The sequence below is a fragment of the Balaenoptera acutorostrata genome, chromosome 1 (genome assembly GCF_949987535.1).
Source record: "Balaenoptera acutorostrata chromosome 1, mBalAcu1.1, whole genome shotgun sequence".
Classification (NCBI taxonomy): domain Eukaryota; kingdom Metazoa; phylum Chordata; class Mammalia; order Artiodactyla; family Balaenopteridae; genus Balaenoptera; species Balaenoptera acutorostrata.
The window spans coordinates 55006858-55078946 of NC_080064.1; the positions used below are offsets into that span (position 1 = coordinate 55006858).

The 72089-nt window shown below is 43.0% G+C and overlaps 1 protein-coding gene across 2 annotated transcripts; it reads left to right on the forward strand.

Moving 5' to 3' along the window:
- Positions 1-1965: 1965 nt before the first annotated feature.
- Positions 1966-58143, forward strand: PGM1 (phosphoglucomutase 1). 2 transcript variants are annotated; one of them, XM_007164333.2, is made up of 11 exons: positions 1966-2345; positions 31276-31438; positions 31783-31929; positions 33362-33487; positions 35846-36036; positions 37313-37467; positions 39975-40090; positions 49053-49188; positions 51978-52161; positions 54950-55084; positions 57476-58143. In XM_007164333.2, exons 1-11 carry the CDS (start codon positions 2100-2102, stop codon positions 57563-57565), a joined length of 1689 nt encoding a protein of 562 aa, XP_007164395.1. In that variant the 5' UTR covers positions 1966-2099; the 3' UTR covers positions 57566-58143. The 2 variants fall into 2 exon arrangements, with proteins under 2 accessions (XP_007164395.1, XP_007164394.1); XM_007164332.2 differs by lacking the exon at positions 1966-2345 and adding an exon at positions 25445-25950.
- Positions 58144-72089: the final 13946 nt, after the last annotated feature.

The following is a 72089-nucleotide window of genomic DNA, read 5'->3' on the forward strand; positions in this document are numbered from 1 at the left end:
CTTTATAATAATGAGTTACCATTTACTGAGTAGCTATCAGTACTATGAGAGGAGCTCTATATTCAGTATGTCACTTAATCCATACAACTCTGAGAGGTTCGTATTTCTAAGACTCAGTGATTCTATGCTATATTTTCATTTTGTGGAGTCAGGTAACCTTGATTACATTCACCATTCTATTCTCAATGCTCTAGTCTATAAAATGAGTTTGATTATACTACTTAATTCACAAGATGATACTACTCTATAAGCATCATGCTGCTTTACTTACATCAGCTGATTATGATTGAATCTGTTTGGATCAGAACATGGCTAGATTCTAAAGGGTCTCAGGTGAGTCTACTGTGTATGCACGATTGAGAACTAGGGACATACAAAACCCCATTAATTCTTGCAGAAATTCTCTAAGATAGGTTTTGTGTCCATTTTATAGTAAAGAAACATATGCCCACAGATATTAACTAGCTTTCCCTGGTTAACACATCTCGTAAATGACACATTTCTCAAGCAGAGGAGACAACTACTCTCACCAAATCAAGGGAGACACTGAACCTAAAAGAGAAGATTCCTACTTAACAATCGAGCCTCTTTCATTGACTCTGTATCCTCCAACTCTTTGTGGCCACCTCAGTTCTTTTTGATCTCTTCACCAATTTTGTACTACATGAATAACTGGTGGTAGTAACACTCAGCCTTACCGTGTATTTGTGCATATGTTTATCAAGCCTTCCCCGTACATTTCCTAGTTCTCAAACCTGGTGACATGCAGGTAAATCATGGTAAGAGCCCTGGCTTGGGTGCCACATCCACCTGAGTTGGCCTCCTGCATATACTTATCTCTGTGGCCTTGACTAGTCATTTTATTTTTTGAATCTGTTTTGTGAGCATGAAATAGGGGAAAAAATAAAACCTGTACTTTAGAAACATTATACTCAATAAACATTATATTCAATAAATCTTACCTGTTAGTACACCCACCCTAACCAAATGAAGTAAAGTGTGGCCCATCAGTAAACAGGTGGAAAGTAGCAGGTTGAATTAGACCTTTGAATTAGACACAAATACCCTAATATTTAGAGAATAGAAAAAAATGAGTCAAAATCTAGCTAAGGCTGACACTTCCATCCCTCAGAACGTGTTTCGGGAAAGTTATTTACACATGAAACTCCAGCTTAACCACAGGAAATGTTGTACAGATCTTCTTCCACTTAGGGTTACCTCCTGATAAACCCACTGTTAGGTGAAACTATCATAAGGGGAAAACGTATTTAATACACCTAACCTAGCAAACACTGTAGCTCAGCTTAGCTTACCTAAAAGAGTACTTACTTTACCCTGCAGTTGGGCAAATTCGTCCAACACAAAGCCTATTTTATAATAAAGTGTTGAATGTCTCATGCAATTTACTGAATACTGTACTGAAAGTGAAAAACAGAATGGTTGTATGGATACAGAGTGGTTCCACGTGTATTGGTTGTTTACCCTCCTGATAGGTGGCTGACTGGGAGCTGGGGCTGGGTTTGCTGTCACAGCTCAGCATCTCCAGTGTACACAGTACCTACTGCATATTGCTAGCCCGGGAAACGATCAAAAATCAAAATTAGAAGTACGGCTTCTACTGAATGCTTATTGCTTTCACACCATCATAAAGCGGAAAAATCCTAAGCTGGAACCTTACCAAGTCTTCTAAGTCCGGCTGTCCCTACTCTATTTTTCCCACTCTGCCTCAAGTCCTTGCCCTGTGACCCGGCCCCTACCCCAAGCTCTGCTCTTCCACTTAAGGCGAGGAGGCGCGGATCTTATTTTACAGCGGATGGGTTTACGAGGGGAGGGTAAATCAGAGAGGCTCCACCCATCTCACCGGAGGCCTGGGGGTGGGCGCTCCCCATTCCCCTCCCTCTCGGACCTGCTAGGAGGTGGGCTGGCTCGAAGGGCGGGCCCTGTCCCCTGTCCCTTTAAGGAGGAGGGACGAGCACCGCTGAGAGAGCCGGCATTGCCCCAACCCTTCCGCGGCTTCACCACACAGCAGCTGCAGTCACAGCTCCGGTCGCCCCTTGCTTAGCAGAGTCCGCTCCGGCCCCAGGAAGCTAGTCGCCACCATGGTGAAGATCGTGACCGTTAAGACCAAGGCGTACCAAGACCAGAAGCCGGGCACGAGCGGGCTGCGGAAGCGGGTGAAGGTGTTTCAGAGCAGCGCCAACTATGCCGAGAATTTCATCCAGAGTATCATCTCCACCGTGGAGACGGCGCAGCGGCAGGAGGCCACCCTGGTGGTGGGCGGGGACGGCAGGTTCTACATGAAGGAGGCCATCCAGCTCATCGTCCGCATCGCCGCCGCCAACGGGGTAAGGGACGCGCCCGCTCCTCGGTCGCCCCCGTCGCCCGCCCGCCTTCTGCCTCACTCTTGCGGGGCCACTTCCGCGCGCGCCGCCGCAGTCTCCACCCCCTCGCTTCTCTGCGCTCGCTCTTCCTGGCCTAGCTGGTCGGGCGGAGGTCGCCCAGGGCCGGACAGTGGCCACGGGGCGCCGCAGAGCTGCTCTTCTGCCAGCTCCTCCCATCCCTCGTCGCCCCCGCGGGCGAGGAGGCGCGAGGCGAGGAGCAGGGCTTGACCTTGGGAGGCCCGCCCCTCCGCCTCCTGCGCCTCCCTTCTCTCTCCTCCTCCCCTCTCCCCTCCACCCGCCTCCGTCCAGGCCTCTGACCTTTACGTTAACCTTTTCTGCCGGTGAAGATCCAGTTACCGAGCAGAGTGCAGTCGCCTTAACCGGGAAAGGTTAGAGGCCGCCGCCTTGCTCAGAACCCCCTTGCATCCCGCCGGGTTGTCTGCTATTCTCGTCCGGGACTGGCGCTTCCCGCTGGCTGCGAGCTCAAGGCTTTGCGCACCCGCCCCGCTGGTGGTCAAGCGCTCAGTTCTGAGGAGGCGGTCGCAAAGTCCCTTTCCCCGTCCCTTAAGTTTGCTGGGACGGAGCTTCTGCCTCTGCCCTGGCGCGGCCTGGTTGCTAGGGGGCAGGCTTTTGAAAAGGTTAGTCTTTGCTCGGTGTTGCTTCTGGATCTGTTCCACCGAGGGGGCTGGAGCTGAATTTCCATTAGAACGGAAACCACCTACCCAAGGGCGCTCTTATGTAAGCAGTCGTGGCAGGCCAGGAAATTAACGCAATACCTTGGCTCTGCCACCCCAGCTAAGGAACGTTAAATGAGTTAATGGGGCAGGTCCACTGAGGTGAGACCTTGAAATAGACTTTTCAGTCAACCTGGTACGTTTGCGAAAATGCGGCTTTATAAAGTAGGTAAATTGGGGTGATTGTTTACTCTTAAAGAAAAGTTTTCTAACGAGTTTTTTTTTTAAGTTTTCTTTTTTCTTTCTATATTTAACATAAGATTTGACTTATACTCACCTCTTCTGGAACTCAGTAATATTTAGTAATATTTTTATCCATTTTAGCAGTACTTTATTTCTCTTATTAACATATTGAGTGCCGTTTTACCAAGCCCTGTGAAAAGTACTTCCCTGCAGTATCTCATTTATCCTCCTGTAGCCTTATGAGGTAGATGCTATTATGGGCATCTTCAAGATGCCAATGAGAAAACGGAAACTTAGGCAGCAGGTTCAACAGGAACTCTAATGGCAGCACTGAGAATCTAGTATAGACCTGCTAGTTCCAAGGACTTGAACAGTTTCTGGGAATGAAGAGACCCTTGAGTCTAAAGATGTATTTTCCAGCTGTCTCTCAAATCTAAACTGGGAGCAATCTACATCTGCCTCTCTGGGTCAAACATTTATAAGCATCGGTGAGAGAAGATTGTCTGGATTTGTTTTCTTTATGCTCCTGAGTTTTCAGACAACCTCACATTCCCTTGAAAGAAGAACGAAGAATGAACAAGACCTGTATCCCAGTACAGCTCTTGTTCATTTCCCTGTTATCAGCTGTGTTGAACTTGCATTTCTTCAGCAAACACTGAGCCTATACTATGTCAGAGAAATGGGTGGAATAAAAAGATGATTTAGAAGCAAGACTTGTCCTTAAGGGGCTTACAGCATAGTGGGAATTTAAGGGGTCCAACTGGAAAACTGTCCATTTGAGAGTAGCGTGGGGTGGAAGAAAAGAATTAGTTAAGACTAAAAATATATGTTCTTAAAACCTCTTCACCCTTTTGCTTCTACCCTGTTGCTTTCCCCCCACCTTTTAGCCAATCTTTGTAAAGGTTGTCTGCATTCACCAACACACATTTCTTAACTCCTGTTCACTCACCACCTCGCTGCAATCTGGCTTCTGTTTCTTCCACCACTCCACTGACGTTGCTCTTGCCAAGGTTACTGATGACTTTTTGGTTGCTAAATCCATTGCACACTGTTTAGGCCTTATCTTATTTGACCTGCCTGTTGCATTTGGCACTGCTGACTTTGTACTCTTTTAAAATTCTCATTCCCTTGCCTTGATCACTGTCTCCTGATTCTACTCACACTTCTTGAGAGTTCCTTCATGGACTGCTTACTCTACCCACGTCCTAGCTATTCCCTAGGTTTCCATCTCAGCTCACTGTTCTCTGATTTTATTCTCTCTCTCTCTCATCCCTCACCAGGGATTTAAATATGCTGCTCTTTCTCTTCTGGTGCAATCCAGATAGCATTTTCAGAAAGCCTTTCCCAGCAGCCCCTGTCTGCTGCTCTTCTCCCTTAACTGACCTTTCCCCATAGATACCTCTAGAATAGATGAAATTGTCAGTTTACATGTGACACTCCCTCGTACCTAAGGCAATGCAGCATTCAATGAATCCTTGTTCTGTTGCCCTGAATTATGAATTGTGAAGTATATGGAAAATACTTCAAGTATATTCCAGCACTTAAAGCCAGCATATAGTTTACGACCCATACATTTATTCTCATTAAACATTTATTATGTGCTTACCTCTTATCAGTCATTGTGCTTAGTACTTGGGATATAATACATTCCTGCCCTCAGTAAATACATAGTCTAGAAGGGGAGGTAGACAGGAATAAGCAGACAGCACAGTGGGTTAGGTGTTGTGAGGGAGTTACGTGCCAGATGCTGAAGGGGCAAGAGCATGGCAGGCTGTACTTGGGAGCGGAAGGGGAAGTGAAAAAGTTTTCACAGAGGGGTGGTAGCAGGATTGAGGCTTACAGGATGAGTTGGAGTTTCTAAGGTGGATTTGCTGGGGGAGGAATTCTAGGCAGAAAGAATAAAAATCATAGGAGTTGGGGACAGTTCTCTTGGGCAAGTTATTCAATTTCTGATCCTTTTTCCCCCTTGTCTGTGAAGACTGGAAATGATAATACATACGCAGTGAGGCTCTTGTGAGGATTAAATGAAACAACATATTTAAAAGTGCCTGGCAGCCCCTTTTCACCTGGAAACTGTTTGAATGACACTTGTAGGGAAACCTCAGGATGAGCCTGAGGGCAGGACTTTCTCTTATCAGTGTTCTGCTAATTTGGGGACACTAAGTTAATCATACCCAACCTGAGGCACATATTAACGCCCACACCCCATAGATCTCAGCATTGTCTCCTGCCTTCCTCTTACCCTCAATGGCCCCAACCAAAATAGAGGGATACCTTGTTAGTCAGAACCCAATTGGGTACAAGTGACAAAAACTTAGATTAGCCCAAGTGAAAAAGGAGGGAATTTGGGATACCTTCCAAATGTTCATTTACTGCTTAAAACTTTACCCAGACTGGAGAGGGGGAAGGGTAAGCTGGGACGAAGTGAGAGAATGGCATGGACATGTATACACTACCAAATGTAAAATAGGTAGCTAGTGGGAAGCAGCCGCATAGCACAGGGGGATCAGCTCGGTGCTTTGTGACCACCTAGAGGAGTGGGATAGGGAGGGTGGGAGGGAGACGCAAGAGGGAAGATATATGGGGATATATGTATACATATAGCTGATTCACTTTGTTATAAAGCAGAAACTAACACAATAATGTAAAGCAATTATACTCCAATAAAGATGTTAAAAAAAAAAAAAAAAAACTTTACCCAGACTGACAGTGTCCTCAGCCACTCCCTGCGGGAATCCAGTATTTGGAACACAGTCCTGGCGTATCTGTGTTTGCTACTGTTTAACATCTCTTGCATTCCAGGAACAGAGGGGGCAATTCCCAGTCTCTTTTCCTGACTCTGTGACTGTGGACCAGGGACACCTGAAATGTTTGCTGTAGTGAGAAAATAATGCAATATGTGTGGAAGTATCTTGTAAAATATAAAACGAGGTGTTTTTAGTGTGGTTGCTTCCTGCAGAGTGTGAAACAGCAGAGTTTGAGGATGGGGCTCTCTCCAACCAACCTCTTCAACCTACTTCCTCAACATGCTCTCCTCTCTCACATCTGGTTCCACCTGGAGCGTTCTTCTCGCCCCTTCACCTTCAGGTCTGGGTTTAGTGGGCACTTCTCTGCTCCCAATCCCTGAGTCAGGTGCACCGCTTTTCTGCTCTCGTAGCCTGTCTTGCTCACCTCCATAATAGCACTGACTGCATCTTAGAGTGGTTGTTGGGTTGCTTGTCTATAACCCACCTGGCCTCCAACACAAACCTTCTTGACTGTAGGTCTCAAGTGGATGAAGCCTGGGCTTGTCTTGTTCTCTGCTTTATCCCAGGAGACCATGCAGATTCACTGTGAGTTCCTCTTGAGCTCCCCGCCAGTGTGTGTGGTCCTCACACTGGTTGGTTTGGCCCCAGAATGGCTACTCACCCCGCTAATTAAGCCCATGGGACTCACACAATGTAGTGACCGTTTCAGCTCACTCTTTAGCAACACAGGTGTTTGTAAGTATATTAGAGTTCAGTATAAGAGACTAATATTTATTCAGAATCAAATCCTTACCCCCAGATCCTACCATGTGGTGACTCAGGAGGAAAGTTACCCCAAATCCTACCCCCAAATCCTTATCCCCAAATCCTACCAGGTAGTGTGACCTGGGAGGAAAGTACTCCTTGGGCAGAATCATTCACACTCAACAGCAGGCAAAAACAAATTCATGTATCAGTTGCCAAAATAAGCCGTATGGTATAATCTATAGGAAAACAGGATCTCACCCTCCCTGTATGCCATTAACAACAGTTTAAAAGGAAGAGGCCAAACTTAACCCTGGGAAGATTTTTATAATGTATGGACAGTCATATCAACCCTGGGGTGGTGGAAATTGGTATTTCCTGATATCATTCTGGGGCCCTCTTGCAATCTCACGTGACTCTTGTATATTAAAAGCTCTGAAAGTCCTACTTAACATTGCCTGATCCAGTTTTCCCAAGCTTTTAAGTAAGATATAACAATCCCTGAAACTGCTTGCTTTGGGATATACTTATTTATGGAAAAGATCAACTGGATGAAATATCAGAAGACCAGAGTCCTGATTCCAACTCCACCATTTCTAGCAGGTTGGACAAGTCAACCAAGTCTTTCTGTACCACCACCTACCTGTCACATTTCTTCTTTTCAGAAACACTTTGGGGCACTCATGAAGAGGAAAAAGGGAAGAAATTGTTTCCAGTACGAAAACATAGTGTTCAAAGTGTTTCAGACTCATTGGCCTGAACTGATTGGCATTCCTCACTGTATTTATTCAGGGCTTCATTTACCTTTTCTATCTTGTGCCTCAGGGACTCATCTGAGTGGTGATTGGGATAAGCATTGGGAAGGGAGACTTCCAACAGTTGAAGTTAAAAAAGCAACAAAACCCTGAGGCAAAGGCAGCCCCTTTTCACCCTTTCCAAACATCCCCCCCAACCCTAGGGCTACCCCGTTTGCGGTCCATCCCGTTTGAGGACATCAGGTAAGAAAAGTCTTCTCCAAATTCTCCCAACTGAAGGTAAGCCCTCAATTACTTGGCACACTCAAGAGCCATTAAAATTTTTTTTAAAATTTTTTAATTTGTGTGTGTGTGTGTGTTTGCACATTTTTATTGAAGTATAAATGCTTTACAATGTCATGTTAGTTTCTGCTGTATAACAAAGTGAATCAGCTATATGCATACATATATCCCCATATCTTCTCCCTCTTGAGCCTCCCTCCCACCCTCCCTATCCCATCCGTCTAGGGGGTCACAAATCACTGAGCTGATCTCCCTATGCTATGCAGCTGTTTCCCACTAGCCATCCACTTTACATTTGGTAGTGTATATACGTCAATGCTTCAGTAGCCATTTTTAAAAGGTGATTCCCCACTTTAACCACAGCTCCAATGGCCACAGAGTGACTGGGTATGTCTGTGTCAAGTTCAAGGAAATTTAAGGGAGAATGAATGGATCATAGAAACTTGCCTGCTTAACTTTCTTAGAGGTGTAGCCCACTCAAATCATTCTTCTGAAAGCTTTTCTGAAGTCTGAAGGGGTCCAGAATACATCACTGTGGCATAAAAACTATTTCGAGCTGAAGGCCTTTGAGAATAGGCATTTTTCTGAACCCCTTTCTCTGCCTAAAAGCAGAGCCTCCTCAATTGTTATAAATCCCGTCCCTGGGAGAGAGTTTCTGGAAACCAAGGAAAATTGACTCAGCACCACACCTAAACAGACATTATCACAAAATTATAATATCCCCTACCCATTCCTTTAAGGCCCCATTTATCTTTCCTAAAAGTCCTTTGTTTCTCCAACACTGATAACCACAGTGAAAGTTCTCACCTAGATAGAGTTTTGAAGCCTGAAAACATTAGCTTTTATTTTTTGGCCTCTATGCTTTGTCCCTCCCCTGATTTCTCTGTCACTGATGGTCACTTTAAGACAGTAGGAAAAGCTAGGCTGGGTAAGAAGACAGGATCCTTAATGGGTTATTTGCTGGTAGGCTAGTTCCCACTGTCTGGCAGAGAATCCCAGAAAAGATTTAAGCCTTTTCTGCTACACCTGCTGCTTCATGGGTAGCTGCTTTAGCGTAGGTACACAAATGATCTTCATCTCAACTCTGCAGTGTACAAATTACTGGACTTGGGCAACATGGTGTAGAAGCCACAAAGAAAACTTTCCTTAGCAGAACCATAACCTCCATTTCTGCTTGCAGGCTGCCCAGTCCTTGCCTGAGCTCCTCTCTGTATTGTGGCAAGAAGCAGCCAACAAACACTCCTGTTCTGAATTCTCCTAACCATTTGCCTAGAGCTACAGGTTTGGTTGGCCCGTGGTCTGCCTTCCAGGGTAGTGGTGGTAAAAATTTTGCCATGGCCATAAAAAGTATGCCAATGCTGCATATTTTAGATTCTGTTTTGGTACAGAACACCAAATTTTGTCATTAGTTGCAACGTAGGTTTTGGCTGCTACAGCAGAGTTCTAAAATAAGTTACTTAAAATAAAAGTTCATAGTAATAGGTTCAAGAGTATTACCCTTTCTGTAATAGACTGGATGTGGGCAGGCCAGGGCTGGGGTGGTGACTCCACTGTGTCAGAGGATGCATGTTTCTTCTCTTTGGTTGCTCAGCCTTCCCCAGTGAATTGCCCGTATCTGCATAGTCCCACCTGGCTGCCTACCACCATGTGGTCATTCCAGCCAACAGGAAGGGGAGAAAGAGGGAGGAAGGCACACCTTTCTCAGAGGCTGCATGTAATCGATTTCACTCCTGTCCCATTGGCTGAAACTTAGGCTAAGGCCTCCTCAAGCAGCAAGGGAGGCTGGGAAATACAGGTATACCTCATTTTATTGCACTTTCCTTTATTGCACTTCACGGATACTGTATTTTTTGCAAATTGAAGATTTGTGGCAACTCTGTGACGAGTTTTTTTCCAGCAACATTTGCTCATTTCGTGTCTTTGTGTCAAATTTTGGTAATTCTTGCAATGTTTCCAAATTTTTCATCATTATTGTATTTGTTATATGATCAATGATCTTTGAAGTTGCTGGTGCAAAAAGATGATAACACTGAAGGCTCAGATGATGCTTAACATTTTTTTTTACCAATAAAGTATTTTAAAATTAAGGTATATACAATTTTTTTAGACATGATGCTATTGCACACTAAACAGACTACAGAATAATGTAAACATAACTTTTATATGCACTGAGAAGCCAAAAAATTCGTATGACTTGCTTCATTGTGATATTCACTTTATTGCAGTTTTCTGGAACTGAACCTGCAATATCTCTGAGGTATGCCTATATAGATGTTATTCTGGGTACTATGTGTTCGGCTAAATATTGGGGGTGTCAGTCTAAATGAAAGGGAGTATTAATCTTGGGGAATACCCCACAGTCCTCATTATCATAAACATGCTTTCCAAATTTAGTGAAAACCACTCAGTCATTTTTAAGCGATAGAGTTACAGAGGGAACATTGAGACCTGATTTTATATCAGTACCTAGATTTTTTGAAAAGACCTTGACTATCATTTATTCCAACTACAGGCTTAGAAAGGAACCCAGGCAACAATCATTCTCATTGTGGAGGACTTTTAAAATAAAACTACTTTATTGAGATATAATTCACACACCACACAATTTATCCATTTAAAGTGGACAACTCAGTATTTTTTAGTGTATTTACAGAGTTATGCAACCATCACCACAATCTAATTTTAAAATATTTCCATCACCCTAAAAGAAGCCCTGTGCATTAACAGTCAATCCCTCTTGCTCCTCTACACCTTCAGCCCTAAGCAACCACTAACTCTACCTTAGGCCTCTATAAATATGTATGGGTGGATTTTACACAGACTGAATGTCCAGTTTTGCTTGCCAGGCAGAAGAAATTATATTTGGCAGGCGAAACCCTGGGAAGGTGAGAAGCAAAGGCAAAGGGTCCGCCTCCAGAACAGGAATTAGTGTCCTGTGCTTCTGTGCACATTGTCCGAGCATTGGAGATACAGGATCAGAATAATGTCCTCATTCTCAAGGAGCCTCTAGTTGAAGGAGGTAGATTGACACAAAAACAGACAATCACCACTAAGTTTTATAAGTGCTAATACCTGAGGGAAAAGCGATGGCTGTGGACGCTCAGAGCCGGGACGCCTGCCCCAGCTTGAGGCGGGGGTTATGTGTGGGAGGGGGTAGTGTGTCCAACGAAGCCTTTCTGCAGGAGGTGAGTCTATTTTTCTCAGCGCACTCCTTGTCCAAAGCCAACCAGGCTGTCAAAAAAAGGAGGAGAAATTTCTCCAGGAGAATAGCTTCTTCATTTTCATGAGTGTAAGCAATCAGATTTCTTTTTTTTACAAACATATTTGAACTTATATATCCAAATTAGTATTGTACCCTGCAAGTCGCCACTCTGGGAACCATACACTTATTCCAGTGATGCATCTACTGCAGAAAGCATTTTGAAACTCCTCTACGGGAATTATTCTTCAGCTAGTCGGTTTATGGGTCACCTAGGGAAACCAGTCACATCATTTTACAGTCATGCCTCATTTTTCACCTAAAACGATGTAACAAGATTTGATCACCCACTTTATTCATTAGACATGGCTCCAACCAATCTTCTTCTCTTTCCAAAGTTCACATCTATTCTCAAAGGATGAAATTTGTTATGACTGAAGACTTTCAAAGAAAGTACCACAGACTGTAAAGACAGTTGCCCGAAAAAGAGTTCCAGAAATGTTAGTGCAATGTCAGCATTGTTTGAATGCACATGTTGCTACCCAGGGTGCTTGTTTTGAAGGAGATAATATTAATTTAGATGAAGATACTCTGGCATAACTGTTGAAAATGAGTTACATTTTATACTGTTCAAGCACACTGCCCTGTCGAGAAGGTCTTAGAAGACAGTTCATGCTGAGGGAGATTCTGGCGTTCTGCTTTCCTTCTGCAGTTTACCGCAGTGGGCTGGGGATCCAGTTCTCGTCCATCCTGGTAAACATCTCAACATGCTTTGGTGCATTTAGAAATTGTACACAATAGGAAGGTTTGTGAGAGGCCAAGTAGACAAAATGACCCTGACCTTGGAAGGGAGTGCTATCAGCTCAAAGCCACGAAAACCAGAAACCTAGGTGTTAAGCCTGTGCCCACCTCAACTCTGAGAGATCATCCCATGATTGCAAAGAGGCCAGAAGATGGAGCTGGGTTGGCATAACTGGGTGGGGATGGGGAAAGACCTTTTGCTTTGGTAATAAAACTATTATGTTACGCTGCCCCATGGGGACTTTGAAAGAAATGCATTCTGTGGAGCCAAATGAAATCCATTTAAAAATGAAGCAAAAGGGAAATCAGTGTAGGAAACTCAGATGGAATTGGGAGTGAGGTTGGCTCCTGTCACAAAAGACAGCTGCCTCTCTGGGTTGGGCCATGCAGTTGGCGCCAAGCCCTCTGAGGTCAAATTCACGAGAAACATGCTTATCACACAGTTCACCATAGCCTTTTACCCTGTAAGTAGATTTGGTATAAAGAGAGTAAAAATATCTGCCTTAACGATTAATGTGAGAACAAAGTAAAATTTGTGAAGCACTCACCATAGTGCCTGACATTGGAAGTATGTAGCAAACAGAAGATTCTGATGATTCTAATGATTATTATGATTATTCCAAACTCTGAAGCCAGTGGAGGGGCAGAGAGGAAGGTCTTCTGTGTCTGCCATCACCTCCACTGCCTACATTTCCTATCCTATCTCTGTCCGTACATTATCCCTTGAATTTGATCTGTGAGGCAGAGGTTCACAGTTGCTGTAAGCGTCAGTCACAAGGCCATTGATTTGAGGCCTTCACCTTACTGGAGTCATGAGCTAGCAGTGGGTAGTTGAAGATGGGTATTTTGGGGTGGATCTGTGGAATGGTTACCTGGCCCAGGCCAATGTCATGCTACAGATGGGAAGCTGCACGAAATGTGTGCTGGCATTACTGTGAACCTCCTGGACCACATGTATTTTCTCATTCAACAAGCATTGCTGAGCACTCTTTAAGTGCCAGGCATTGTGTGAGATGGTTGCAGGTACAAAGATAAATAAGACAAAATCTTCATTCTCAGGATGCATGCTGGTAGAGGAGAATCCATAAGTAGTTACAAAAATACGGTGTGAATACAAGTGTATTAGTTTCCTGTTGCTGCTGTGATAAATGACTCCAAACTGGGTGGCTTAAATCTACAGAAATTTATTTTCTTACCATTCTGGAGACCAGAAGTCTGAAATCAAGGTGTTGGCAGGGTTGCACTCCCTCTGAATCTCCAGGGGAGAAGTTCAGGGAATCGAAGGATCACAGAGTCACTCAACCCCACCTTGAAGGGGAAGGGAAGAATGAGGATGTTTTCTCTGCCCAGACAAGGTGATTTTTGAGGCAAGTGCAGGATGATAAAGAGGAATCAGGGAGACCTTAGCCGAGAGTGAAGTGAGGGTGGAGGCAGGGCACAGTCGCTGCTTTAATGCATATACCTAATACTGTTGTTGCCCTATTTAAAACTATGCTAATGGTAATAATTGACAAGAAGATTCCAGGGCTCCATAATCCACACTGCTTCTGTAGACTTCTGACATAATGTCAAACGGAAGACAGCCACTTGGTGGCTCCTTGAATCTTACCAGATAACTTTAGTTCATAGTGATGGGTTGGAATTGAAGATTTTGGTTCAAATCTCAGTTGTACAATTTACTGTGCAATATCATGTATTCTGCTTAACTGATCTAAAGCTCAGTTTTCACACTTGTAAAATGGAATCAATTCTAGTATCTGCCCTACTGGAGAGTTTTGTGAGAATTAATTTAAATAATGGGCATACAAAGGTTTGGAGGACTCTAAGGTGCAGTCATTGGTGCAGAGAACTCCAGACTCCGTCTCTGTCTTCACTGGCTTTCTTCCCTATGTGTCTGTCTCTGAATCTCCCTCTCCTTATAAAGACAACAGTGATTGGATTTATGGCCCATTCTAATCCAGTATGACCTCGTCTTAATTTGATCACATCTGCAAAGACCCTTTTTCCAAATAAGGTCACATTCACAGGTATCTGGGGTTCAGAATTTAACATTTTTTATTTTTATTTTTTGGTGGGATGCGCAGTTCAACACACAACACCTGTGCTCTGTCTACCAAGTGCAGTGGGTTGTACAGGCACCAAAACTCATATACTTTGCACTTGGCCAATATCCCGATGAGAGTCACCTGGAATCTATTTCCTCTTAATTTTTTCCAAGTTCAAATGCACTTGATCATCCAAAGGAGCCATACAGCCTAAGCACCAGCTTTGGCGTTAAAACTGGTGTCGAAGCCTGCCTTCCAGTTTATTAGTTGTGAGACTTTGAGCAAGTCATTTATTCCCTAAGCCTCAGTTTCCTCATCTGTAAAATGGGGATTGTGAGGATATCTACATCGCAGGGTTGTTATTAAATAAACCTGCCTGAGAACCTACATGTAATCCTGTGTACCATGATAAGCCCTTTACATGATCTCCTTTTATCTTGTCAACAACTCTTAAGAAGTTGGTATTTAGACCTCTGTTTTACTGATGAGGAAATAGAGGGTAAGTGATTTGCCCAAGATCACCAAGATACTAAAAATTATCAAGAGTAGGGATGCAAACCTAGATTTCCACTATGCTGAATTCCTCAAGGTAGACATTTTTAATAGAGTTATCTAGAGCTCTAGTCTAGGGGGTTCCCAAATCTTTTATGTTGTGGTGCAACTTTTGATTTTCCTGAAGCCTTGTTCTCACTTAAATCTTAAAACCCAGCGAGAGTGTCCTGCCTCTGCCCACTTGGGCTACTGTTTATCCCAGGAATTCCCATAAATGGTGTGGAGTGGGAAAATGACCACATTTCTTTAGATCGCTGTTTTAAAAGCTATTGCATATTGTGTATTTGCCATTCACATGGCCACATAATACAATAAGAGGCAACACGGCATGATGGTTAAGAGGGTGGGCTCTGGAGCCAGATTCCCTGGGTTCAAAACCCATCTCCACAATTTCCCAGCTATTTGACCTTGGGCAGATGACATAACCAGTGTTCTCATACCTAAGATAGGGACTGAGAATAATAGTATTGATCTCATAGGGTTGTTGTAAAGATTAAGTGAGTTAATGCTTGTAAAGCTCTGGGAACACTGCCCAGCACATCGTGACCTACTGCAATTCTCTCCTACTGTACAACAGCCTTTAAAGCAGTGTCATTGTCCCTGTTTTACAAATAAGAGAAATGAGACCAGAAAGGCCATACACAGCCAGAAGCTGGCAAAGGCAGGATTCAGACCCAGGCCTGTCTAAAGTCCTCTGGTTAGAGCAGGGACTGTAGATTCCCTTTCCTCCACCTTTTCCCTGGCCCATCGTAGGTGTTTAATCTATCTCACAGGCCGACCCAGAGCATTGATTCTCTCCTGCCTGGGCCCACGTGCTTTAGAGATCAGGGGTTGTGTTAGAAGCATGGGATCAGTCCTTCTCAGTATCTCTATTTTGGTAGTTTATATAACATTTACTGAGTGGCTACTCTACAGCCCGGCATTGTGATAAGCACTTTACATGCCTTTCCTCATTTGTTGTCAGAACCTCTAAAGGAAGTTTTACTATCCCCATTTTACAGAAACTCAGACTCACAAAGACCCCATAGAAAAAGATGTCCCCTCTTTGTGGCCACCTTCATTCAGTTTCTTTATAGCTGGACATCCTAGTTTGGCCAGACCGTGCAATTGGAAAAATCCTTAGTGAGGAGACAGAGTAACGTAACAGCTTTTCTTCTTAAAAGTCAAGAAATCTGCCCCATTTTAATTATTTGACAGAGGGCCAATCACCGTCTGCCACAGAATTCCAAGGGACTTGATTCTTATTGTATGCCAGGCGAATGGTACCCCTGAGAGTTGTGTAATGCTGCTCCAGGCAGGTATCCCACCCGTTCTGAGGCTGTAGGAAATCTTGCTTGTGTTTCCATTTTCCAACACAAGAGGGAAGCATGCAGCCATGAATGATTTCAAATCAAGCAATTCTTTAGATAGCCCTCTTTTTGCCAAAGGATTTTAATACATAGTTCCTGGTAATAGCCAGAATATGGGAAAATATTCTGCTAGCTCCAAATGAATGTTCTTCAGGGATTTAAATGAAAAAAATTTTAAGGATGCTCCAAAAAGGAAATAAGATAAAAATACATATAAAAATTTTATATGAACCATATTCATTGTTTGTTTTTTTTTAGGTCAGAATGATTGAATATTGGTGATTTCTTATTAAACAGGAGTCTTCTTGACATGTGCATTTTGTATGAAAGTAATTCCTAAGCCTTGAGCATCTTCAAGTTGGAGAGATTGTTTTTAGATTTAACCACACAAATTAAGAATGGTATTTGTGGAGTGAGGAATGCCTTCCAAAAATTTTCTCTCTCCTCTGAACACTCAGAGCACCCTTGCAAACTCCCAAATTTTACTCTTTCTAAAATGATTTATTGACTTATTAATCTCTCCTTTTAGATCAGGAGTTTGACACCTTGAGTCTGTCATCTTGCCGTGGTGCACAGTGCCTGATGATATGAATGGAAAAAGTCAGTTTACATAGTAACTGCTGGACATATGGATGTAAGCAGAGGGCCAACAGACTGACAGATGCTAAAGGATGTACACGCTCCTAGGCAGCGGTTTTGTTTGTTTTTAACTTCAAAATATGCTTCAGGAATATTTTTTGAACCTGGGATTCTCTACAACTCTAAGCAAACGATTTGGTCCTTGTAATTCTTCTGGCCTTGTACCTTTATAGTTTAATGTAGTTTCTCCTTTTCTTTAAAAGACACTTCCTAACTCTATTAAAACATATATACTCATAGATAGCTATTAAACGCAGCTACATATTTGCAGATTGGTTCAGGGTAGTCATAAAAGCTAACTCTTATGTAGGACTCACAGGGCACTAGAACCAGCCAGTGCTAAGCTCTTTATATTTATTAACTCATTGTACCTTTATACAACAAACCTGTGCAGTAGGTACTATATCTTTCTTTTTTTAACTCTCTTTAAGAGATGCATTTTTTAAAAATTGAGGTATAATCGACATATAACATTGTGTTAGTTTCAGGTGTACAAGCTAATGATTCTAGATTGCAATACTATGAAATGATCACCACAGTAAGTCTAAAGAGGTGCTATTATCAATCGCCATTTCAAAGATGAGAAAATGGGGTCACCGAGAGGTTAAATACTTTGCCCAAGGTCTCCTTGCTGTTGGCTGAGGTTGCTCAAAGTGTGAAGGCAGGAGGTTTCTTTTCTTCCTCTTCTTGCCTGGATGGGACAGCAGGTGGAGCCTGCCTGAGAGCTGGCAAATGGGAGCCATGCACTACAGAGCCCTGCTCAACACACTGAAGCGTGCAGGTGTGGCAAGTAAGAGAAACCCAGTCTGACACAGTGAGCCTCTAAGAAGACTGTATCATAAGGCCAGAAGGTCTCCTGAAAGCCAAGGGCAGGGTGGGCACTTGGGCCTCACAAGAGCCTGAGGCAAGAGGAGCCCAGGCAGCTAGCCTCTGTCTCTCCTCTCTGTTTATCTCAGCACATCTGCTTCATTTTCCTCTCTCTCTGCTGACTCCATTGTCAGTGTAAGTTGGTGCGGTGTGTGTGTGTGTGTGTGTGTGTGTGTGTGAGATCTTAGCTATATACTCATTTACTCAAACTCCTATGAATATTTCAAGTTTATAAATCAAATATGTTTATTTACTTTTTACAGCCTTTGTCTAACAAGCAAAACTTTGAAAATATTCCCATTGTTCTCATATAATCTAATAATGATAATAGCAGATACTTGTGTAGGGTACCCTATGCCAGCAACGGTTTTAGAATTTTCTGTATATTACTTCATTCAGTCATGACTGCAACAATAAGTGAGGTAGGGGGACTGTTGTTCTCCCCATTTTTACAGATGGGGGCAATGGAAGCCCAAAGAGGTTAAGTAACTTGTCTGAGGTCACAACAGCCAGTGACTGGCAGAACTGGGTTTCAACTCTTGTCAGTCTGGCCTTAGAATCCATTCCCTGAAATATTGCAGTAGACTCTCTGCATCTGATGATTTAAACATATAAGTATGGTACATTCAAAGTTTTCTTGAATGATCCAATAATGTTTATAACTTTTATAAAATTTTCTTACTTGAAATCATAAGTCAAATAAGTTACTCACCTATATCTTATAAATTGGAATCACAGGGCCGATCTATTAGATAAACCAATATCCCAGAGTCTCTTAATGTACTTAAAGTATAGATTTTCTCCCAAGCATATTGCAAAAATATTAATACTATGATTTATTATCTCTCTACTGTGAGTTTGATTTACTTCATGTCTACACTTAATTCTAAATCTTTTTATGTTAAGAAGTGCCCAATCCCTGACTTCAAACTATACCACAAAGCTACAGTAATCAAGACAGTATGGTACTGGTACAAAAACAGAAATATAGATCAATGGTACAGGATAGAATGCCCAGAGATAAACCCACACACATATGGTCACCTAATTAACGACAAGGGAGGCAAGAACATACAGTGGAGAAAGGACAGCCTCTTCAGTAAGTGGTGCTGGGAAAACTGGACAGCTACATGTAAAAGAATGAAATTAGAATGCTACCTAACATCATACACAAAAATAAACTCCAAATGGATTAAAGACCTAAATGTAAGACCAGACACTATAAAACTCTTAGAGGAAAACATAGGAAAAACACTCTGACATAAACTACAGCAAGATCTTTTTTGACCCACCTCCTAGAGAAAGAGAAATAAAAACAAAAAATAAACAAATGGACCTAATGAAACTTAAAACCTTTTGCACAGCAAAGGAAACCATAAACAAGAGAAAAAGACAACCCTCAGAATGGGAGAAAATATTTGCAAATGAAACAACAGACAAAGGATTAATCTCCAAAATATACAAACAGCTCATGGAGCTCAATATCAAAAAAACAAACAATCCAATTAAAAAATGGGCAGAAGACCTCAATAGATATTTCACCAAGGAAGACATACAGATGGCCAAGAGGCACATGAAAAGATGCTCACCATCACTAATTATTAGAGAAATGCAAATCAAAACTACAATGAGATATCACCTCTTGCCAGTCAGAATGGCTATCATCAAAAAATCTAGAAACAATAAATGCTGGAAAGGGTGTGGTGAAAAGGGAACCCTCCTGCACTGTTGGTGGGAATGTAAATAGATACAACCACTATGGAAAACAGTATGGAGGTTCCTTAAAAAACTAAAAATAGAACTACCATATGACCCAGCAATCCCACTACTGGGCATATACCCTGAGAAAACCATAATTCAAAAAGAGTCAGGTACCAAAATGTTCATTGCAGCACTATTTATGATAGCCAGGACATGGAACCAACCTAAATGTCCATTGACAGATGAATGGATAAAGAAGATGTGGCACATATATACAATGGAATATTACTCAGCCATAAAAAGAAACAAAATTGAGTTATTTGTAGTGAGGTGGATGGACCTAGAGTCTGTCATACAGAGTGAAGTAAGTCAGAAAGAGAAAAACAAACACCATATGCTAACACATATATGGAATCTAAAAAAAAAATTGGTACCGATGAACCTAGTTGCAGGGCAGGAATAAAGATATAGACATAGAGAATGGACTTGAGGACCCGGGGTGGGAGAAGGAAGCTGGGGTGAAGTGAGAGTAACATCGACATATATACACTACCGAATGTAAAATAGGTAGCTAGTGGGAAGCAGCAGCATGGCACAGGGAGATCAACTTGGTGCTTTGCAATGACCTAGAGGGGTGGGATAGGGAGGATGGGAGGGAGGCTCTAGAGGGAGGGGATATGGGGACATATGTATGCATATGGCTGATTCACTTTGGCTGATTCACTGTTAGTTACAACAGAAACTAACACAGTATTGTGAAACAGTTATACTCCAGTAAAGATCTATTTAAAAAAAAAAAATTCTCTTATCCCAAGCAATTAGGAGTTACCTTTCCAATGGAATTGGCGGTGACACTGACCGGAAATCTGGCTATGGAAGCACCCCAGTCCAGAATGCCAGTGCCACCAGGGGAGTCTCAAGTGGCTTGTGTTCAAAGACCACATTCCCCAGCTCTCATATCTCACGAGTCTGCAACTCTTACCCACTTGAGAAGATTCATCTAACCTATTTTCTGCCTGAATCTACTCTGAATTCTTTTCCAGTTCTTCCTATACATCAGGCCCCCAGCTCTTAGGGTTGCCTGAGTGATCCAGAGTTGGATCCTGCATAATATTGTCTCATATTCTCATGTGTCATCTGGCTGCCAGTTACAATTCTATAGATATTCTCATGACACGACATCCCTGCCCCACAGCTCCTGAGTTTACCTGTATTCCCAGTTCAAGAACTGACTGAATCTGACTGGCACACTTCTGAGTCCTAATTCTAGATTCCTAGGAGAAAAAATGTGAGTGATCCAGCTTTGGTCAGGTGTCTGCCCTTGGTGATCATGGCCTGGCATCAGGGTCCTGCAGTAGAAACTTGGCCCTAGGTATCCACTCTTGTGGGGTGGGGTAGGGGACCGTTCTCAGAGAAGAGAGAGAGTGAACTGAAGGGGTCAGAGGAAAGAGAGCTTATTCGGGTAGTGTCTTCATGTTGGAGGAAAATAACAGGGCCCAAACTAGCCAAGACTCAAAGTTGAAGTCCTATGTAAGAGGAGCAGCTCTTGACAAGATCACAGAGACCAGGATCCTCAGAGCCACCTCAGCTGCAGAGGGAATTCTTTTTTGCAAGCCTTGGTTCATCTTTTTCCAGTCTCTCCTCCAAGCTATTTGATGCACCACTGGCAGCCATTCAACTTCCCAAAAAATAGCAGTTTGTATTCCTCTGGCTTAAAAATTTCCATAGCTTTTGGTGCCTGCAGAATAAACTTTATTGTGATTCATGAGACTCTATAATCTTGTCCCAACTACTTTTCAGCCTTACCCCATCACTGCAACCTCTTGAGAGCCATGGCTCTGTCCATGCACCTCCGGGACAGCACCGAGGCCACCAGGCTGTGATGGCTCCTCCAAGATGAACTTCTTTTTTTTTTTTTTTAAATTTATTTATTTATTTTTGGCTGTGTTGGGTCTTCGTTTCTGTGCAAGGACTTTCTCTAGTTGCAGCAAGTGGGGGCCACTCTTCATCGCGGTGCGCGGGCCTCTCACTATCGTGGCCTCTCTTGTTGCGGAGCACAGACGCCAGACGCACAGGCTCAGTAGTTGTGGCTCACGGGCCCAGTTGCTCTGCGGCATGTGGGAACTTCCCAGACCAGGGCTTGAACCCGCGTTCCCTGCATTAGCAGGCAGATTCTCAACCACTGCGCCACCAGGGAAGCCCAAGATGAACTTCTTAAGAACAAAGTTCCGTTCATCTTTTTTTCCTATCCCTATCACCCCTCAGAATGTGAAAAAAATTCATATCTTTACATCATTTTCTAGTTCACAAAGGCTTTCATAGACATTCGGGGAAGTCATCGTCCCCCAAACCTTGTGAGGCAGGTATCATTATCCCAGTTTAGAGATGAGGACATTAAGGATGGAAGGGTGAGGGGCTGACATTTACTGATAATCTGCTGTATGCCAGACACAGGTACTAAGTGTTTTCACACCTGTTGCCTGATTCAGTTCTCAGAACAACCTTGACAGCTATCCCCATCTTACAGGCTCAAGTCAGTTAACTTGCTCAAGATTATACCTCCTCATACACTTTAGAGTGCAAGATATGAGCCCTGGTTGTGTCTGGCTCCTGAACCTGTGGTTTTTGCATTATCCTGCAGTGCCTCTCCTGGGGCTGGCATTCACTACATGCCTACTTACTGTTGGTTGGAGAAATGAATGACTTTTCCCAGCTTTTGTTTCCTGTCACTGGGGTCAAAGACCCCAAGCACTCAGGCAGGTACCTGCAGCTGTCACAAGCGCAGGGCTTTGGGCTGGGGGTCTAATGACCCCTGCTGCTTTTAGCCCAGTTAGTAGCTTTCTTTCTAGTGCTTGTGCTGAGAGAAAGGGTTACCAGTTCTATCCACTATGCCCACACCTGTGGCATTTTCTAAAGAATAATTCTTGGTGTGAAGAGGTGAACCTTTTCAGGCCCTGGGTCCAGCCCTCGCACTGGCCCTGGGGCACAGCAGTTAGTAACCCAGTAAATATTTGTCAGTGGCAAAAAAGAAAGAAAGATAGAATGAATAAAGGATTGGCAAGTGTTCAGTTTCTGCTGTGTTCTACTAGGAAGGCATCATTGCTGATCAGAGTGGGAGCTGGAGTCTTTGCGAGGCTGGGAGCGAAGGGGTTCATAACGCTGCCATTGTGAAATTGATTGGACCCAAGACCAGTATGAAAGTTCCTTGTTTGAAGGGAATAATCCTTAAATCCCCCGCATGGTTTAAATGTAATTTGTGTCATTGTGAAGGAGTACTGGCAAGGCAGGAGAATTCATTAGGCCAAATTGGGTTCGCTATGCTCGACAGTAACGTTTCCGAAGATGAAGTTCAACCTTTGCTGGAGAGCTCAAACAAATGAGTTTCTTAATAGCTACCCCACTTAGTCTGAGCGTCTTCGGAAGCTTAATGTTTTTAATGCTTCTTCTTTTTTACCACACTTCAGAGTCCATCTAACATTGCTTCTTCTGGTAATATTTTTATGTGGGGCTGAATTCTATAGTGTCCATAAAATTATGACTCAGGCCCATCTTTAGAACAGAAGCTTTTCTAGGGCAAGGATTATATGTTTTTGGTTTAGTTTTGCATGTTGACAAACACGATGCTGACACATGCAGTTGGTGAAAACATTGCTCTTCATTTTGGGGTCAGAACTCTCTCCTTCGGAGCCTTAGATTTGATGTGCGCTTAAATTGCTGGATATTCATTGGCATGTGCAAGGGCCATGAGAGATGGGGTCTTTTCCAGGCCATGCCTCGCCATAAAGCTGGCTCACATACAGTGAAGTAAAAAAGCGTATGTGCCCACACGGACATTCCCATCCAGGAAGGGGGCGCTGGGTTCACCTAGTGACCTGATTCCCCAGGTTTCACAGGTAGGACTTCTCGATGCTCAAACACTGCTGTCTATTTCCATTTGTGTTCAATAATGTGTTAAATATGAAGATGTTCCACTGGGGAGGTATATTTAAAAACCTTGGAAGTGAGAGGCCATCAAATAATGAACCCCAAAGTGGCATATCAGCTATTTGGAGAGTTAGGAGTGGAAGAGCACCAGCATTATTGTTTGCAATGATTCTTCTAAACTACTTTAGAGTATATATTTTTTAACCTTTAAGAATCAGAATACTTACGTTTGGAATACTTTCTGTATCAGTCAGTTGTTAGGTGGTTAGAAACTGGTACTAGGCCTAGGAACAGGCTTAATCCTGGAGAAGTGTAGCTCTTACAACAGTTTCAATGTGAAAAAATATTTTTAGAAACAAATTTTAGTTCATATGAAAACACACTGCTAAGCTGAGGTGTTCTAGTATCTGATGTGGCCACGGTCTTTAAAAAAAAAAAAGCAAGCATTTGCCATCCTTTGAAATAACACCTGTTGGATCTTACGCTGCAAACAAACCCATTTTGATGCTTGTGGGTTTTTGTGTTGAACATCTGTCGATTTTGAATTTTCATAGTTATGTCTTGATTCTTCATCATTTCTCATTTTACGGAATTGATTTGCATTGACCATAAACTGTAAATAAGTGAATGTGTGGGAAAAGCCCCCAACAAAACATTACTCTCCTAGTTCTGGCTTTAGAAAGAGCTTCGAGAGAGAGTGGTCGATCACCAGCAGAGAACATGCTGGAATGTGTGGGCAGAGAAGCTTTAGTGGGGATATTGGAGCCCCTTTGCAACGAAGTGTCCCTGAATCTATGCTGGGCTTTCAAGACCTTGTTAAGGACACTACCAATTACATGGTTGGTTGCTCTGTTATTCCCAATGGAAAGATTGTTGAGTTGATATTTCACAAATGCGGATCTATTATTAAATATGTCAAGACACATAGACTGGCATAATTTGCGAGCCTATCTAAAATCAGAGAAAACTGGCCACAGAACTTAAAAAATATGAATTAAAGAAATGCATTTGTAGTAAGTTGAAAAACGTTGGGTGTGTAAACTACTGTTCACAAAGGAAGCTTACTTCATAAGAATTTTAGTTTTAAAATTGAAATAAGAGGGAATAATAAGCTATAAAAAGCAATTGTCTTTTGGCTGACTGGTTTTCAGCTTAATAGACGTGTCCTGTGAATTGTTATAATGTTATGTCTCGAGGTCCTCTTTGCGGGTGGGCCAGCCCCGTTTGCCATTTGAAGGAGACTAGGCTTCCTTGGTAGTGGCCTGCTTTCTGCTCATGAGCCCATTAGCTCTCCTGGTCCAGTATGAGTAGCCCCTGGAACACAGAGACATTCTTGCCTCACAGAGGGCAGTCTGCTGCTCTCAGGGCCTGTCTGCTTTTGGACCTGGCTTGACAAATTAGTAGAAAAATACTCAGATTTTGTTTCTCAAGAGATTACTACTTTTCCCTTGAAAACCTGACTTTTATGTGCACAACAAACTCCCCAGACATGTGGCGTAACTAGTCCTGATTTACTTTTTAAGCCTTGTTAACAAGTTCACCAAAACCTTGACAATGGAGCTTCGTAATTGACAACTTTTGCTGAGCCAGATAAAGAACACAACATGTATGTACCGACATAGATTATTAATAAAATCTCAGGGAGCAAATGGGATGAGGTAGAGCGTTTTTAAACATCTTAGGTTCTTCAAATGCAAAGGACTTAAACTGCTTCACTAAAAATGTTTTCTTAAAAGTCAAGTCTACTTAAAACTGAGAATATGAATATACAAAATGTAATCTTATGTCCATATTATTTTTCCAAATAATAACTTGATTAAGCCTCATGCATTCAGAAAAACTTACTTCCCTCTCCCCCTACCACACACACACTATTCTGCTTACGTTTTCAAGGATTTGGTGCGTCTTCATCCCTACTTTTCTATAAGTTCAAGGGAATGACCAAGCTGTTGGTCATTCAGGGCATATTTGTGAATCTCTATTCTTCTAGAAGTGAATACTTTTTTGTTAAATCTTTGGTGGCCAATGAATAAATCTGTTCTGTTAGATGCTTTTTTTCCTTCTAACTGGGATTGCATGTGGGAAGTAAAAAAAAAAATTCCTTGAGTATCAAATACTTAAGTATCAAAATGGCAGTGATGAAAGTAAACCAGAGGTAACTGAGATCCCTCACTTCCATTTTAAGATTGACCTTTAACTTGTGAGATGGCCTGGAACAACTTTAGCTGCAGTTGGCCTTCTCAGTGATGACTGCCCAGAGAGGCTCTGCTTTAAGGGGCGTCAGTAGCAGTGGGAACCACACCAGGGTGTCTTGTTCATGATCCTGCGTCTTAGGACTGCACTTGCTCCGTCTTTGTCTGGCTCTGAGAGTGGTGTCTGGAGGCCACCTGGTGTTTGTAACTGAAGTCTGCTGCATGCAACACCCTCTGGACCCATCTCCACCCTAACAGGGAAACGAGGCAAAAATAATTGAAGGGTATTTGGCTTGGTTATGTGGGCAGACTGTCCTCATCAAAACAACTTTGAAGATCTGTGGATGTGGGTGGGTGTTTGGTCCTTAACTTTTTCACAAGGGGTTACGACAACAGGAATTAACTCTGCTTCCTCACTGAGAGTGATCTTCCAGGCAAGACCTCTGTTTTAGTTACTCGGCCAACACTGTTGCAGCTTCAGTTTGGACAGACTATTTGGGGGACCCTTGACTGCTTTCTGGGCATCGTCGCTGAGCCAGCTGGTGGAAGTGAAAGATGAGTGATTCTGATGAATGGATTTCCGGGAAATACAGAAGAATGGGAGAAGGTCCTCTCCCTCTGTTAACTTTTGCTACAGCTCCCTACTACGACCAGAAACCAGGAACTAGTGGATTACGGAAGAAAACCTATTATTTCGAGGCAAAGCCATGCTATCTGGAGAATTTCATCCAGAGTATATTCTTTTCCATAGACCTAAAAGATCGCCAGGGATCCACACTGGTGGTTGGTGGAGATGGGCGGTATTTTAATAAATCAGCAATAGAGACAATAGTGCAGATGGCAGCTGCCAATGGGGTTGGTATATGATAAGTATTGCTATGCTTCTGGCTCTCCACATAACCTCTTAATTTTGCAGAAATATACACAGGTACAAAGATTTGTATATTGTAAACACCTCAATGCTACTAACATCCAATTAAGTTTCATTGTGACTTCAGAGATTGTATATTGTGATATTACCCCTGAAATTACATTAGTCACATGGGATATGGGAATGTAAGCTTAATTTCTTATGTTGTGCTCTGTGCCTGTTGCTTGAAAAAGTACCTGTTGCTTTTAGACATTCAAAGCGTACCCCAGCCTTAAGCTGTCTTATCTACATTCTAACTAGTTTTGAGGGACACTCTGTCCTGTGTGTGAGGCTCTAATGAGCAGCGGAGAGAAGAAGATTTTGTTTTCTTTCAATGGCTTCCTTGTTGAAGTTCAGTCACTTGTCAAACAGGAAAACAAAAGCCAGGGCACGCTGTTATTTGTGGATCCTGGTAGTTGTGCAGAAATGCTAGGAGGGGATTGGAAAATGTTAGGTGTGAGCTTTCCAAGAGGACCTGTTACAGGGGAACCCACGTATAATGACCTTGGACACAAAGAAGCCCTGTGTGTGGTGAATTCGTGCAGCAGGGTAGAGATAATAACTCCTGTAAGACTATAATATAAGGAGGCTTTGCTAAAGCTCTGCATCGTGAAAAACTGTGTTGCCTGAATCAGAAGGAATCTTGCACCAGGAAGCATTGATCTTGATAATCAAACAATTTGTACAGCCTTACTGATTTACAGGAAGGCAGGCATCAGGACATTGCTGTTTTTGCTCTGCAAATTCCTCTGTGGGACCAAAAATATATTTTTAGATTTTGGATTACACTTAGCAATAATTTGGAGCGCACAGTCCTTCAGTACTTATAAATTTTAAAAATCTGTTTTACTTCCTTTCTGGAAGCAATTCTGATTCTGAGAACATAAAAATTTAGCATTGTAGCCAAATGTGTTGGGCATTCATTTTCAGTCTATTTTAACAACACACTAAGAAGGTGTAATTGCAAAAGCCAAATTTAAAAAAAGCATACGTTATCAAATTTAGAAGAGTTTGTAGATCCTATTGTTTATGTGAAGTTTCCTTTATACCCAGTTTCAGAGTCTGAATGCCTCTCATGTAAAATTTGCTGATAAAGTACTCAAATATGCAATTATGACACATACACATTTTTAAGATAAAATGTGACATGCTGTAAATTTCACCTTTGAGGAGAGCTGCAAAGGGAACGAACGGTATTAAGATGCTTTTAATCTTTTGGGGGAGAACGAAAGGAACATTATTTCTCCGAATATATCTAGATTGTTGAGTGGATCTGGTACACTGTCCCCTTTGCTGTGATATATTTGGCTTCATTTCATTTTTGTGCAAAGCGGAAGGATGTGGAAGAGGTGGTAGGAATGTGTAATTGAGGCAGACGCTATAGACTTTCTCAGATTTACCATCTGAAGGTTTGCTAAATAATGCAATTAAGTGATAATAATTGACTAAATATGGTAACTGCCTATTTGTTAGAGCTGTGACAGCCCCCGCAATATTTTCAAGTCTTTTCAAGGACGTTCGTCACTAAAAATAGTGTTGCATTTAAAACAGTCACACTACCCAGCTGACTTATGTAAAACGGTTAGTGGACCCATAAAGCACTTTGATCTGATAAAACCTATCAAATCCTATATAGTTTGATTTCTTTTTCTAACATATCCTAAATTCTGACTATTTTAACATCCCTTTGATTGTGGGCAGAACTTTAAGGAGGCAATCTAAAGGAAAGAAAATTTATTGCCACAGATTTCGGTAGAAGTCAGTGTTCCTTCCTCAGCTTTGTCAATACCCACTCCACCCATGAGCCGATTCTAGGAGAGCTTCTCAGCCTAGTGAGCTACATGGAGATCATTTCATTTCTACCCTTTAGTACACTTTTATCTGGTACATTTACGGATAATGGAATACACTCTGCCTTTGTTTTTATTTGCACAGAGCTGTCTGCATTTACAGGCAATTTTAATGTACAAAATAAAACATTGGTGGGGCCCCGTTTATAGTACGGGTATCTCATTCAGTCCCCCGAGCTTTAAACCTAGAGATAATTTTAGAAATGAGAATAGAACCTGTGTGTATGACTGGCAGAGCAAAGAAAATGGAACTTGTTTTTTTGTTTGTTTTTGTGTGAAACATAAGAAAACACCAGGCCCTATTTTCAATTAAAAGGAATATTTTAAAGTTTGCTCCCTGTCATGGTTAACTATCAAATGTGGGGTTGGGGGGAGAGTGAGGTATCCAGCTTGGCAGAAGGATGTGAGTCTTACAGAAGGGAGTAGGGGGCCAGGAGGAAGGGCAGGAAAGGCTACTTGGTGAAGGACTCTCAATGCAGGATGGAGGGGTATCTCTAAGTTGGTAGACACTTGGGACCCAGGGAAGGGTTTTTTTTTTTTTAATTTTCTTTTGTGTGGTAGAGTATACCTAACAAAATTTGCTGTTTTAACCATTTTTAAGTGTACAATTCAGTGGTATTCATTACATTCACAATGTTCTGCAACCATCACCACTATCTAGTTCCAGATCCTTTTCATCATCTCATCCAAAACTCTGTACCCACTAACCAAGAAGTCCCCATTCTCTTCATCCCCCAGCCCCTGGCAACTTTGGTTTTACTTTCTGTGAATTTGCCTGTTCTGTGTCCTTCATATAAGTGGAACCATACAATACTTGTCCTTTTGTGTCTGGCTTATTTTACTTAGTATAATGTTTTCAAGGTACATCCATATTGTAGCATGTATCAGAATTTCCTTCCTTCTTAAGGCTGAATAATATTCCATTGTATGTGTATACCACATTTTGTTTATCCATTCATCTTTTAATGGACATTTGCGTTGTTTCCACTTTTGGCTATTGTGAATAATGCTGCTGTGAACATGGGTGTGCAAATATCTGTTTGGGTCCCTGCTTTCTTTTTGTGTCTATACCTAGAAGTGGAATTTCTGGATCATATGGTACAGGGAAGGTTTTTGAGTAGGGGAGGGACACAGTTAGAACTATGGTTTAGAAAGATGAACTAGGTGGGCCTGAGTAGGTCAGATAGATTCAGCCAGGGTAGGGCAAGGCAGGTACAGGTGGGAGAGAGGCAGGGGAGGTTGAGTCAGGAGCTGTTACAATGCTCCAGACATCCTTCAGGGGAGGAAGATAATAGAGTAATATCTCCCCAATATCAGGTTGAGGATTAATATTGCTGAGGATAATTCGTGGAAAAGAGTCTGCTCTGGAAGGGAATATTTGGGCCAGCTGTACCTATTCTTAGGCTCAGGAGAAGGAACCTACCATGGACTTCCCTTGCTTCTCTTGACTTTCTCTCTTACTCTTACCTTCTGGTATAGCCCTCTCAGTCTTGGACCATTCCTGACTGCAGATTTCACCATAAGGAATGGTAGAATTAAGGGGTGACTTGGGTGGCATAGCTTAATATTCACTTATCAGTTTCCCCTTCCACATTAAGAACATACTGAATCCAAGTAAAAGTTAGCGTGCTTGATGGGCAAACACTGTTTTCAGATAACTCCAGCAGCCACTCTGGCTGATTAAATTGCCATCTGTAAGCTCCTCTCATCGAAATTATGGAACTGCTCAGCCACAGGCTTTTTTTTTTTTTTTTTTTAATTTTATTTATTTATTTATTTATTTATGGCTGTGTTGGGTCTTCGTTTCTGTGTGAGGGCTTTCTCTAGTTGCGGCAAGTGGGGGCCACTCTTCATCGCGGTGCGCGGGCCTCTCACTGTCGCAGCCTCTCTTGTTGTGGAGCACAGGCTCCAGACGCGCAGGCTCAGTAATTGTGGCTCACGGGCTTAGTCGCTCCGCGGCATGTGGGATCTTCCCAGACCAGGGCTCGAACCCGTGTCCCCTGCACCGGCAGGCAGACTCTCAACCACTGCGCCACCAGGGAAGCCCCCAGCCACAGGCTTTTATTTTCATCAGAACCACACCCGGAAACTGCTGGAAGGGTGAGGTGTTACCATTACCGCTGTATTGAGTCAGGGAGCTACCACTTCCGGAGGGAGGCAGAACGTAAGAAATATATTAGGATAACAGAAATTGTTCAGAGAGAGACACGTGAGAGCCAAGATGTGCGTGCAGTGAAGCGGCTGCCTCCTGAGAGGTGGTTGGTAGTGGAGAGGGTTAATTATAAGGCAGTCAAGCTGTTAGTGACCTACGGGAAGGTGGCAAAGCTAACAGTCCCAGAAAAACTTCCCCAGGGAATCCAGGTATCTCATTGGCATTTTCAACCTTAGAAATGCATCTTCCACTGTCAAGTCATTTCTTCAATCATGTTTATCTTGGGTGGGGCAAGAAGAAGTAACAACTGGAAAACTTAAAAACATCCTCGTCCCTTCCTTCTTTCAGAGGGGAGGATGGAGGAAGGGCACAAACTCCTTGTTTTTTAAATCTTTTCATGTAGCAGTCACATCTCTAGTCAGAGGAACGGACAGAACTTCTTCCTTCTTTTCCAACTTGCGTCGTGTTGAAACAGATATAAGTTACTCTCATTTTAGCAAAGGAGCTGTGCTGATACCATCTGTGAGAGATACGGGAAGGTGAGTTAAGAACGCAACAGAAGTACCATCTGTAGCTGTTTCATGTAGGTGTTCTGGCTGGTTTACCCAGTAACACTCCCAGCATTCCCTGCCTTAGGCCCAGGAGGTAGCTCAGGTACACTCTAGCGTGCGTAGGTGTGTCCTGCTTTGAGGAACCCCCAAATCCAAGCTTGACTGGAAACATAAATTTATGAGATACATTTTGTAACATTTCTTCATGTAAAGTTTGCCCTTTTTACTTTGTCAAATATTTTAGTTTACAGAAGCCTTCTCTTTGGGTTAGAATTCCTTTAACTAGTTAAATTTATATTCTCTTTCCCAATGTGGATTGAAAGTATGATTATAGTGGATAAAAATGTGGGTTTTCTCACAAATTTTTAATGTATCCAAATTATGAACCGAGTCTGGAAAGGCTGTGTTTTGTTTTCTTGCCAAAGCTTTACAGCATCCCTGGATCATACACTACAAAGTCCCAAAAAGCTATCTGAAGGAATGGCTTTGTTCAGCAATGCTGATTCTACTTCAATAATAATATTACTCAACAACAGCAATAAAATACTCTACTTTGATATAATAATACTATTAACCCAAGCTGTTAGATGTTCATTAAAGGACATCTTTTCTTGTCCAGTAGACTATTTCTTTGTCCATCTGGCTGTTCTGACATTTCTGTGCAGTAGCTCTGGATTTATTAAAGTTAAAGTGTGTGTTCTGGATTTCTTCTCCTAGATTGGTCGCTTGGTTATTGGACAGAATGGAATCCTCTCCACCCCTGCTGTATCCTGCATCATTAGAAAGATCAAAGCCATTGGTGGGATCATTCTGACAGCCAGCCACAACCCAGGAGGACCCAATGGAGATTTTGGAATCAAATTCAATATTTCCAATGGAGGTGAGTTTGCTGTCATTTTGAGTATAGCCAATTTTATGTTCTGTAGAACAAACTGATAACCAAGGCCTTGGGAGGTCAGGGTTCCGGTTCTGATCCTTAGCAAGGGAGCTTTTTGTTTCCTTTTGGTGAAAATGGGATGCTTCTCATTTTGCTCTACCTGAGTATGAGGAGCCGTGCATGAATGATCATTAACATAATATTTCCTTTTAGAAAATTCTGGTACTTTGCTGCTTGAATGATGGCATGGCAGATGTGCTAGTAAAGAGGAGTTGATGAGCTTTGTGTTCTTTGTATTTCCATGTCAAGTGTACAAAATGACCCACTGTTTGCTGTTTGATTTCCAGGTCCTGCCCCGGAAGCAATAACTGATAAAATTTTCCATATCAGCAAGACAATCGAAGAATATGCAATTTGTCCTGACCTGCACGTAGACCTTGGGGTTCTGGGAAAGCAGCAGTTTGACCTGGAAAACAAGTTCAAACCCTTCACAGGCATGTTTACTCTTCTCCTCTCTTGCCCACTCCTAGTTCCAACTTGAGGGATTTGCCTTTCAAGGTTTTAATAACATGGGTCTTTATCTTTGGAAAGATTGTGGTCACCAAGCTTTGCATGCATTAATTAGCAGGTCTGGAAGTGTAGAGACCTGGGCTCTCTGGGCCCTGCTGGGGATCAGCTGTGTGACCTTGGCTGAGTTGTTTCCAAATCTCTCGGCTTCAGTTTCCACACCTATAATATGGATGGCCTTGAGGAGAAGACCTTTAAGATCATGTTCACAGCTATCTTTTATTGAGCTTTTATTATGTGCCAAGCCCTTCACATGCATTATCTCATTTTATTCTTACAGTAGCCCTGTGAGGGCAGCACTGTCAGTATTCACTTTTTCCAGATGAGGAAACAAAGGCTGAGAGAGCTTAAGTAACAGGCTCCAGGTCACATAGTCAGTGAGTGGTAAGCCAGGATTCAGACACAGGTGTGAATGATTCCAAAGCCTGGGCTTTGATTTCCTTTTCAGTAAAATCAACTTAGACCATTTTGGGGGCTAAATTGAAACTCCCTGCGTAGCAGCTGTGGTAAACATTTTGTTGTTGAATGCCAAGTTTTGACAATAATTGATGGAATAAATGTTTATAAAATTATTCATATTAATAAATGAGGATGAGATGGGTTAGCAATGTGACTTGCATTTCAGCTTTGCTCTAACATGTATTCTTTCCTCTGGGCTGCAAGTTTATGGGAGGCATTTTTTTGTTTGAACCTACCCATAAGGAGCTGACAGTTGCATCCCAACAAAGAGGAAGGGGTGCTTTGGTACATTTTGAAGACATTCTTAGGGTTTAGAAAACACCAGTAGAGAATTTCTTAAACACTTCATGTTTTGAAAATGTTCAGACCCGTGAAAACTCAACAACAAGAACAATACTTAGTTCTTACATTTGTTTTATTCCTTTAGCAGTGCATGTGAAAAGTGATTCATTAAAAGTTATTTTCTCTGCTTTTTACTATTATGTCTTGATGGCAAGGGGCCTGGAAAAAGTAAAATAAAGTAGGTGTTACATTTTCTGTTATTTTTTGACACCAAAATACACTTCTCATGGAGCCTGATGGGGAATCAACGTGGCAGCAGAACAGAGTTTAGCATCAGGCAAAACTCTGTCAAAATTCCCCTCTGTGCCCCATCCCAGCTGTGTGGTCTTTCAGAACTTGAACTTGCTCGTCTATAAAATAGAACTGATAACATTTACCTCTCAGGAAATCTGTTAGTATTGAATAAGGGATCATGTAACGGCCCTGGCACATTGGAGCTGCTCCATAAATGTTCTTTTAAAATAGCAATTGCACGTTTACAGCAATATGATCATTTCAGAGGAGAATGTTTCTAAATGTGTTTAGTTCCTCCGTCTTTAATGTTGCTTGTTCTCACAGTGGAAATTGTGGATTCGGTGGAAGCTTATGCTACGATGCTGAGAAGCATCTTTGATTTCAATGCACTGAAAGAACTGCTTTCTGGTCCAAACCGATTAAAGATCCGTATAGACGCCATGCATGGAGGTATGAAGCCATTTCTTTTCTGTTCCCTTCCCTCAAAGACATGAAGCAGCTCTCGACTTCGTGTATCATGATGCTTTAACAAACCTTTTCTTAAGACTCTCTCTGTTTGACGGTTTTTAAACAGTTACGTTGCAAAAATTTCAGAGTAATATTCACGCAGATAAAAATCTAATTGTATGCAGGAAAAATTCCTCATGGTAAGGTAGTGTGAAGGTCAGCGTTTCCACATTAAGCATCAGGTTTTAAGTAACAGGCAACTATTTTTGTGTACTCTCCCTCCCCCTCAGAAGATGCCTTACATTCTTCCTAAATGCCCCCATCTATTTCCGACGGGGCCTGTGGTTTGCTAGATGCGATAAACGTGCTCCTGAGCCCCACACCCCACTTGCCTGCTCCCACATACGCCTTTTCTTAGAAGATGACCAGAGCAAGCTGAGGATTAAATTCAGGAACAACAGGATGTATGTCTCTCCCTCTTCTTCCTCTGTGGGTTGTGTGGCCAGGTCAGAGAGAGCAGCTGTCACCAAACCAGAACCAGGAGGTTCTCTTGCATGTAGGGAATTCCTGAGCACTTGAGTTTATTTGTTTTGTAATAATTTACAATTTTAGACTCTTTGAGTCACAGGGATTTTCCCTGGTGTTGGAATCCATCTGCCTGCCTGGTTGTGGAAGACTTTCTGCCTGTGCTTGAACCCTTTCCATGATGCTGTCAGGGCCTTCTGTTACACTGCAAAACCACAGTTAGAAAACTTCTCCTGGTGGGCTGAAATCTTCTGTCTCTGGAACTTCTCCCGTTGGGTCCTAACTTGCCTCTGGAGTCCCATAGAATGGGTCTCCTTCTTGATTCAGACAAAGGCTATTCTGACTTTTCAAAGCATTCAACAGACATGTATTGAGTAGCTACTACATGTATGCTTGGGGGTAGGCAGGGGTTCAGTAGAGACTCTCTTCAAAGAGCTTTGCGATGCGTGGAGAGATGAGGTAGGTAAGAAACCAACCATCGCCAGGCCAGCAAAATGAGAGTTAGGTAGAATTTCCAGTATTCTCCTTGGGGTGTGGAAGAAGGCATAGTTTGACCAAAGGTATCAGGAAAGGTTTCCTGGAAAAAGTGGCAGCCAACTCATCTTTTATGAAAGAAAGACGTAGGGTGGTGGAGGGTCAAGTGATGGTCATTCCAGGCTGAGGCAGTTGGCTCTAGCAAATGCATGAAAGCTTAAAGATAGAAGTCACATTAGGGGAATGAGCAGAAGCCTGGGCTGGCCTGAGAATGGAGCCTGTGATGGGGTATTTGCTAGTCGCCGCTGGTCGCGAAGCTGACTTCTTTCTCCAGGCCTTTAAGTTGCTCCTCGAAGGCCTCAGTTGCTATACCCCTCACAGCCCTGGCTGCCTCGGCCTCATTCTGTGGTGTGTCAGTAGCCTCCTTAACGGGGGGCCCCTAATGGGAGACACGTATTCTATACTGTTCTGACCTCTGTCGCATATATTGGTGTCGGTACCTTCCTTGGTGAAAAAACAATCTCAGCATTTTAGAGATGAACGTTCTTGATCGTTACACTAAGTATCACTGTGAAGTGTGTGACTGGTTTTTCCTGTTGTTCATTGTTACTGTTTTTTGTTTGTTTGTCTGTATTCTTTTGATCAGTTTTTCAGATAGCTTGATAGAGGAGAAGGATTAGGGCTCTGAATCCTAGCCTCCACTCCTACTATCTGTGTAAGTCTGGGCAAATAGCTTCCTCTCAGAACCTCAGTTTTCTTATCTATAAATTGGAGGAAATAATCATAATACAAAATTTATAAAATGTGTGCCGGTACTGTTCTCAGTGCCTCGTGTCTATTAACTCATTTAATTCTCACATCAACCCTGTTAGGTAGCTACTATTATTATCCGCATTTTGCAGGTGGGGTAGACGGAGGCACAGCAAAGAGATTAAATAGCTTTCCCCAGATGGCACAGCCAATAATTGGCAGAGCTGAGATTTGAACCCAGACACTCTGATTCCAGAGTCCAGGTTCTTAAGCACTAAGCTGTACCACCTCGTGGGCCTTTTTTGAAGGACCGAGTGAGAAAACAGTTGAGAAGCACCTGGCACAGGTGTGTAGCAGGGCCTTCATAATGGTTCGCTCCCTTCCCTTCCCCCACTCTTTCCTTCATCAAATGGCCTCACCCTTTCCAACCTAATCTCTCAATATTCCTGTTTGTAGAACTTTCTACTCCAGACTTATCTCCCCACAAGCCCTTGAATACAGTTTGCATGTTCTCTTTGTCATTCTCCCAAGAACACCTCCACCTTATGTAGTAAGTCCTCACCTCCTGTAGTAAGTTTTATTTTCTGGTTCTTTATTTCACGCTCTGCATAGTTGTGGGACCGTATGTGAAGAAGATCCTCTGTGAAGAACTCGGAGCCCCCGCAAACTCAGCAGTTAACTGTGTTCCCCTGGAGGACTTCGGAGGCCACCACCCTGACCCCAACCTCACCTATGCAGCTGACCTGGTGGAGACTATGAAGACAGGAGACCATGATTTTGGGGCTGCCTTTGATGGAGATGGGGTGGGTACAAGTGTTTTTAAGTGAACTCTGATGCAGGTCAGGCCTGATCCTAAAGACGGGGAGAAAGCAGACTGCTTCTACCAGGCCCTGTGGGCCTAGGAGTGCCAGTCAACCCCCTTCATTGCACCTGGAGTTAGGGCTCAATTATTAGAAGACGCTCTTGAACAGAATGAGTCCTTGAAATGGAACCCATGTGTTTAATGTCTGCTAAGAGGGGCAGGGTAACTGGGGCCTGGTTTTGATGTCATGACTGGTGCTTCATAAACTAGTTGGGTTCTAGGTACCTGTCCTGAGGTAGGTTTTTGCTCTAAACGAGCAGCTAGCTACTTAATCTCTGGAAAGGATCTTGGCCTTATAATATGCCCATCTGTTCATTCACATTAGCTGAAAGATGAAACTATAATGAGAGAATTAACATTTTATTCTTTAGCTACAATTAATATTTTAAATAAACACGCACTTTTATTTACATTCGTGGGTATATGACAGACGAGGAGGGAAACTGTCTTAGGTTTGTATACTTGATATCTCAGAGATAGTAAACACTACACATATTTACTTAGTTGAAAATATATTTTGGTGGTTGCTATTATTCTTTAACATCATCTAGAATTCATTGTTTCCTAAAAATAGGTTTTCCAATATCAAAATTTGGGGACATTAAAAGGGTCCCTAGCAGACATTATTTGCAATGCATCTTTCTGTGGCAGTGCACGATGGGAGTTTTTCCCTCCATACTCTCAGTTACTTGAGTACTTCCGGTATGTCAGGCACCAAGAGGCACCAAGAGGTGGCAGCATGTTCTGGTGGGTCCTGCACCACATGGAGGGCCCAAGATTTAGAAGCCTTTCCTTGAGGAAATCTGCTTTGTTCCTTGAAGGATGGCTGGTAGACCTACCAGACTCTAAAGAGCCCATATTTCCTCTCATTGTGATCTCTCCTCTCTTTTGGGAGAGAAGAGAGGTGATTAGTTCCAGAGTTTGGAAAAGGTCAAGGAGGTTACAGTCCGCTGGCCTCTGGAGGGAGAACAGAGGATTCAGCCCAGAAGGAGTTTGTGCTTGCACTTTAATTTAAAACAGTTTTAGCTCTTTGGCACGGAGGTGCCATTGGCCCAGTGGTACTGTACAGATCCATTAGCAATAAAATCCAGTGTCTAGAAGCCAGTATAAATAAATGTATCATAGTTTTAAATTTTATAAAACCTCCATGTAAGATAGTTTGGTTTCTTCAGCACCTTGATTAAAAGATCTTCCTTTGAATTCCCCTTCTCCCAAAGGATCGAAACATGATTCTGGGCAAGCATGGGTTCTTTGTGAACCCTTCAGACTCTGTGGCTGTCATTGCTGCCAACATCTTCAGCATTCCGTATTTCCAGCAAACCGGGGTCCGCGGCTTTGCACGCAGCATGCCCACCAGTGGTGCCCTGGACCGGTACGTCTCTCCATTCCCTTGGCTCCCGCCAGGCCCTTCACAGTGCTGGGAACACCCTTCTTCCCTTTTCACCTAGGGCATCTGATGCATAGTATGTGCTATGGAAGTGTTTATTTTATGAAGGAATGGATGAACTTTTTTCTGGATTGGTTGTCCCCCCTCTGTGCTCCCTTAGGACCCTGCATTTCTTCCATCCTGGCACTTATCACACTGTGTCCTGATAGCCTGTTTACTTGACTATCTGCCCTGTTAGACTAGAAACTTCTACAGAGAAAAGAATGTCTTATTCACTGTCCTAAACTCTTCCTGATCATGGTGTGCCTCACACACACACACACACACACACACACACACACACACATATCATTTTTAAAAATGAATGATTGAATGTTAATAAATGAATGGATAGCACTTCGTTGTAGTCAAGACATCATTCTAGAGACTCACTTTCCCTTAGCAGTGTACACAGAGTTCGGGTGAAAGAGCAGTTTGATGTAAGATCAGTGTTTCAGCAGAACTTTCAAAAAACATTCCTCATCCAGCCCCCATCAGATGCCCATACACACACAAGCATAGTAAATGTTCATTTATCCAAAATCTGAGTAAATGTAAAGCTGAAATAGTTAAAAAAAATACATTCAGTTTTTGAGAAAGGCGGTACCAGTGACAGTAAACAGTTGATATCTCTGACTTGCTTATTTATTGATTGATTGTATTTCATCTCACTTGCAAAGGCTTTAGGGTAGCTTACGGGATCACATCTAAAACATCTGAAAAGTATAAGTCATAAATGAGGACCAACCAGGGAGAGTATTAACTAGACCATGTTAGGTGTCCAATAAATGTTTCCTGGATGAATAGATAAAGAACAAGTGAATGAATAAAAGGTCAAGGCCAGGGAGGAAAGCAGAATGTATGTATCTAGGCGCTTACAATCATAATTAATATTAATTGAACATTACCTTATGCTAGACACTAGATATGTTTTAAGTCATTTAATTCTCAGACCGACTCCATGAAGTAAATGCTATATTTAACTCCTCTTTACAGGTGGGAAAACAAAAGAACAAAGAAATTAACTAATTTGCCCAAGGTCACCCAACTAGTAAATGATGGAGCAGAATTTGAACCCAGAACCTTTGCTCCCAACCACTGAGCTATACAGTAGTTTTCTATTTCGTGTGTGTGTGTGTGTGTGTGTGTGTGTGTGTGTGTGTGTGTGTGTGTGTATGTGTTACAGAACTAGTGCTGACTTCAGCTAACAAAGTAATGGCTAATATTCATATAGTAGTTTGTAGTTGACACAGCGCCTTTTTACATTCACCATCTCAATTGATCCTCATAGCAGTCCTTATTTTAAAGAGGAGGAAACCAAAAGAGTAGTTAGCAGTCTTGCCCGGGACCCCACAGCTACATCAGAGCTAGAATTAGAACCTGGTACTTCTGCCTTCACATCCTCCATCCGAAGTCGTGAGCTGTTGTGTGGCCACGCTCTTGTACATTAGACCGATCAGGTCCTGAAATACCTTCTGTGTAATCCAAAACAGTTTAATTCCAAGTTCTGAAAAAATTGATAATCCATATATAGAATCACAATGGAAAATACCTCATTACCCAGAAAAAAGTTCATTGTACTTTCACAGGTTTCAAAATCATAGATCTAATTTTCCTCAAATATTAGAATTGAAATATGATATTGTGTTGCTAGTGATAAGACAAGCATTTTGGAAAGCACATCTCACTAAAAGAGTAAATGAAATGTAGGTAACTTTTCCTGTTCAAAGGGCAAGGGATTAAAAAAACAGTCACGCAGAGGTTTCAAATAGGCTAAGGATAACATAGGGAGAGGTAAAAGATACATTGGAGGGGACAGGAAACCATGCATCAGTGTGGATGCAGCTGGTGCACACGGGAGACCACACTGGGCACTGCCCTTGGGGGGCCACACTGGGCACTGCCCTTGGGGGGCCTTCCAGGGAAATGAAAGGAGCACTGACTGGGCAGCTGGACAGCAGGCATTGGTCATCCTGGCCGTGTGACCTTGTGCTGATCACATAACATTCTGGGTCCTGTTTCCTTCTCAGTAAAATACTGACCTCCCGGACCCAATATTCTATGTCTCTATGACTATAGGTGCATCAAAACATCACTCTCTCATTCACTATGGAATGGTTATAAATACTGTCTATATCCAAAACATGTGGGTTTAAAGGGCCCCCCAAACAGCCTTGCCCATTTTGCCACTGTTGCTTCTTCTAAAATGTTAAACTCAGTGACCTGAATTAATTCTTTCTTCGTCCTCTTTTCCCCCCTCCTCTGACTCCACATATAATAGCACATTGTGTGCAAGTTTTCTCATATGATTTTTCACCAATCTTAGAATTATGTGTACCTCTGAGGAATACTAAATGGGACCCTTGATACAATAATGGTTGCTGTTTTCCATCCCTCACATGGCTATGCTAGCAGTCCTGCTGTGATGTAACTTTGATTTCATGCCTTTGAAGGGTGGCTAATGCTACAAAGATCACTTTGTATGAAACCCCAACTGGCTGGAAGTTTTTTGGGAATCTGATGGATGCAAGCAAACTGTCCCTTTGTGGGGAGGAGAGCTTCGGGACCGGTAAGTGTGCAGTCCTGAGCCACCGATTTCTTTCCTGTAAATGCTACTTGCAGTGAAAGCTTAGACTGCTAAAGGCAGCACTGAAATAGCAACAGTAGCTGATGTGTCCTGAATCAAGATACAGCTTATTTATAACAACCCTGATGGAGCGTACACATTTGAAAAGCAATGAGCACATTCTGCCAGGGAGGGCTAATTTTACTTTCAGAGGATCACATCTACTGAGGCAGGAAGTTTGATCCTTGAGTCTGTGGAGATTAAACAGTGATAAACACATTTTTCTTCCCTCGGTGGTCAAGGAAACCTTTGTAAATGTTTTCATTTCTAGGAAGAAATATGGTGGAGCGAGTCAGTTTCTTGTTTTTATTTAAGAGAAGGTTTCACCACAGCATTACATCTTCCTCTTTAATAGGCACACGTTTTCCGTAGCAACAGGTTGTGATTTATTAAGGTTAAGTGGAGGGAGACCATTAGCGTGGAACTAAGTTGCTAGGTGATCAAGAAGTTGACGACAAGGACCTATATGTAAATTGTGGTGTGATGAAAGAGTAGAACATGGTACACTTTGGGAGATGTCCCAAGACCCCTAGATCCCACTTTCTATGCTCTCTCTCCTCTTCTATGTCTGTCCAATATCGAGCTGAATTCCCACCTCCATGGCCTTTCCTGTAACCCACCCTACATCAGTCTCTTTCTTTTCTAAACATTCATTCAGGCGTGTGGCCCTTTCCCTCGTGTTGTCTCCAGCAGCCAGGTTGCAAGGTACTTCAGTGGCCCTATTTCCTCTCCTCCAATTTCCTCTACCCAATATTTTGAAGTAAAAGGACCCATCTTCTGGGTCCTTTAGTGCTTTTCTTCCATCCTTTAGCAAAGAAAAGATCAACATCTAGCATTCTATCAGCCTTGCCATTAAGTTGCAAGTCATGCTAAGTTAAACAGAATAGAATGCTGATTTCTTTTCCTACAAGTCCTAGGGCAGGGTGGGTAGAATGAGCTGGTAAATTTGAGACACCCATTGACAAAATTCTAAGCAGTTGAATACCCTTGAGGGAGTGGCAATACTTCTTGGTAATGAATTGGCTTGATGGAATTGGAGAGTATTAAGAAAGATGGATGCGTCTGGGGGGTTGAACAATGTCTACAAAAAAGGCTACATGATTTCCCAAGGTTCTAGGTCTTTGGTAAGAGGTAACAAGTCTACTGCTTAGTCCTGTCCTACCTCACAGAGTAAGGATGGTGCCATGTTACTCCATGGGATGCTAGATGAATACCCAATGGGATGCTAGATGAATACCCAATGGGATGCTAGATGAATACCCAGTGGGATGCTAGATGAATACCCAATGGGATGCTAGATGAATACCCAATGGGATGCTAGATGAATACCCAGTGGGATGCTAGATGAATACCCAGTGGGATGCTAGATGAATACCCAATGGACCTGTGAGGTGGTCTTCTCCCATGCAACCTCCTCAGTGTTATCCAGTGCAGACTTGGTGTCAATCATTCTTCCCTATGGATGAAGCTGTCTTTGAAGGCAGGCACCATGTCTAAACCTTTGGTTTCCTGACCCCATGTACCTATTTCAGTGCTGAGCCTAGCGAAAAGAGAAGAGTCTAGAACAGGTCTTTCCAGGGTGTTTGGATGTGTGGAAAGATACTAGTTCCATGAAAGAGTTCTGAGTTCAATACAGATTGGGAAACTTGGAATACACCTTTCTGTCTTGGATATTCACGATGGTGTTATCATTTGAAGATTCCAAAACATTCTGCTATAAGGAATCCTGTTTGTACAGTTTTACCTAAGCATAGTTAACTGCGATATCTCTTTTTTGTGGTATATCTAGTACCATATTGCCCCACAGACCCATGTGGGTAGCATTGGTCAAGGTGGGTCAGAGTCCTAGAGCCAAGTAGCCAACCAGGTGTTGACTGTCTGGGAACAGGCCTGAAGACAGGATGATACAAGCTGCTCCTCCCGCGCATGACAGGCCTTCAGATGCCAGAGGGCAGTTCTCAGGTCCTCTCTTCTCTGGCCACCCATCCCTAGTCCTCCAGTCATCCCTCACTTCACGTTGGTTATGTACCCAGCATGAGTTTCTTGATGCTTCCCCGTTCACCAATGCCCTTTGAAGAAGATCATGTCTAGAACTGAGCCCAAATCCTCCAGGGTTGACCTGACAAGTAAAGAGTAGATGGGATGACTATTTCTAGAGGACTGGACCCTGTAGTTTTCTTGAAGTAACTTTCATTTATGTTAGCTTTTAGGACATTTCATAATACTGTTTAGCCCATGTAATGTTGTAGATAATTAAACCCCCTTAAGCTTTTACTTAGGAACATTTGCCAAGAAAAGTCCCCATGTTACGTTTGTGGAACTGATTTCTTTGAACCCAAGTATTAGATTTTAAATTATTTCTTGTTGAAGCTTGTTCTTATTTGTTTAGTTATTAACCCACTCATCAAATACTAAGTACCAACCATGGTTTTATCTTCCCTTTGATATCTTTTATATCAAAAGAGAGAATTCATCATAAGAACAATCCACAAACTCATTCTCTCTCTCTCTCTGAAAAAAAGACAATTGTTCTGCAATATTTCTGAGATAAGCATTTAAAAAACCAGGCTGCATAGCCATGGGTCTCCACTGCTGAGTGAGTGCAGCTGAACTTATTTAACTGAACTTCTGAGCTCCTTATTTATAGAGGAGTTAATTTCCACCTACTATGTCCCTTGTTGGCAAATGCTTCTGACGGTTCCTTTACAGAGCTTCTCAGGATGGACGTTAGTGATTCTACAAGCTTTGAAATATTTGAATTCTGTAGCTTAATTGAGTACAGGGTCATTTATTTGTGTATTTTTCTAGGCGAGAGCAGAGGCAATTTCTCAGGAGAGCCTCCCTAACCTTCCAGAGTGGGTCAAATCCCCTTCTTATTGGACTCCATGGCACTGCATACGTCTTCCTTGCATGTATTACAGCTGTAACTTTACAGTTATTTATGATTACTTGAATAACGTCTGTTGGTTCCACTAGATTGTAAGCTCCATGAGGACAGGAGTCACATCTGTCTCGTTCTCCGTCATATCCCCAGAGCCTCCTATAAACCCCAGAACGGACCAGGTGCTCAGCAAACGCTTGTTGAATGAATGGGAGAACACGTTCTTCACCTGGCATCCTCCATTCAGACCAACAGAATCCTGCTGTTGGAGAGGAAAGAACTTTAAACGTTATCCAACATAATTTTCTGTGTGTTGCTGGAGTCATAAATAACCAGTCGGTGCCCTTCTGCTTAAACACCCACCTCCGTGGAGAATGCCCACCTCACCTCTGGCTGCCGGTCTGGGACTCTTGTGGGGACTCAGCATCATTCCCACTCCATAGTCCAGAGCTGAGGACCCAAGGTCTTTGTGAGACGAGATGACCTTTCATGAAAGAAAAGGAGAAGTTTACTGGCAAAGAGGTGCATAGGAGTCAGACTTCAGAACTGGCTCACCAAATAAAACAAACCACTAGCATTTAAAAGCACAAGCCACAATATGACTCTTACCAAGTATACGTTAGTCTGTTCATGGTGGAGAAACGGCAACTGTCTCAGATGATTACTGTAGCCACCAAGGCTATGACACTTCCTCAGACATCAGCATTACAAATGCCAGGGATAAAGGTGTTTTTGTTAGGGCACCAGAACTAGACAGGGTGAACCTGTTGTTTTTGGTTGATCTCATGGAGCAGTTATTTTCCCCCCTAACTGTGGATGCTGGTGCACGTGTTTATGCACAAGGGTGGAGGGAAACCTTGAATTCTTGGGAAATTGGGAAGGAAATAGAAAGTGACGTCACTGAATAGAATAGAATGTCACTGCTTTTGAAACTCTTCCTCGGGAAAAATGGGGGGTCTTGGGAAAGAGGGATAGGAAACCAGGTTGAGGATTAACTTGGTATCATGTGGAAATATGCCAGTAAATTCTGATCTGGTTGGGTCCAAAGGTTAGCAATATTTTTCCCCCATCCCATCTTGAAAAGGTCCTAGTGATGATATGTTATACAGGAGTGATATCTTGAAGAAGTACAGCATTCATGCTTTGCAGATTTCTTTTAATTTTAATTTCTTATGAAAAGTCCTTCATATTTGTACTTCTTTTCATCAGCTCATTCCTCAAATGTTTATTGAGCTTTGACTGTATCCCAGATACTGAATTAGGCTCTGGGAACACAGTGTTAAGCATAACCTCCCTGTGGAGGACTCCATGGAGGCCACATTTGGGGAAGGAAATCGGACCCCGACCAGGCTATTACAAGTGTAATAGAAAGTGATAGAAACTGAAGTACAGGATGCTCTGGGAACTGTATAGTCAGGGCGCCTAACCTGGTTCTGTGGTGTAAGGGATTAGATGTCTATCTCATTAAGAGATAGATAGATGTCTATCTACTTCTCTGCCTGCCCTGATTTGCATACCTACTGAGTACATTTTCCTGTAGGTAAAGCCCCCGCAGGAAGGTTAGAGCATCCCGTCTCTGGACATTTCCCAGGCAGAACACCCCAGTAGAACTAGGCTGATACCCTAATTATAACTGACTCAGTTAAACTGTTACCTGCATGTCTGTCTCCCTCATCTGTACATCTGTGCTCATCTGTGAGGGCAGGGAACGTATCTTATTCATCTTAGTATTTTCTCATATACTTGGAACATGGTAGGCACTGATTCAAATTTGTTGAGTATCAAATGGAGTTTGGGTTAAACCACGTTTCCTGCCTGTCAGGCGCTTACCAATTTCCTCCAAAGGAAACAGAGCTCCAGGGACAGTCATGAAGCAGCGCAGGATGAATTGATAAATGGAAAGTTTGTGGGTTGCTGAGGAGGAGCCCCCTTGAAGGCCGGAGTAGTCTGGAAAAGGCTTCCTGAGGAGCTTATCTGCCCTTTCACAGGGAAGTCATTTGTGCAATGGAAGCCAAAGAGGACAGCACTGTGGACAGAGCAGGTGTGCTGGACCTCCCAGCCAGTCAGCTGAGGTCTGGGCATTCTCTGGGCAAACCTGTATTGAGAGCTGACTGCACGCCAGGCACGAGCTGGGGATACAATTCTTGGCGTAGGTTGGGGTAAGAGCAGACAGGGTGTGATAGAATAGGGGTAAGGACAGAGGGTAACAAGTAAGGCATCCTAGATAAGGAGGAAGTTGAAAGTAGTTGCAGGAGATGTTAGCCAGGCTAATAGGTATATGTGGGGTGTACATTTCCATGCATGTTTAGGAGATTGAAGGAGAGATAGAGATGGTCAGAGAAAGAGAGACAGGCAGAGAGAGGCAGACAGATGGATGCTAGGGTTTTCAGAGAACTCTGTGGAGCTTTTTTTCCACTGCCGTGGTCCATCCACAGGCCTTGGCCTGGCAGAGGCAGGAGCTCAGGCACTCCTGAGATGCTCGTACTGGTAAATGAAACCTAATCCCTAAACTATTGGCTCTTGGCTCCCTGAGCAAAGGTTGACATTTTTCTTGGCTGAGACCAGAGTGTGCCCTGACTGAGCAGAGTTTATACATATCACAAGGTGCTGATTAAGCCAAAGTCAAGTGACAGGTGTTTGAAGATGCTGAAAGGGCAGAATCCCCATAGGCTTCGTTGGTCCCTGACCTGGACTAAGTATGAAAAGACCTGAGGCAAAACTCCTGTCAGCTAGGATCAGTGGTGCTTGCTGATAGTTTTCCCTTTCCTTACACTTCAGTGGGATTGGCTTTTTTTTTTTTAATTAAAAAATGATACCAGTAATTCACATTCATAATAGGAAAAAATTAGATAAGGAAGAAGAGAAAAGCACTGTAATCACACTGCCCAGAAAAAAAGAACATATTGGGTTATATTCCATTTTCTTTCCCAATATGTAGAGTTAAGGAACGTTATTTTTGAAAGCTTAACGAGGTAGTAGAAAGCGTTAATTTTCCCTAAAACTTTTTTTATTTTCCCTTATTAATAATGGTATCTTGCATTTATATTGTACTTAACAATTTATAAACTATTTCCACTCTATCGCAGTAAAGTCTTAAAATTGTGTGAGAAAGGTGGCATTATCCCCATTTTACAGTTGAAGAAACTGAGGCTTGGAAAAGTTAAGTGACTTGTCCAAATTCAAGCAGCTTATAAGTAAGTTTCAGTTTCAGGTTTTCTGACTCTTAAGCATAAAACATTTTCCATTGAACAACAACTGCCACAACTGCAAAAACAACAGTAGCTTGAGAAACACATATACACACCATTGCCTTTTTTCACTACTAACTTCTCATCATTCATTCGAACCCTAAAGAAAATGAAATTTACCCAGACTTCCTGAGTATTAGTCAGAGTTACCTAGAGTTTTAAGACATCCAGGGTGATTAGTGAGATTACTGAGAATTTTCAAAGAGACTGGGGATTGTGTAAATGGAATAGAATATTTATTTATATTATCCAAGGCAGATGATTTGTTTATAATATTAGGTGTGTGATTTAGTTATCTCCAAGTAACTTGGTCAGAGTTGGGTGAGATTTTTAGATTTTATTGTCATTTCTACATAAAGGAAAAAGCCAATTCATTACTTAGAATAGGAAAAGCACAAAGGAACACTGCCCCCTATGCTTTCAGTCCAGCCACATCCCTTCCGCCTCCCCCCACCCCAACCCCAAGAAAAAAGAAAAGAAAAAGGAAGGAAGGACAGAAAAACAACCAAACCTAGGGGCTCACAGATGAATAATTCCAAGCTGTACACTTCTGTCATGAATTCTCAGTATACTGGGGAAGCTGCCAGGATCTTACTGCTCAGGGTAAACTATTGCCAAAACATATCATCACTTGCAAAAGCTGTAGGGGCCAGAGAGCTAACTTTCTCTTCCTTGAAATAGCAGTAAAGGCAAATAAAAGTCCATAGCTAATAAAATTAGGTTAACATTTCTTAAATTTGTTATATAAAGTGCTAAAAGTATTGCCTGATATTTCTAGTTTGCCAGCATCCAGGTTTTGAGAACTGCTCTTTCTAAAAGTAGTGTCTTACTGAAGAGGGACTCTTTTGGGGGAAAAAGTTGTATATTTTTATGAACCAAAAAGAGAAAGAGAAGATGTTGGAGTAGATTATTAATTGATTAATTCATTTATGAACTCCTTCACAATTAGTTTTTTAATATATTCCATGTGCTCTGCTAGCCACCAGACTAAGTTACAAGGATATAAGAGATGTCTCCAAGACATACATGGATAGTGGGGTAAAAGGCTCATAAATAGATGGCTGAGGCTCAAGGAGTATGGCGCTGCACCACACGTTTTGAGCAGTTGCTATACAAGAAGAACAAGCAGCTCGTCACTGTCCAGGGAAGCTGGGAGCTAGTCTCAGATAGGAGAGGACATTTGAGCTGGGTCTAAAAGGATGAAGAGAGGAAGGAAACAGACTTACCTCATGCCTCATCGCCAGCATTGTGCTAGATACTCTCACAGTTGTAAGGAGAATAAAGACCCAGTGGGAAGTCAAGAAGGACAGAGAGGTACATAAAAAAATTCAAGGCATGATAACACGCAAAACATTATTAGAGGGATTGTATCGAGTCCCATTCAGAAACCAGAAAGTAAAGCTCAATATCGTCTGCTCTTTTTAGAATAAGGAAGTTAAAGGCCAAAAAATGAGAGTTCTGTTCCCCATCAGGCTCTTGGGAAAGGGTCTCCATGCATAGAAGCACATCCAAGGGAGCCAATTTGTTATTTTTGATAAAGAGTTTAGCAAGGACCTTAGCGGGAGACAGACGTGCCGTAGTTTATTTAACCAAACCCCTTTTGGTTAAAGAAAGATATCCTAGAATTGGAGTTCCTGGATCCACAAGTAGGTCCGTTTTTAAGCCTTTCATACTTTTTGCCAAATTGCTCTCTGGAAGGACAGTACCCCTCCCAGCAGCAGCATGTTGGAATCCCATTTCCCTTATACCTCCCCTGATGCTAGGTGTTTTCATTTTTAAATCTATGGCCATTTGTCAAACAAGCAGCAGTTTCTTATTGTGGTTTTAACTTTAATTTGTCTTCTTAAAAATAATACAGCTTTTTATTATGTAAATTGGATACCTATATTTATTCTTTGATGAATTGCCTATTTATATCCTTGGCCTGTTTTTCTATCGAGATTTTACTTTTGTCTTATTAATATATAAGAACTTTTTCTATATTGAGTGTTTTAAATATCTACTTTATATTGCAAATGTGTAGTTTTTTGTTTTTGTTTTTAGTTTACCAATGGCCTTTTAATTTTATCTATAGTAGTTTTGCTGATAGAAATGCTAATTTTTAAGTAGAAAAATACATAGATTTTTTTTTCTTTATGAATTCTGAATTTATATGTATTTGCCATCTCTAAGATTTAAAAAAATTATATATATCTTCTAATATTTAAAGGTTTTCAGTTTTTATATTTGAATGTATAATTCATCTGGAATTCTTTTTTGTATGGTGTTCTATAGGGAAAAAACTGATTTTTTCCCAACTGTTTAGCTAGTTAGACAAATACTACTTAAAAAGTAATCCATTCTTTCCTACAGCCTTAAAGTGACACCTTTATCATTTATTCAAGTCTCATATGTGTTTGGGTCTCTTTCTGGGTGCTCTCTTTTGTTCCGTTAAGCTACCAGACTATTTTAGTTATTAAAAATTCACAGTGGTCATGTTCTTTTGTTTTTTCCACTCACATTCATACTTCATAATTGATACATCAAGTTCCACCAAATTATTCCACTGACATTTTTATTAGCATTTGCCTTAAATTTCTAAATTACTTTGGGAAGCATCACCTTCTTTTCAATAGTATGTGGCTTTACTCAATATGTGGTTTCTTCCATGTATTCAAGTTCCTCAGTAAAGTTTTATGACTTTTTTGCTTGGGTCATATTTACTGTTGAGGAGTTTATTCCCAAGTATTTTGGAGAAATCACGTTTCTCACAGCCGCATGCTGTCCCCCTGACCAGGTTCTGACCACATCCGTGAGAAAGACGGACTCTGGGCTGTCCTTGCTTGGCTCTCCATCCTAGCCACCCGCAAACAGAGTGTGGAGGACATCCTCAAAGATCACTGGCAAAAGTATGGCCGGAATTTCTTCACCAGGTAAGCCACAGCCTGGCTGGGTACAGAGGTAGCATGGGGAAGTGGACAGAGAGAATTCTCATGCATACAAATTCTTTCCTGTCTTAAGTGATAATAAAACCTGAGTTCCTTCAGCCTCTATCAATTGGAGATTTTTAATATAATTCAGTCAGGGTCGAGATGAAGTCAACTTTTATGTTAGCCATAAAGAACGAGGCTTAAAATTTTTAGTTAACATATTCAAAAGAATGAATGTTTTGTCAGCCTTTTAAATGTACCTGTCAGGTGGACATGATAATAACATTGGATTTGGATTCAGAAGACTGGATTAGAATTTTATTTCTGCCTCCTAGTAGATTGGGAAGTCATTTAACCTCTTTCTGTACTCAGTTTTCTCATTTGTAGAAATGGAAATAACAGTCTGGCTATTGAGTGGATTAAATGAAATATGAGTCTGAAACTGTTCTATAAACTCTGGGACACTGAAAGTATGGAAACTTTTTCTGAAATTATGGAAACAATTATGCTTAGTCTAAATCAACTTTTCTGACTCATTAAAATAGGTCCCCAAAGGCTGTGTAATTATCAATACTTCATTCATTGATTCAATATATATTGACTGTGTATCTACTTTCTGCCAAGCACTGGGGATTCATCAGTGGACAAAATACTTAGAATAGTTAGTAAGTCTTCTTTACCATACATACTTCTATTTTTAAGAAGCATTAACTTTTTTTTCCAGTTGTACTTTTCACTAATTTTAATTTGCCTTTCCCCCAGTAGGTGTAAAAATCTAATAATTTTTTTCCTGAACCTCACTGTTCTAATTATGGAAAATAAATATGAGGAAAAGCATATTAAATAAATTATTTATGTAAGAAATACAAAGGTATTATTTCTCTGAACCTCAGTTGCCTTCTCTATAAAATAGGTGAGTTAGATTAGAGAATTTTAAAAATATATCACAGATTTAATGGTCCACGATCTTTGGATAGTCAAGAAAGAATTCAACCTTCAGGAACTTGGCCTCCTTAATCAGAATCCTTTTTTTTGACTTTGGACAAGTATATTGCTATCTTCCTCCCTCAGGTTATTCTTTTGTGGAAGGTATAAGTAGCCCTGGTAACCAAGGCAAGGATCTCTACTTTCTAAGAACCAGAAAAATCTGGTAATTCAGAACAGCAGTCATGAACTCTCTAGAGCCTAAAGGATCATGAAGGCAGCACCATATCTGTTTTTGTAATCCATGGTATCACCAAACACCAATTCATGGTGACATTGTGTAAATATGCTTTGAATAGATAAATGAATGAGTTAACAAATGAACAGTAGCCAGAGTGGAATAAGGTTAGGAGGGTTTGTTCAGAGAGGGTCGCTCTTGAATCAGATAGGAGTCTCCATCTAAAATCTATCTTAACATATTTTTATTAATTTCAAATAACTGCTAACCAAGTATTACAAATAAAGTCCTCAGAACCTGAATTTATGGTTAGTTAAGACTCCATTATACCCTCCATTTATTTAACAAAAGTGCTTTTTGCATGCATTGTTTCACATCAGCTTCGAAAACAGTTATTGATAAGGCAACTGAGATTCTAAGACATGAAGCAGCTTTCCCATAGTTGCACAGTTAGTAACCAATAAAGGCTGGGTTCATAGCTCATTCTGTCTGATTCCAAAGCCCAGATTCTTTCCATTATACCCCTCTGTGCCTAGGATTTATAGAACATTTCCCTCAAACACCCAAAGGTCACAGATGTAAAGCACAAACACCTGGTTGTAATTTTTTGCTGTTTATCATTTTAACTGAGGGAAAGAGCTGACTTCAGGATTAAGGGGACTGCTGTCCTTGATTCATAGAATCCTGGAGCCAGAATAGTTGGCCTTAATTCCCTGGTATTTCTCATGTCTCAGAGGTGTCTGCTTGCACATATCATATTTGTTTCACTATTGCAAATAAATATAGACTCTGCTATCTTGAGCCTCTAAAAAAAGAACTCTCTCAAGAGGGTGTGTGCCACTAGGACAAGAAAAGCCACCTGTAAGAGTCTTTAACCTCATAAGAAAGAAATCAAGAACAATTCTTGGAGGAAAAGTTTAACAGTCATAGAATTTCATTTGTGATGTACTTTTTTTTTTCTTGGCCCTTTTGCATCCACACCAGGCCTCCTGTGTCTGGGTGAATGCTGTGGACCGGAATCCACTCTCACTGAGAGGAGGGAGGCATTTCAGGTGTAGAGAGTTAGGGCTTAAGAAAAAAAAAAAGAGTTAAGGCTTGGCTCCTTCGTTTGGTCAGTGAAGAATTGGCCTTACTTGAGGAAGCGCCTTTGGAGACTGGAACTCTCCTTAGCCAAAATCTCAGCAGCCTCAGGCAGGTCCCAGACTGGGAGCCTTCCCAGCATTTATCCCAAAGAAGCTCCAGCAGTTTGGAAGAGCAGTGCCTGAGTCATGTGTGCCTTTATGCAGATAACATTGCTTTTGTTTCTATGTCCTCAGGATGTGGTGATTACATGTTAGATAATATCTCTCAAAAGCCTTTGAAGCTTCTAAGAGCTTTATTCTGTAGAAGAGCCAAGATGGGAGTTTTCTGCTTATTCAGAAGCTCCTAACCCTTTCCTGAAACCCTCCAAACCCTTCTTTTCATCCCTCCTCTGCTGCATCCCCAGAGAATGACACGCTCATATTTCTGCCAGCTTCTTCTGAAGTTAGGTGGTTTGGGGGAGGGCCAAACAAATGCTGTAGAAAGTGGTGATATAAGTTGGTGTGATCTGAAGTCAGCCCACAGGCCTCAACTTTGTGATTTCTTCCAGGTATGATTACGAGGAGGTGGAAGCCGAGGGCGCAAACAAAATGATGAAGGACTTGGAGGCCCTGATCTCTGATCGCTCCTTCGTGGGGAAACAGTTCCCAGTGGGAGATAAAGTTTACACTGTGGTGAAAATTGATAACTTTGAATACAGTGATCCGGTGGATGGAAGTGTTTCAAGAAATCAGGTAGGAACAGACATATGTGCAACGTGGGAGAGAAGCCTCGGAGCTTCGTCTCTGAAATCTCAAGAGAAAAAAGAAAAAGGCTTCTTGGTCATTTGTCCTTTGCTGCCCTGTTTTCTCAAGTGGCTTTCTGCTGAGTCACACATGATTTGCACAGGTACTTGTAGGGAAAATGGTTTTTGCCCTGATTCTACGTACACCCCTATGCCCTCATTCTGGGATTCTTAGTCTAGACTCCAGAAAGACTTTTACATTCTCCAGAATTCTATGCAAGAGGTCATGTTGAATGTGTGTGCAGAAAAGAGCCCTAGAATCTTAAAAAGATGGAGAACTGCTGCCTTAGACCTCAACCTCCTTCTTCTCTCTCAAGACCTTGTAGCAGAATGCCGGTGTGGCATGAGAGTAGCCTCTTCATAGACATTTCTGTGATATGTTCTGATTTCTAAAAAAGAAGAAAAAAATAGACAAGCCATTTGCAGACTTAGAAACATGCACTGTTATTACCTGTAGCACGTGACTCGCAGCCGACCCTAACACAGCAGCGCGTAGGAGGACATCACAGTTGAGACCCTGGACCGTGTCTGGATATGTACAGAACTGTTAGCGTTTCCCTCACTGGGCGCCAGGCACCCAGGGTGCAGGCTGGGTCAGCCCTTCTCCAGGCTTCTCACTAACACCCGGGCCCAGGCTCCTCTCTCCTCTGGTTCTGTTCTTGTTGTCACAGAATGGACTCATAACTTAGAAACAGAGATAATAAAGAGGGAGATAAGATTATGCTATAGCTGTCCAGTTAGCTTTTTTTCTGATCCAGACCCAGATTTTTGGCTGGGTCCTTCTCAAGGCATCTAGCAGGCTTTGAAGGAGTTGGGCTGCAGGACTTATTTAAAGTCTCTCTCTGGAGAGCAGGTAGTGGACGAGTGGATGGAGCATGGCCACAGTGACCCTCAGTGCCTGAAGTCTCCCTTTATCAGAATTCTGGCCCCGTGGCTTTTCTTCCTTATGCTTTTTCACCATCTGTGAGAACTTTGGGTCTAGTATGGATGATCGTAAATGATGTCTGAGATAATTAGAAAAAGAGAGGCCTGGGGTGGAGGAGGGGGTGGGTGTAGGAAAGGGGAGGGTGGGGCCTGGGGGGTGGCAGAGCAGAGCAGAAGATTTTGTGGTGAAGCCTTCAGAGAGAGAACAGACCCTTAGGCAAAGTAAGCCCCGACTCTGCGCCGCATCCAGCACGCACCAGGAGGGAGGGGGGATGCTGAGGTGTGCCTGGGAGGGGCGTCGGCATGGGCACGGGCACTGTGCTCTGTGCTCAGAGGAAGAAGTCAGCAGCTCCACGTTTTGTAATCGGAAAGTCTGAGCATTTAGATGGAAGACCGGGGAGGAGGGAAAATCTTCTGAAGTAGATATAGCATCTGCAATCAAGTGAAAAAAATTTAGAGGCTTCAAGTTGAAAGTTGTGGGAGAAGGAGGCCAACCCTGGTATGTGTCTAGAAAGCAGGAAATGGTAAACGGGTATTAACTGCATCCTCCCCATGTTGACTAAGTGGGAATGTACTCTGTGTATTTCATCTGCTGTCTTCAGTGCTGAGTGGCATGGTTAAACCCTGGATTGGGTCTGGTGACAAACGGTAGATGAGAGGTAGTATCTTTCCTTTTGGTTAGGCCATCGGCTTATGCAAAGTTCTTTTTATGCAAGAACTGACAGACTCACCAAGACTGAAGGGTCTTCAGATAGCTGTCTTGCTCAGCCTTCTTACCTCAAGAGTCCCCAGCCTTTTTTCCCTGAATCAAGATTATTGAGGACAAAAGATGCGGCCAGAGAGGGAAGGGGGAGGGCAGGAGATAGAGGGGCGGGGCTTGGCATTGCACCCACATGGGCCCTGCTTTGAGTCATCAGGCAGTGGTGGAGACTGACCGCTGGATCTGGCTCAATAGATCGGAATAGGGGGCTTCCCTGGTGGTGCAGTGGTTGAGAGTCTGCCTGCCAATGCAGGGGACACGGGTTCGAGCCCTGGTCTGGGAAGATCCCACATGCCGCGGAGCAACTAGGCCCGTGAGCCACAATTACTGAGCCTGCGCGTCTGGAGCCTGTGCTCTGCAACAAGAGAGGCCGCGATAGTGAGAGCCCCGCGCACCACGATGAAGAGTGGCCCCCACTTGCCGCAACTAGAGAAAGCCCTCGCACAGAAACGAAGACCCAACACAGCCATAAATAAATAAATACATAAATAAAATTAAAAAAAAAAAAAAGGTCGGAATAGCTGGCCTTCTGCCATTTGGGGCACATGGCCCCCTGTTCTATTTTGAGGCTCTCCATCAGTGTTTTGCAAAGAGTTCTTCCTCTGTTCCACCTGAAACCTCCTCTGCTCTGGTTTCAGCCCATTCTGTCCGTGTTTCCCTCCTGAGCTGGAAATCGGATTTCCGTATCTAACAGCTTATTTATTTATTAACTTATTTATTAGGCTTCAAGCTAGAATGGTTAGTCCATAAATCACAGGGAAGTGGGATGGAGAGGGCAGGGCTTGTGTCAGCCAGCCTCCCCAGGATCCTGTCTCCCGCCTGACCCTGGGGATGCTTCTCCCCCATGAGCCCAACCCCCACTGGCTGGATGCAGTGACAGGCTGACCGAGGCCAGACTCACGGGGCTCAACTGTGGCCGTTTCTCAAGGATCTAATCCTCCGACTGATCAAGTACGGGTGAAATTAGATCTCCAAATGGACCCCTCATAATTTGTCAGCCTTCAATCTTTCTTCCAGCATGTGAGGAAAAAAGAAACTCTGTTACCTTTCCCAGGGCTTGCGGCTCATTTTTGCAGATGGTTCTCGCATCATCTTTCGACTGAGCGGCACCGGGAGTGCAGGCGCCACCGTTCGACTGTACATCGACAGCTATGAGAAGGACGTCGCCAAGATCAACCAGGACCCCCAGGTAATGCCCAGGCCCTGTGCCCCGGCTAGTTCTTTCTGTTGGAGGGAAGGGTAGTGGCGCCATTGCGCCTGTCATCACAACCCGTTTCTCAAATGATCAGACAGGTGGGCTCACTTTCCTCCACGTCTCCTTCAGTGCATCAGAAAACAATAATAGCTAACAATTATCTGAGCATTTTCTATTCACCAAGCTCTGTTCTAAACCCATTACCCAAATGGATATACTCATTTCATTCTCAAATCTGTTATTCTTATCTATTAATATCCCTTCTACAGATAAGGAAATGGAGGCTCAGAAAGGTTAAATAATAGTTAATAGGTTCACACGCCTGGTTAAGTGGCAGATTCAAGAGAACTAATCTTTAAAATCAGCCCCTGATCTGGTGTTCTGGTCTGTCACTGATTATTTGCCACTTTGCTTGGTCTCATCCCCTGCCCTGGCAGAACATACACTGGCTCTAGATTTGGTCGGGGCTAGGGGGTAGGCAGGGAGAGACTGTTTCATGGCGCAGAAAGAAAGGTCTTTATGGGAGAGTCTTCGGACTTGCAACCTGTGTTTTGGGGTCCCAGCCCCACCCAGAGTGTCTCCAGAAGTATGTTAGAGTGAGGAGGGGCCCTGGGAGCCAGAGGTGGAACAGAGAACTTGGAGGACAGCCACCCAAAAGGGGAAGCAGGGACGCACAGGGGAGAGTTTCCCCACGTGTGTTCCTTGTTTTGGGAACTGCTCCCCAACCAGAGCTCCAGAGCCAAAGCCAGTTTAGGAAGTGCTGGGGTACGTCAGCCCCGTCTCGGCAGCTCACAACACACACCTCGCCTTAAAGCTCGGAGCAGACTTGCAGTACAGATGCCTGTTTAAATAATGTTCGCCATGTCTATTCTCCCACAAAGCCTTTTTCCTTTTAACACCGAATTAGAATCCTGTGAAACTCATTTGGAAACCCCTGGCATAGTGATTTTGATCTCTCTAACCCATTTTGGAGTTAGATCTTGTTTTAAATTCAGTTCCTTAATAACTGTGTGTCCCTGGGTAAGTCTTTTCAATGTTCTGAGCTTTGGTTTCTTTGTCTGTAAAATGGCAGAATGCTACTTACCTCACAGAGTTGTTACAGGGATTTAAGGAGATGATGAAGGCAAAATTCTGAACACTGTGCCTGACATATGGAATTAGCTTTTGAGGAAAAGTGGCTCTTACAATTGTTTTTATTACAAAAAGAGAGAAATGAGAGGATGCTTCACTTTTACAGTTTTTCCAGTGGCCAGGCATTAGCTCCAGTTATCGCCAGATTACTGTGGTGTTGAGACATCCCTAAAACTAAAATCAAAGGCAATGGTGTCTACATTGTAGATCCACAGAATAATAGAGCAAGAGCAAAAGAGGAAGGAAGTTGTGTTTCTCTGTCTTAATACCTGACACATGGTAAATACAAAGAATGAGTGAGAGTTAAGTTTCGTCTGAACCATAGTCCTCAGGGAGTGGGAGGGCCCTGAAGGATGCAAGGTGCCCACATGCCCAGGTGTACCACCATTCTATCTGGGGACGTGCCTTTCCCTACTCTAGAGCTGCTGGGCCTCAGCCTCAGCACTTCATTGGGACTGTTGGAGCCCCAAGGGGAATGGCAAGTGGTATGTCAGTGTGTGCAGTGGTTCTCCAACTTTCTTCCAGGTGTAATGAGTTGGTAGAGATTTGGATGAGGGAAAGCAACAGTGGTCAATAGAAAATGTACTACTCTTGGCTCTGCCCTTGGATCACTTGGTCAAATCACTTCACTTCTTTGGGTTATCAGTTTCCTCATCTATAAAATGGGCAGTTCAACTAGATACATAGTTTTCTTTTTTTTAATATTAAAATATTTATTTATTTAAGCAACAGCAGAATTCTTTTTTTTCCCTTAAGTGAGAGGTAGATGGGAGGGTGGTGTATTTTGAAAAGACTTCTTTGGGTAGAGTGTGGGAAACAAATGGGAGGATGCAGAAGCGGATGTTGAAGCACAGTTGTTCCAGGTCAGAGGGAGGGCTTGGTTTAGCGAGAGCTGGGGCACTGGGATGGAGAGAACTGGGTGACAATGGGAGAGAGGTAGAAGATAAGTCGCTTAGGCTGCTGGTGAGTTGGCCAACAGGAATGTGAGGGAGGAAGGTGTCAAGAGTGGCTCCTAGTCATTCATTTGCTTTATGTACTAGATCATTGATGGAAATAGGGAACGCTGGAACTAGTTTTTTTGTGAAGAAAGAACATGTCTTTGTTTTTAGACTGATAGAGTTTGAGGAGCCTTTGGGTTATCGGAGTAGGCCATCAGACATGGGTCTGGAGCTCGAGGCCTACTCAGGGCTGGAGCTATGGATCCGTGTCTAGAGAAAGTGATGGCAAAGGTTTTTCTCTTTGTGTCTCCCTCAGGTCATGTTGGCCCCCCTTATTTCTATTGCCCTGAAGTTGTCCCAACTCCAGGAAAGGACGGGACGCACTGCACCCACTGTTATCACCTAAGAAGACAGGCCAGATGCAGTACATCCCTCCACCCCAGGCCTTCCGAGTCAACTGATTGAAGAGCATGAACAGAAACAAAGTGTATTCCCCCGGCTTTTTAGGATTCGGTTTTTCCACTAACCAGTCATTGACAAATGGTACAATTCCTAGGCATTGCCAATTGATATGCCCATAGGAGCCATGCGGGAAAGAGAAAAAAAAGAACCCAGGGGCTTATACTACTGTCAGTTCCTTTTTGTGTCCTCGTGCACGGCTGGTGTGTGGGTGTCTGTCTCCTTAGCACCAGGTACTGTTTACACTACAGTGGAAGATGGAGGTTGAGCATCAGCTCCTGAGGCTAATTTCCGTCCTTAGGATCCACCCGTGAAATGACAGTGCAAGTTCCTTTCTCCTCTGTGAGCCTTTCCCCCCCATTTACTGTTTACATATAATCCAGCAAAATGCAGTTTCTGGTGCCTTCTCTCCAATCAGTTCTTTCCTCAGAGTGAGACGTACTTATCTACAGAGTTCTGCCTTGTTCTGCAGCGTAGTCCCATTCACACAAATATTTTGGGATATTAAAGCAAAATAAGCTACCATTTCTTTATGTCTTTTTTTTTTTCTTACAAAACGCTCTTCTGATTTCAGAAAGAAACCAGATTTTTTTAGAGGGGGTGGGTGGTATTGTATTTTGTTTGGATGTCCCAGCTAGAAAAAAAATGTTGTCTGTGTTTGGTTTAAAATTAGGCTCAGGAACTATAATTTCAAATCTTAGCAGGGTCAGCTGAGCCCTGGCTCCTTCTGAGGTGGATAAATTAAGCTCGACATGGTTAACTTGGAACAAGGAGAAGGAAGATAGTTGTCAGGAGATCTTAACTAGCAAAGCACTGCCTTGTGCCTTGCGGTGCTGAGATACCACCCTGCCTGTTGAGGGGACAGAAGCAGAACTCTCAGAATCTGAGAGCAGGATTTCTGGCATTTGGCTGGAAATCTGGAGCCCGTTGGCATCTTATTCATCTTAGACTATATTCAGCCCACGAGCGTAACTTAGTAGTTAAAAGCATAGTCTTGGGAGCCAACAGACCTGAGTTTGAATCCCACTTGAGACCTTGAGTGATCTTGGAATGTCATTCTCCTTATCTTTAAAACGGGCTTGAAAAATAGTTCTAACTTTGTAGGGTCATGGAGAATATAAAGCGAGTGGGTCTGTGAAAAGCCATGGGCATAGTATCTCATTCATGGTAGGTTATCAAATAAATGGGAATTAGGATTGTGTTTACAATATTGTTTCTAGATTTTAAACAATCGGAAAAACAAAAACTATAAAACAAATATTTGAAATGCATTTTATGGTTTGGAAGGCACTTCCCATAGTCACCTGCCGTATGGACTGTTCCAGAGAGACAGCCCAGCTCTGCACCCCTCCCAGACCCAGGGTGGAATCCCCATTCCAGGTGGCAGGGTCTTTATCTGGGGTGAGATTTCCAGTGTTGCCATTTAACAAGGGAGTCCAGCCCAGCAAACAGAACTGAGCTTTGACAACGATGAGGTGAAGATGAATACTTACTGAACATTAATCCTATGCCAGGCACTGTGCTGAGTGCTTTCCATATACTCTGTAAATGCTCCCAATAACTATGAGGTAAGTACTCTGAATATCCCCACTTTACAGATGGGGTTCAGCTCATCATCCAAGCTTGCACCACGGGAGGGTGGTGGCCTGTCCCCCGGCAGGGCAGCCCTAGTCCTGCATGGTTTACCAGTGCTTTGTGTTGCCTCTAGTACTAACTGGCTACTTCTCAACTACTTCTAACAGGTGGAAGAAAGGCGTGCAAATGCCCCTGTATTTTGGTGATTAAAAGGTGATGCCTTGGGTATCAGAGACTCTATTAATTTTGGCATTGTTGTCCAACCCCTGCCCTGGGGACTTGGATACCTGGGTGTATCAGTCAGCCAGGAAACACGTGTTGACCACCTTAAGTGTGAGATGCCTTGGGAAGGAAATGATGTGTAACACACAGTTACCGCCCTCCAGCTGCCTGTGGGACTAGCTGGAGGAATGGAGTCCCACACAAATAGAAGGCTGTGTAGGACTCATAGACATAGAGAACAGACTTGTGGTTGCCAAGGAGGAGCGGGGGAGGGAGAGGGATGGACTGGGAGTTCGGGGCTGGTAGATGCAAACTATTACATTTCAAATGGCTAAACAACAAGGTCCTACTGTAGAGCACAGGGAACTGTATTCAATATCCTGGGATAAACCATAATGGAAAAGAATATTAAAAAAAGAATAGATGTGTATATCTGAGACACTTTGCTGTACAGCAGAGATTGGCAGAGCACTGTAAATCAACTATACTTCAATAAAAAATAAAAAAAAAGAAAGGCTGTGTAGGATAAGTGCCTTAGGAGTTGTGTAGGCAACACATGCTGTTAGAATCCAAATTTTCCAAGCGCCTCTTCTGTTTCAGAAGATAGTTTCCAGTAACCCTCCAAGCAAGATATTCTCGTGCCCATTTTAGAGCTGAGGCAACTGAAACTCAACAGAAGCTTAAGTAATTTGCCCCAGGTTTTCAGCTACCATGTGGTAGAAGTGGAACCTTGACCCCGAATCTCGCTCATTTTCCATGACCCTTTTCTGCGCTCCCATCTGTTGAATCAGCTGCACACAGTCCTGGGTCTGTGGCCCCTGGAGTGGCTTCAAGAATTTCCTCCTCATCCCTGATCATAATTGAGCTGCTTTCCCTGATCCACTTGCCTATAGGTTTGGGAGCTGTTAGCTCAAAGGAGGAAGAGGGCGGTGTCTGGGCCGTGGAGCAGTGGGATGGGCTGGGGTATGGGCTGCCCTTCCCCCCTCTGTGGCTTCCAGAGAGACACCCCAACACGTGCCCCCAGGCGTGCAGGGAGACGGAACCCTGAGAGGCCGGCCAGCAGTGCACAGCCAATCTTCCCCGCGTCCCAGGATTGATGTGGTCTGTGAGTCAGGCCTGTTTTCTTTAGGGTGTGGTGAGGATTACAGTGAGAAAATTGGGTTTCAACTGTCTGGGGCCCAACTCTGAAATTTCAACTTTTCCCCTCCCTCTTGACTTTCAGCTCTGATTTCAGAGAAGGAGGTTCCTGTTCAGGGATGTTCCTCAGGCCCAGGGAATGATCGGGCTTCCAGGGGGTGGGCCCTGCCTCATGGAGAATGGCAGCAAAGGCCAAGCTCACTGCAGTGCCTCGGAGGCCAGCTCTGGGGCCTGGGTCCCTCTGCCCCCTCTGCCCCAGAGCTTATCCCACGCTGCTTCTGCTGCATTTCCTGTTGACTCATCGGACAGAGAGTGGCCTTACTGTGTTAGAATCTTCCAGAAAACATAATATGTAAGAGACACACCCTTCATGTTTCTGTTCTGAAGCCCCAGCAAAAGGAGTTGGAAATGAGTAGCAGCAGCCATCGTGCACAGAATCATTGCATCCCACCTGGCGTACAGCAGAGGCCTCCTCGTGGCCCCTGGCCTTCATTCTTGTCCCCTCTCAGCCGGTATTCTCATCACTGGCCAAGTGCTCTTTCCAACGCTGACTCTTTCAAGTGCTCTTTCCCCAATGCCTTGTGTAGCCTACAAGACCCATGCAGACTTGCCTGCCGCTTCCCATCCCACACCCCCGCTCCTCTTCTTCTACCTTCTGCTTTATGTTGGATGCTCTAGCCACGTGAAACCACCTGCAGTTCTCCGGAAATACCGTGCTCCCTCGTCTCCAGGCCTTCGGACCTGCTCTCCTCTCTGCTTGCATCACCCTTCTCCTCCCCCCCACCCTCCCCCATATTCCCCAACTCCTACTCCTTCCTCAGGCCTCAGAAGTTTCTGAGCTTCCAGTCTCTGGCTTGGGAGCTTTTCCTAGTGTTCCCGTAGCAGCGTCCTCTTCACAGCACTTATCGCGCTCTACCTGTTTATTTTCCATTCCTCCTACTGCCCTGGAACTCCCAGAAGGCAGGGACTGCCTTTTTCACCAATGTTTACCCAGGGTCTAGCCCCATGCCTGCCACATCGTAAAAGTTCAATAAACGGTTTTTTTTCAAGAGTGCATCTCACACCGGTCAGAATGGCCATCATCAAAAAATCTACAAACAATAAATGCTGGAGAGGGTGTGGAGAAAAGGGAACCCTCCTGCACTGTTGGTGGGAATGTAAATTGATACAGCCACTATGGAGAAAAGTATGGAGGTTCCTTAAAAAACTAGAAATAGAACTACCATACGACCCAGCAATCCTACTACTGGGCATATACCCTGAGAGAACCATAATTCAAAAAGAGTCATGTACCAAAATGTTCACTGCAGCTCTATTTACAATAGCCAGGACATGGAAGCAACCTAAGTGTCCATCGACAGATGAATGGATAAAGAAGATGTGGCACATATATACAATGGAATATTACTCAGCCATAAAAAGAAATGAAATGGAGGTATTTGTAGTGAGGTGGATGGACCTAGAGTCTGTCATACAGAGTGAAGTAAGTCAGAAAGAGAAAAACAAATACCGTATGCTAACACATATATATGGAATCTAAGGAAAAAAAATGGTCATGGAGAACCTAGGGGCAAGATGGGAATAAAGACACAGACCTACTAGAGAATGGACTTGAGGACACGGAGAGGGGGAAGGGTAAGCTGGGACAAAGTGAGAGAGTGGCATGGACATATATACACTACCAAATGTAAAACAGATAGCTAGTGGGAAGCAGCCGCATAGTACAGGGAGATCAGCTCGGTGCTTTGTGACCACCTAGAGGGGTGGGATAGGGAGGGTGGGAGGGAGACACAAGAGGGAGGGGATATGGGGATATATGTATATGTATAACTGATTCACTTTGTTATAAAGCAGAAACTAACACACCATTGTAAAGCAATTATGCTCCAGTAAAGATGTTAAAAAAAAAAATACAAAAAAGAAAAGAGTGAATGAAATCTGTTTGTTGCATGACAGAGTGTTTCCTTATGCTGTGACCTCCCCAACCTATGAGATATGATTAGCTTCATTTTACAGGTGACCAGTGAGTTGACCAACTTTTGCAGCTAGTGACTGGCTAGCCAAGAACTCTTTCCTAAAACTTTAGAGTCTGAAGGGGAGAAGCACCCAGGACAGAGGGTCGGGGGGGATGCTGGCAGGAGATGGGAGATATGTATCATGGCCACTTTGAATAAAACTAGATTTACATGTTAAAAAGTATTTTATCTCCTATTGCTACAAAAGTTAATTGGGGGTGTAGCTGGAGGAGGGTTCTACCAACTTAACCTGAATCCAAAAGGAGTTATTTTTCTTTAAGGAGTAGACTCAACAAAGGCAGGCCCAAGCGCCAAAGCCCCCCCTCAAGCAGGTTCTCGGAAGGGCAGTCATGATGGGACTATGTGGGCAGACTGGCCCTGGGCCTCGCACTGGACAGGCACACAGCATGTACTTCTGGGAGGCTGAGAGGCTCTTCTCCATTCTTATTTTCAGAGGCAAGAAGCAGTCCCACAAACTTGGCGTGTCATTATCTAAGAGAAGTGAGGTCACTGCCAGCAAGAGTATGTCTCATGTCTGCTTGTCATGTGGGAATTTTTGAGGGCTTTGGTTTGGTTTTTACCAAATGTGAAAGTTCTACCTAGATCCATTAAGTGGGATTTGTGGATGTGGGGTAATAACTATTTTCCCAAAGGCACGTCTTTCGTGATTCAGAGTGCCACTCTCCAGTTGACGGAAAGGCTAGGCAAGAGTAGCAATCATTTGCTTTTCATGACAGTGTTGTTTCTTAAACACTCTGTCTCGTAAAATCTCAGTCTCTGTTGGTTTCTGACTTCATTTTTGCACTGTGATAGGAGGACTATTATTATCCCAGATAAAGGAATGGAAACTTTGAGAGTTTACCTGTCCTGTGCAGATTCTCACAATCAAGATGAAGGAAAAAGCAGACCCGCCACCAGCACCCACCCTTGGTGTTTGGGATGCTTCTTCTGGTTTACCACTGCTGTGTAACAAAGCACCCCAAATCTAGTGGTGTTTTAAACTTTTGCATGATATTTTTATGCTCACAGATTCTGTGGGTCAGGAAGGCAGACACAGAGGAGATAGCTTGTCTCTGCTCCACGAAGTCTGAGCCCTTACCTGGGAAGGCCAGAACAGCTGGGAATGACTCAAAGGCCAGGGGCAGGAATCATCTGGAGCCTCTCAGACTTGAAGGCTGGGTTCAGCTGGGAATGTCGACAGCTTGGCCTGCACATGATCTCTCTGTGTAGCTTCCTTTTCTTACAGCACGGTGCTGGCTTCCCAGAGGAAGCTTCCCAAGAGCAGGTGTACCAAGAGAGCCAGGCAGAAGCTGGGATTCCTTTCCTACCTAGCTTCGGGAGTCAGGCAGCCTCACTTCTGCTATATCCAATTGGTTATGACCCACTCAGGCCAGCCAAGATTGAAGGGATGGGGCATTACACTCTACCTGTTGGAGGAATGGCAAGGTCACATTGCAGAAGAGCACGTGAGCTGGAAGCTCTGTAGCCATCTTATGGAAAACACAATCTGTCACAATACTCGAATATTCCACCCCCCTCCCCCCACTAAATATACCATTCTGAGTCAGGTGGACAGGAGAATGAATTTAATCTTGAAATTATTTTCACCAAGAGCATCCATTTGTCAATTTTCTAAGTATAGACATGTGCTATTATTTCACATTCCCCTGTCCATGACAGACATAACTAATCAATTGCAGCACTATTTCTACTAAGTCCAGATAGGGCCCCAGAAACCTCAATACAATGCACTGGACAAGAAATATGAATCTATGGTAGTGGGAATGTCAGTGAAAACTTATTTGCTACTTCTGAGGAATATTCCTACTTTCTTTCACAAATGTTTAATTAACATTTGTGGGTGTGAAAACCTATTTGAAAATAGACCAGCCAATCTGTAAATTGATAAAAAAATATGTGCCCAATATACAGAAAATTAGTAGTTACTATTAAATGAGATAAATCACAATTGATTTCAGAAATAGTACAAAACATATTAATAAAATAGTTGTACAGATGTTTTTAAACTCAGAAGTGAATTAAAGATTGATTTCAGTAGTTTAAGTTCATGGCCCCAGCGTTTTTCTACACTTTGGTCTTTTCTATCTGCCACTTTGCAGCCTCGCCTGTAACAGTCCCCCGTGTCTGACTTCATGATTCCTAAAGCTGTACAGCACTTTTCAAAGCAATCAACTTGCATTCTTTAATTTAATCTTCACAACAGTGCTGTCAAATAGGTAGATTTGCAGTAAATATGACATTTTGCAATCAGATTATTTGCCCCAAATCATACAAGTCACTACTACTACTACTATGTATTGATCACCTTTTTGGTACCAGATACCATTTAATCACTTTATATACACCATGTCATTGAATCTTTATCGTAACCCTAAAGGTGGGTATTATTAGTTCCATTTTACAGATGAGGAAATGGAGGCCAAGAGATTAAGTAATTTGCCTGAGGTTAAAGTTAGCCAGTGGTGGAACAGAGATTTAAACCAGAGTTGATCAGATTATGACAGTCAAGTAAAACCTAGAATAAGAAACAAGGCCTCAGTTACTTCCTTTGGGAAATAAAATTTTATTCAGATCTAATTTTTTAAATGATGACTTTAGCAAGACAAACTGATGATAAACTTTGATGTATAATTTGATAATATGTTTCTGACAGATGGGGGGTGGTGGTAGGGAGATATTTACACAACTGATACTTGGGGAGAAGTCAAGCCTAGTCTGAATAGAAGCCCAAGTTCAGGGGTCCCAAGTGTTATCAGGAGAGAGCCCCTTGCAATGTGGCTGATTACAGAAGGCAGGAAAGACCTGGGGGTCTGCCGCATCTGTGCAGTCTCCCTGAACCAGTCTAGCCTGGTGGTTGTGCTAGGGAAGTGCTTGGCATCATAAGAGCAGTTCCTCTCAGGGCCCCTAAGTTCATGTTTATGCTCCCACCTCCACGCTCAAGGCAGATTTACATCCTATTATATAGCAATTTCCAGCAAATGAAGGGTTGCCTTCAAAATGTCTTTTTGGGGGGTGGGTGGGGAGGGAACCTCTGACCACAATGGCAGGGGTTCCCACTCTAGTGCCCACTATGATCTCTGACCCAGACTGGGACCACAGTGAGCGTTTATGGAATAATGACGTTTACCACCATCACTCCTGCCCTGCAGTGAAAGAAATGTCCTGACTTCCAGAGAAAGGGGATGATGTTCACCCCAGCTGCTCTTCCCCAGCCTCCCTTTCCAGTTTTATCTCCAATCGCAATCCAACTTCTCCACCCTCCACCCTCACAGTTCCCCAAATATCTCATACTTTTCCACACTGGTCTGACTTTGCATGTGCTGTTACATCTGTTGGAAAAATGTTCCCTGTTGTGCTAATGTCATACTGTCTGCTCCACCCAATTCCCCTTTTAAGGGAAACTAGCTTCTGCTGGGGAGGAGGATATGGCCATGCCTTGAACGTGAGCCACCCTCAGATTTCCTGGCCACAGCTGATTAGACCAGGGGTGAGCACCTGACTCAAGGGCAGCCAATCCACTGGCCTGTCAACAACTTATCACCTCTGACCTACGGCTTGGTTCCAAAAGATGAGCTGGAATGATCAGGCTCTCTCTTGGGAATCTGACTTAAGACAAGAACTAATTTGCTCGATCTACCTAGCCAGGAGTAAGACAGACCCTCTCCTTCAGATGAACACAACACTTCATACTCCTTACAATAGTCTCTGAAGGAGAAAAATGATGTCTTGCATTGTATCCACAGGGTCTAGTTCAATGTCTGGCCCATTGTAGGGGCTCAGTAAATGTGTAGTGAGTCCATAAACTCAGATGGGCAAGAAAAATTCACATTTCTTATTATCTCAAGGCAATTTAAATCTGGCTCTGATCCCCATTCCACTAGGCTGTCAGGATTTTCTTTCTTTCTTTTTTTTTTTTTATAAATTTATTTATTTATTTATTTATTTATTTTTGGCTGTGTTGGGTCTTCGTTTCTGTGCGAGGGCTTTCTCCAGTTGCGGCGAGCGGGGGCCACTCTTCATCGCGGTGCGCGGGCCTCTCACTGTCGCGGCCTCTCCGGTTGTGGAGCACGGGCTCCAGACGCGCAGGCTCAGTAGTTGTGGCTCACGGGCCTAGTTGCTCCGCGGCATGTGGTATCTTCCCAGACCAGGGCTCGAACCCGTGTCCCCTGCATTGGCAGGCAGATTCTTAACCACTGCGCCACCAGGGAAGCCCAGATTTTCTTTTTTTTAATTGGACACTTTATGTTACTCAGGTAATGCTCACAGCAATAGAAGAGTTTTAGTCCCATTTTCTACATGAAAAAGCAAAGGTGCAGAATGTTTAGGTAACTTGCTCGAGGTCACAGTGCTAATAAGTGACAGGTCTCAGATAAAACACAGTCAAGTCCTCAGTCTTAATCAGATTTCATCTTTTTAAAAAAAAATTTTATTGAAGTATAGTTCATTTACAATGTTGTGTTAACTTCTGCTATAAAGCAAAGTGATTCAGTTATACATATATGTACATTATTTTTCATATTCTTTTCCATTATGATTTGTCACAGGATATTGAATATAGTTCCCTGTGCTATACAGTAGGACCTTGTTGTATATCCATCCTATATATAATAGTTTGCATCAGATTTCATCTTAGCCAGTATTGCTACTCACCAATTAATGAATGAATAAGATGCTCTGACCTACAGCTCCTTTCCACCATTAGTTGGTCCCTCTTTTTTTCATGTTTCTTCAGCATTTATTTCATTCATATTTAATTTATTCACATCCTTTGCAGAGAAATTCCCATAGTGTAATAATCAGAGCTAACAGTGAGTACTTGGCCGTATGCCAGGTACTGTTCCAGGGAATGTGGAGAAAAAGTTGATTAAATATGGCTGAAAATTATTTGTCTTGAAATATTAATTCAAGTTGCTGTTAGTTCAAGAAGGGATTCTTTTTTAATGCCCAGATGCTTTCCTCTTGAAAATTTGAACTTTAGAGTAAAAAGTTTCAGATCCTCGAGTCAAGCCCTTGTTTGCTTTCCTTTGGAAAAGCTTAAGTCATGGAATGGTATAGGTTCCAAATACTCTGGAAGTTTTCTGCAGATCATGTGATGTGTGATGTGACAAAACCCAAGCAGTATGTTTATAAAAGTTTATTTTTTATTTAATTTATTTATTTAATGGATCTTACTCTTGTCTGGTTGGCAATTTGGAATTATTGAGTGCTCCTATAAATTAAAATAACACTGGTAAAGTCAGCGTGGTGAGTGAGCTGTTTTCCCCAGTATTCCACCAGATGGTGATTATTATCCCCATTTTACTGATGAGTAAACTGAGGCCCAGAGACGTTGTGTAACTTGTCCAAGGTCCAGTAGCTATAAGTAGCAAGCAGTTAGACTCTAGAGCCCTTTTAAAAAATTGTTATAACTCACATACATGAAATTCTCCCTTTTAAAGTGTACATTGGTTTCTGTGTATTCACAAGGTTGTGCAGGTTGTGTAACCATCACCACTATTCAATTCCAAAACATCTTCTTTGCCCCTAAAAAAACTGGTACCCACTAGAGCCGCTCCCAATTCTCCCCTCTCTTCAGCCCCTGGCAACCACAAATCTACTTTCTGTTTCTATGGATTTGCCCAATCTGGACATTTCATATACATGGAATTGTATAATATATGGCCTTTTGTGTCTGTAGAGCTCTTATTTTAACACAAAGCAAATGCCCCTAAACTATGAATTCCTCCAGTGTGAAGACTTTCTGTTCATTTTTGTCTTCACAATGCCCTGAATCCACTGTGATGATTAAATGAATGACTGAATGTGCAAATGGATTATGAAATAAATATATGTAGACACTAAATAAGCTCGGAGTCTGACGTTTGCTGAGTGCCCACTATGGACCTCCAGGGTGCTAAGTGCTTTGCAAAAGTGACCTCACTTCACCTTCATAACACCCCCACGAGATGATTACTGTAACATGCCCATTTTACAGATGGAAGACAAGGAGGTTAAAAAACTTGCTGCAAGTCCAAGACAGTGGGTGGTGGAGCCAGACTGCACTCGTGTCTTCAGTCTCTGAGTCTGCACTTCTAAATTGTATGCAAAGGAAAGTCCTTTAGAGATAGGGTCTAACCTCCTCTGTCTGCAGCAAGAAAATGGAGATCCATAATGCATTTACAGCAAGTCCCCTACATACAAACCTTCAAGTTGTGAACTTTCAAAGATGTGAACGTGTGTTCGCATGTCCAATCACATAAGCTGTAAGTGAAATTGCAGCTTGTCCTCTGTCTCCTAGTACTGACTATCCTTCAACTCTACCATCTCCCACCTCCTCTCCCTCCTCCAGTCAGTAACTCTTCTTGCCTGTTCACTCGATGCCAGCCCCTGGATGCCGGCTGTTGTACTGTACTACTGTACTTTTCAGGGTACTGTACTGTAAGATTAAAAATGTTTTCTTTATTTTCTGTGTTTGTTTGATGTTTATGTATTATTTGTGTGAAAAGTACTATAAACCTATTACAGTACAGTACTATATAGTCGATTGTGTTAGTTGGATACCCAGGCTAACTTTGTTGGACTTAAGAACAAATTGCACTTACAAACGCGCTCTCAGAACAGAACTCGTTCGTATGTAGGGCACCTGACATTCCTTGAGCCCATGCTATGTGCCAGCCACCGCATTACATTGCAGACCACGTGCTAGTCAAGAACAAAGGTAATTAAACCAACAACAGCAATTCCCTGCAACGGGCACTAGGTAGAGGTATATGTGCATGGAGGGCTGCGGGAATGGTGGGTCCAAGGTGCCTGCGCAGGGCGCACACCCCAGGGCCTGAGCCGGCTTCTACCCAGTGCTGTTAGCAAAGCACATCCCCGTGCGTGAGCTCCTGGGGCCCATTGTCAGCCTCCTCCACACCTTGAGGGCTGCCTGGGAAGGGTGCCTGGGTGTGCTTATTCTCCTGGCCTGTCAGGGCTGTCAAGGCCCTTGTCTCTCAGGACAGCAGGTGGGCGGGCCTTTCCTCCTCACTGCAGGGCCGCAGGGCGGGGTGCAGCTGGCAGCCCACTCCCTTGTGTTTCTGGCCCGCTGGTGGCTTTTCTCTTCTCACAAAGACTGCTGTGTTGGATCTGTTTTTTCTGAGTCAGATAGTTATTTGGTTTCCACCTCAGAGCTCCGTGCCAGTGTTCTGTGTTGCCAGCCTCGCTGCCACAGGCCATGGCGTGGGAAGGAATGCAGGTTCTGGAGCACCCTCTGGGCACTCCTCAGTTGGGGGGCGGAGTCAGGAGACACTCCCACACCCACCGTCTGACTCGGGCCTGGTCAGCAAGAGGGCAAAGGGGCTCTGTGTCAGGAGGACCCCGGGCCACACCACCTCCACGAGATGCCACAGACTGGGATGAAGACCAACCCAGAGCCTGCCCTGGTTCATTTCTCCTTTTCTGCTGTTCCCTCTGTCTTGGTCCAGCAAGCAGGGTCAGGACAAACTGAGAGGGGCATAGTGCACATGTTGTCATGCCAGTGTGTAAGACCTCAAAGCCAGGCTGGGCCTAAGAGGTGGAGAAAAACTGTCACTGGGGGCAGCCAGGGGCTTCATAACTAAAGGAAACCCCAGACTAGGTTGAGAAGAAGACAGAAGTTCCAAGCCAGAGAAATGATGCAAATATCAGGGCTATAGTGGGTTCAGTTCAGCCATAGGCAGGAAGACGAATCATGAGGACAGACACTAGGAAGGTCAGAAGCAGATTGGGAAGCAGTCAGGAGGCTCCAGTGGCCACTGGCCAGCTAACGGTCCATGTGGTCATCACAGGGGAAAAAAGATGGCTGAAAACCTCAGCATGGGATTGTGAGCACACGTTCAGTGGAATTTCTCCGGGTGCATGCTAGATTGAGGGTCTCTAGAGAAATTTGTGTTTGTTTCTTCCAGGTGCCCCGCAGGGTTTGACTTATTTGGAATCTCTTTAAAGTTGACGATTTCAGGACCATGCAAGCAGAATAAATTTCAACCCCAAACCCATGAGAAGACTCATATCTATACACTCTCAAAGGGGATGGCTTTTTTTCTACCCAGAGGCCATGCCAAGACACAAATACTTTCTTATTCTCTCTCCTTGATGATGGGTGCATTTTTTCCCCCTGGTTCATTATTTCACCATTCACTGAAATTCCCAGCTTTATGTGGGGTGTGGGCAGGAGTAGGAAGGTTCTCAGATCTAATGCCCATCTCATTTAGGCCTAAGACCCTCTCTCCTTTCCCCATGTGGCTGTTAAAACACAAGCCTCTTGGTTATCTAAGACTGGAAGAACTTCCAAGGGAAAGTAGATTCAGGTACTCACTTAATACTTTATTTTTCAGTTTCCTCCTTGTCTTTGCCCCCAAGAGGATTTCTCATACTTTCCTGCAAGTACTACTGTGCATTTAAAAGGATCTTTGCTATGATTTATTGAGCATTTCTAAATAATTTCTAGGTAGCTGGGAGGTGTTTCAGTTTGCCTAGAATCTGAAGTCCTTTCTGCTTCTACCCTTTTCCTTCCATTCCAGTCTTACAATAGCCAGTGTGATCTTTCAAAAAAATAAACCTTACGTTGTTTTTCACTTGCATACAACCTTTCAGTCGTTTCTCATAGGTTTTTGTTAATTATGATGCTGTTTTGTCAATGTTTTTGTATATCCCACATTTTTTCCCATTTCTCTTCTATAATCAGCACCACTTTTCTTTGGGGGAAATCTCCTCCCATATTCCATATGGCCCTACGTCTGTCAGTCATCGTGCCTCCCCTTTTCCTTTATTCACCCTCCACCCTCATTCTAGCTACAGTGGTAGGAACATGGCCTAGGTTAGGCTGATCATTGTACTGCCTCCCTGTGGACATAGTGATTGGTCCAGTGAGTCTAATGGTTCCAGCATGTGACCAAAGCTGAGCCAGTTAGAGTCTTTCCCTGATTTTTCTTTTCAAAATGGAGATAGAGGGGTAACTTTCTCTTCCTTTTGGATTATAGGTTGTAAAGATATAGGCCTGGAATATCAGCCTATTTTCCTACCAGATTGACAGAATATGTCAGTGCAAGAGAAAATTAGAACTAATAAGAAATGCAGAAACAAGCAAAGATAATTCATTGAAAAGGAAGTCTTGATGATACTATCTGAACTCCTGGATTCAGCCATACCTGAAGCTTTAATGCCAGATTTTCCAATTATATGAACCAATAAATTGCCTTTTCAACTTAAACTAGTTCGCATTAGGTCTTGTCATATGTAACAAAAAGAGACTTGACCGATAAAGGGCCAAATCCTTAACGTGGCATTCTAAGGTCCTGTGTGATCTGGTTGCTGCCTATTTCTGCAACCTCACCTCACACCACTCTTTTTCTCTCCCTTGATGGCCCATGAATACAGAGCTTCTTTTAGTTCTTCAAATGCACCAGGCTCCTTCCTGTATCAGGGCCTTCACACATGTTGTTCTCCTAAATCACTCTGCTTTGCTAATTCCTACACATCCTTCAGGTGTCTGCATACAGAGCA

What these genes read in the sequence shown, in the direction of transcription:
- PGM1 (XM_007164332.2), top strand. Translation starts at nt 25,651, where the DNA reads ATGAGTGATTCTGATGAATGGATTTCCGGGAAATACAGAAGAATGGGA. An exon ending in ATTCAATATTTCCAATGGAG is followed by an intron (nt 31,439 to 31,782) that starts GTGAGTTTGCTG and finishes TTTGATTTCCAG; the next exon opens with GTCCTGCCCCGGAAGCAATA. An exon ending in TATAGACGCCATGCATGGAG is followed by an intron (nt 33,488 to 35,845) that starts GTATGAAGCCAT and finishes CGCTCTGCATAG; the next exon opens with TTGTGGGACCGTATGTGAAG.